General features: G+C 42.3%; 1 protein-coding gene across 1 annotated transcript; it reads right to left on the bottom strand.

The window, feature by feature from the left end:
* Nucleotides 1-22,044: 22,044 nt before the first annotated feature.
* On the bottom strand, nt 22,045-71,721 carry LOC132403633 (lectin-like). The gene is made up of 6 exons (XM_059987117.1): nt 71,693-71,721; nt 49,747-49,817; nt 47,954-48,108; nt 38,422-38,562; nt 35,320-35,431; nt 22,045-22,250 (listed from the first exon to the last, which is right to left on the bottom strand). Exons 1-6 carry the CDS (start codon nt 71,704-71,706, stop codon nt 22,180-22,182), a joined length of 564 nt encoding a protein of 187 aa, XP_059843100.1. The 5' UTR covers nt 71,707-71,721; the 3' UTR covers nt 22,045-22,179.
* Nucleotides 71,722-72,089: the final 368 nt, after the last annotated feature.

Here is a 72,089-nt window from a genome sequence, read left to right as displayed (position 1 = left end):
AATGAGGCCATGTTCACAGATTCAATGTCTCTTTAGAAGTTGGATGGCAGAGGGGGTGAATCTGGTCCAGAATCACTGAGTGTGTGCCTTCAGGCTTCTGTATCTCCTACTTGATGGTAACAGTGAGAAAGGGCATGCCCTGGGTGCTGGAGGTCCTTACTAATGGATGCTGCCTTTATGAGATACCGCTCCTTGAAGATGTCCTGGGTACTTTGTAGACTAGTACCCAAGATAGAGCTGACTAAATTTACGATCCAGCTTCTTTCGGTCCTGAGCAGTAGCTCCCAGCAACCCCCCCACCCCCCCCCGCCATACCTACCAGACAGTGAAGCCGCCTGTCAGAGTGCTCTCCATCGTACATCAAGAGCAGTTTTTCAGTGTTTTTGTTAACATACCAAATCCCTAAATGAAGTATAGTCGCTGTCTTGCCTTCTTTATAGCTACATTGATATGTTGGGACTAGGTTAGGTTATACAGTTTAACAGATGGGTGGGGCTGTCCTTGGTGTATTGTGTTCAGTTTTGGTAACCCTGTTGCAGAAAAGTTGTTATTAAACTAGAATGAGAGTATAAAAGATTTACCAGGATGTTGCCTGGATTGGGGGTTTCAGTTACAAGGAGAAGTTGTGTAGATGAGTACCTATAGTGTGATGTTTTACAGTGGCAGCTCTAGGATTGGTGTTCAATTCTTGCCACTGCCAATGTCATTTGTTTCTTAGTTAAACAGCACTTTTTCTTTTTTATACACTTTTAATGACTTCATTGAAATTTTGGTTAATTGGGCAGCTGCTTAATTCAACTAAAATGTACTGGTCCTGATGTGAACCAATTAACCGGAATCCACGGTACAACACTATGAACTGAGATGAATTGAAAGCTATATGATGATGGTCGTCCCAATTACTGAGCTGATCAAGATCCTCCTCTCCATTCTCATCTCTGAGTCATGAAGCTATGTGTTCAAGTCAAAGGACAGAAACCAGAGCACCAAAAACAATGCTGACAATTCAGTCCAGAGCCAGAGGGATACTGTATTACAGGAATTGCTGTGACTTCAGATCCTCTCTGCTGGTTGTAAGCTTCCCAGCTATGACTCTCCACAATTGTAGAACTTTGATACTTTTGTCAGCACGGCCATGTCCTCACTCACAGATTTTGCCACTCTCTGGTTGTATGGGTGATATTTCTAATGTCTGTGAGTTCATGTACTCTTCTAACTTCTGTACCACCTCAGCAAGCAACTAACCTTTCATCTGCTGCAGAGGGATTATGTTAATGAGTGTACGATCTACTTTGGAGCCTCTTTCTTTGAATAAAGTTATGCTTCTTCATTTTTGCACTGCAGTATTCAATGCCGGGATGTGGACTACAACTTACAGCTGGAAATAGAAAAAGCGTGTCAGAAGGAAAATGTCAAGGGGGATTTTAATATGAAAGTGGATTGGAAAAGTCAGGAAGGTACTGGATCTCAGGAGAGGGAGTTTGTAGAATGCCTGCAGGATGGCTTTTTGGAGCAGCTTATCCATACGCCCACCAAGGAATTGGTTGTTTTGGATTTGGTGCTATGTAATGAACCTGAGGCGATTAGGGAGCGAGAGGTAATGGAACCTTTTGGAAGTAGTGATCATAATACAATTGAGCTCAGTTTCAAATTTGAAAAGGAGAAGCACTATTTCAATGGAACAAAGGAAATTACAGTGGTATGAGAGAGGAATTGGCCCAAGTTGATTGGAAAAGTAAGCTAGATGGAGGGACGGTAGAGCAGCATTGGATGAAATTCCTACAAGAAATAAGGGAAGTGCAGGAAAAATATATTCCAAGAAAAAATAAAACTATGAATGGAAAAATGGCACAAATGTGGCTAATGAGAGGTTTCAATGAGACCCCCTTCATCCTTCTGAATTCCAGCGAGTACAGACCCAGAGCCGTTAAACATTCCTCGTATGATGACACTTTCATTCCTGGAATCATCCTTGTGAACCTCATCTGGACCCTCTCCAATACAAGCACATGTTTTCTAAAAGGAGGAGCTTAAAACTGTTCACAATACTTAAGGTGAGGCCTCACCAGTGTTTTATATAGCCTCAGCATCACATCCTTGCTCTTGTATTATAGATATCTTGAAATGAATGCTAACATCGCATTTGCCTTCCTCACCACCAACTCAACCTGTGAATGAACCTTGAGGGTGTTCTGCACAAGAACTCTCAAGTCCCTCTGCATCTCAGATTCCTGGATTTTCATCCTGTTTTGAAAATAGTCCACACATTCAGTTCTACTACCAAAATGCATGGCCATGCATTTTCCAAATTTGTACTTCATTTGCAACTTTGAGTGCTGGTCAGTGGGACTAGGTGAGAGTAAGCATTTGGCACGGACTAGAAGGGCCGAGATGGCCTGTTTCTGTGCTGTATTTGTTATATGGTTATATTCTCCTAATCTGTCTAGGTCCTTCTGCATCCTACCTGTTTCCTCAACACTACTTGTTCTATCATCTGCAAACTTGGTAACAAAGCCATCTATTCCATCATCTAAATCATTTATATACAGCATCAAAGGAAGTGGTCCCAACACCGACCCCTGTGGAACACAATTAGTCTTTGGCAGCCAACCAGAAAAGCATCTTTCAATTCCCACTCACTACCTCCTACCTATCAGCCAATGCTCTAACAATTTTAGTAACTTTCCTGTAATACCATGGGATCTTAACTTCCTAAGTAGTCTCATGCGATAGGTTCTTCACTTGCGAGGTAGTGGTACCTTATCAAAGGCCTTCTGAAGATGGGGCAGAGTTTTTAAATGTGTCCAGGACGGATTCCTGTCATAGTATGTTGACAGATCGACTGGGGGAAATGCCATACTAGATCTAGTATTAGGTAACAAACTGGGTCAGGTCACAGATCTCTCAGTGGGTGAGCATCTGGGGGACAGTGACCACCACTCCCTTACCTTTCGCATCATCATGGAAAAGGATGGAATCTAAGAGGATAGGAAAATTTTTAATTGTGGAAGGGCAAATTATGAGGCTATAAGGCTAGAACTTACGGGTGTGAATTGGGATGATGTTTTTGCAGGGAAATGTACTACGGCCATGTGGTCGATGTTTGAAGAGCTCTTGCAGGATGTTAAGGATAAATTTGTCCCGGTGAGGAAGATAAAGAATGGTAGGGTGAAGGAATCATGGGTGACAAGTGAGGTAGAAAATCTAGTCAGGTGGAAGAAGGCAGCATACATTTAGGAAGCAGGGATCAGATAGGTTTATTGAGTAATATAGGGTAGCAAGAAAGGAGCTTAAGAAGGGGCTGAGGAAAGCAAGAAGGGGGCATGAGAAGGCCTTGGTGAGTTGGGCAAAGGAAAACCCCAAGGCATTCTTCAATTATGTGAAGAACAAAAGGATGACATGAATGAAGGTAGGACCGATTAGAGATAAAGGTGGGAAGATGTGCCTGGAGGCTGTGGAAGTGAGTGAGGTCCTCAATGAGTACTTCTCTTCGGTATTCACCAATGAGAGGGAACTTGATGACAGTGAGGACAATATGAGTGAGGTTGATGTTCTGGAGCATGTTGATATTAAGGGAGAGGAGATGTTGGAGTTGTTAAAATATATTGGGATGGATAAGTCCCCGGGGCTTGACGGAATATTCTCCAGGCTGCTCCATGAGGAGAGGGAAGAGATTGCTGTGCCTCTGGCTAGGATCTTTATGTCCTCGTTGTCTATGGGAATGGTATTGGAGGATTGGAAGGAGGTGAATGTTGTCCCCTTGTTTAAAAAAGATAGTAGGGATAGTCTGAGTAATTATAGACCAGTGAGCCTTACATCTGTGGTGGGAAAGCTCATTGAAAAAGTTTCTTAGAGATAGGATCTATGGGCATTTGGAGAATCATAGTCTGATCAGGGACAGTCAGCATGGCCTTGTGAAGGCAGATCATGTCTAACAAGCCTAATAGAGTTCTTTGAGGAGGTGACCAAGCATATAGATGAGGGTAGTGCAGTGGATGTGATCTACAGGGATTTTAGTAAGGCATTTGACAAGGTTCCACACGGTAGGCTCATTCAGAAAGTCAGAAGGAATGGGATCCAGGGAAGTTTAGCCAGGTGGATTCAGAATTGGCTTGCCTGCAGAAAGCAGAGAGTCGTGGTGGAGGGAACACATTCGGATTGGAGGGTTGTGACTAGTGGTGCCCCACAAGGATCAGTTCTGGGATCTCTACTTTTCATGATTTTTATTAACGACCTGGATGTGGGGGTAGAAGGGTGGGTTGGCAAGTTTGCAGATGACACAAAGGTTGGTGGTGTTGTGGATAGTGTAGAGGATTGTCGAAGGTTACAGAGAGACATTGATAGGATGCAGAAGTGGGCTGAGAAGTGACAGATGGAGTTCAACCCGGAGAAGTGTGAGGTGGTACACTTTGGAAGGACAAACTCCAAGGCAGAGTACAAAGTAAATGGCAGGATACTTGGTAGTGTGGAGGAGCAGAGGGATCTGGGGGTACATGTCCGCAGATCCCTGAAAGTTGCCTCACAGGTAGATAGGGTAGTTCAGAAAGCTTATGGGGTGTTGGGCTTCATAAGTTCAGGGATAGAGTTTAAGAGTCGAGAGGTAATGATGCAGCTCTAAAAAACTCTGGTTAGGCCACACTTGGAGTACTGTGTCCAGTTCTGGTCACCTCACTATAGGAAGGATGTGGAAGCATTGGAAAGGGTACAGAGGAGATTTACCAGGATGCTGCCTGGTTTAGAGTGTATGCATTATGATCAGAGATTAAGGGAGCTAGGTCTTTACTCTCTGGAGAGAAGGAGGATGAGAGGAGACATGATAGAGGTGTACAAGATATTAAGAGGAATAGATAGAGTGGACAGCCAGCGCCTTTTCCCCAGGCACCACTGCTCAATACAAGAGGACATGGCTTTAAGTTAAGGGGTGGGAAGTTCAAGGGGGATATTAGAGGAAGGTGTTTTACTCAGAGAGTGGTTGGTGCATGGAATGCACTGTCTGAGTCAGTGGTGGAGGCAGATACAGTAGTGAAATTTTAGAGACTACTAGACAGGTATATGGGAGGCAGGGTTTAAGGGTCGGCACAACATTGTGGGCCGAAGGGCCTGTACTGTGCTGTACTATTCTATGTACTATGTTCTAAAGTCTAAATATATAACATCCACTGCATCCCCTTTATCTAGTGATAATCTCCTCAAAGAATTCCAACAGCTTCGCCTAGCAGGATTTTCCCTGAAGGAAACCATGCTGACTTTCTACCATCTTGTCCTATGTCACCAAATACTCCATCACCTCATTCTTAACAATTAACTTAACATCTTGCCAACCACTGTGGTCAGGCTAACTGGTCTATAATTTCCTTCCTGTTGCCTTCCTCCTTTCCTAAAGAGTGGAGTGACATTTGCAATTTTCCAGTCCTCTGGCATCATGCCAGGGTCCAATGATTTTTCTTCATCGATCTGTCTTCATCGATGGCCTTCAAGTGCAGAGCACAGAGAAGTTCATATCAATAAATGCTCTGAAGAGGAAGGGGTTAGGACAGGGGTGGGCAAACTTTTTGACTTGAGGGCCACAAGGGGTTCTAAAATTTGACAGGGGGGCCCGACCAGGAGCAGATGGAAGGAATGTTTTGGTAATACACCTCATAAGAGAAAATAAAATATCATGGGATATGTAGAAAACATGTGCTTTAATTTCAATTGAAAATGAACAAATGCATTACAACAAATACCTGTCTTTGAAGTCCCATGGTATTTAGCTATTTATTGAAATGACTTTTAAAACACTGAAAATTAAATGAATAAAATACAGCTTTTTTTAATACTGTTATTATTTTAAAGCACTGAAAATTCTGTTATCCTTCAAGATATTATCATCATCACTCTCCTCCTGACTGTCTTTATTTCAAAAACGGTAGGAGATGCAGGTCTACTTGTCCTGCTCCTTCTTATTCAATTGTCCCCTGTGCCAAAACTCAACAACGACCCGCACAATGACAAAGCAGGGAGAGTGCGCCGGTATGCGGAGCTCTGTGCTCGCAAATCCCCGCAGGCTATCTCCCTTAGCCGGAACGCTGGCTAATTGTGAGCTGGTTCGGATGTGCCAGGAAATGGGTCGCCACAAGGTGGAGTAATACGCTGCACCTCAACAAAGGTCAATGTATATAGAGTGCGTCATCTATTGGGAAAACACCAGAATTGCGGGGAGAAAATGTTAACAAGGTTTATTAATATAATTTCATCAAGTTCTGCAGGCCGGATTAAAAAGCTTAACGGGCCGCATATGGCCCGCGGGCCGTAGTTTGCCCATGCCTGGGTTAGGACCTTTCAGCAGTTCCCTGTTGGTTCTCTTGTCTCCTTCCTCTCTTTCTCATGGAGAAAGTCTCCCACTGGAATTATCACCATCTCACCATGTACCACACACCCCAATATAAGGCAATGAAGAAGATATTGGGCATAGTTAAAACCAATTTGATAGGTTCTTGATCAGTAAGAGTGTTAAAGGTTACAGGAAAAAGGCAGGAGAAAGAGGTAGAGGGAGATAATATATCAGACATGATGGAATGGTGGAGCAAACTTAATGGTTCAAGTGGTCTAATTCTCTTCCTTTGTCTTATGGTCTTTTGGGCTTGAATCTCATTTTCTCAGGTTCAAGTTAACATCTTAAATAGACCAATGTTTTGAATAGGAAATATACAGTAAATTCAGATGAAAAGCAACTCCTGAGTTAATAGGATTATTGCAGCAGATACTTCATTTACACTGGAAATGCAGCAATCACTGATTTACATAACATTTTCCTGTGCAATGGTGATAACACTTTGTTCCTTCTTATAACACAATCTTATCAGTTAGGTTACATTGTTGCTTTTTGCAGATTGGTATCTGGCTAGATCAGAGTTTATTTCCCATTGTTCCTCTGTGTTGTTGATGAAATTTTGTTGATGCATTTGTGTGCCTTCCCAGGTCATATCTGCAGGAACATGGGCTAATCCTGCTAGTTTACCGGTGACAGGGAACAGGGCTGGGAGTCCCAAACACTGACTCCCAGCTCCATGAAATCGCAAGGCATCAGGTCAAACATGGAGAAGGAAATTTGCTCCTGATGAGGTACTATTCTCCTCCCTCAAAGTTTGTCGATGTTGTAAAAGGCAAAAGAAGCTCTAAGAGGGAATGGAATGTACACTGGGAGGGGGCTTCAATGTTCATTATTAACAACAGACCAGAAACACCGCCGATGACTGAGCTGAGACCTAAAGGAAACAGCCGCCAGTGGTGTCCATCACAGGTGGTGACAACTCCAACATAGGGAGAACTCTGTGTGACTTTGTCCTCACCACTCTACCGAATGGCAGATACGTGCATCCATGGCAGTGTTAGCAGGAGTGGCCATCGCACAGTTCTTGTAGAGGCAAAGTCCTGTCTTCACACAAAGGACAACCCCTGTTGCATTACGGAGTACAATCCTGATTGAGAGGATGGACTGAGAACAGATCTGTCAGATCAGCACTGCATCCGTGAGACCCAGTGGATGATGAGAAACAGAAGTGTGGTCGACCATCACAGGTTTCCCCACAGCAGGGCATGTCCCTCACTCGGCCATTTCAGTTAAGATTGTAAGTGAAAGCTGTATCACTGAGGAATCTCGAGACCAGTATGATGTCACCGTGTTTCTGAGTGTATTCCACAGATCAATCGAATGGAGACCGTGGAACAAATTGCAAACAGTTCCATGGAATAAAGTCAAGAAGTGAAACCTTCCTCAAGTCAAGTAGTGAATGCAACCCCAACTGGACCAGTTTCCCTGAGTAGATCGAAGAGACCCAGTAAATGGCCTAGACAGAGTAGATGCGGAACGGATGTTTCCCATGGTGGAAGAGTCTAGGACAAGAGGGCACAGCCTCAGGATAGAGGGGCACCCTTTCAATACAAAGATGCCAAGTAATTTCATTTGTCAAGCATGGTGAATTTGTGGAATTTGTTGCCACATGCAGCTGTGGAGGCCAGGTTGTTCAACGTATTTAAGGGAGAGATTGATAGGTTCTTGATTGGACATCAAAGGTTACAGGGAGAAGGCCAGGAACTGGGGTTGAGATGGAGGAAAAACAGGATCAGCCATGATTGAATGGCAGATCACACTTAATGGGCAGATGGTCTATTTCTGTTCTTATGTCTCATAGTCTATGGTCTACTTAAGAACCTATCAGCCTCCCCTTTAAATATATCCCAATGATTGGTCTACACAATTATCAGTAACAATGAATTCCATATATTCACCACCCCAAAACTAAACAATTTTTTTCTCATTTCTGTATTAAAGGGACTCCCTTCTATTGTGCCCTCGTTCTTGAGTCCCCCACTATTAGAAGCATCCTCACCACATCCACACTATGCAGGCCTTTAATATTCAGTAGGATTCAATTAGATTCCCACCTCCTAATTCTAAACTCTCGTCAGCACAGGCCCAGAGCCATCAAATGCTGCTCACATGTTAATCTTCATTTCCAGCATCTTTCTCACAAGGCTCCTCGGTGAGGGAATGTGTGTGGAGAAATTGGGAAAGATACAGTGCTCCGGGTTTGCGGATTCCTGCATCAATCCCACTGTCTTGCAACACACACCAGGAGAATATGTGGAGCTCATTGTGTGGTTCCTGCTGCTGAACCAGTCCAATCAAACACAGAAACTGGAGGAAGGGCAGCAACTCATAGACCTGGAAGTTGTGGGTCATAGAAATGGAGTTGGGATCTCCATCCCAGTAACATGGTCATCGCAATATTCTCATTGATAATATTCATTGATCCCAGTATTATAAATTCCCCACAGGCTGGCCGATAGGTTGTGCACCCTTTCTCAGTGACCAGTTACACCTCACGATGTCCTGTCTGACAACGAGCTCACAAAGTGTTGCCCTGGTTTCCACTCCACTCCAGAGGATTCTGTAATAATCCTTTTAATTAATGAGTTGCATTTCATCTGATTTTGCTGTATGCATCTGTTGCAACACAAAGCAAATGTTTTGCATAGATATTGGTGCAGCTGAAGGGATCACATGTCCACGTTGCCAATGTCTCCACAATCTAGGATCTATACACGCATATGTATGTATATCAGGAACACCTCTTCGGACAGCTCAGTGAGAGAGAGAGAGGAGGGACGGCAGCAGAATCCCTTCGGAAACCTTCACTCTGATTTTGAATGTTTTGTGCTTCGAGCCGGAGGAAAGAAACTCCACTGTGGAGATGATGTTGCTGCTGTTTCTGTTGCTAAGCACATCGGCCAACAGTGATGGTGAAGGTAGGCTCGCGTGATGCTTCTATGGTTTTCAAATATAAATCACTGATCAGAATCAGTGTATGGCTGTGGCATGGATGACAGAATCTGGGAATTTGTGGATGGCTGCAGCAGGGAATGTCTTTTGTCTGACATTGTCTCTGAGATATTGAATTGCAGTGTGAGATAGAGACTGTCGAGGACATAAGTCAGGTAGAGAAGTCCTGACGGGGACATGTCAGAGGAATCACACAGCTCCCACTGAGCTCTGAGCCCTCCCTGTCTCCTCCACTCTGCCATGACCACACCGAACTCACAACAGGTCTCTTCCACCTCTTTGTTCATGAATGGGTGTGCAACAGGAGACACCCACACAGCACAGGTGTCCACAGGGTCCACATCACAGGAGGTAACGAACGGCTGGCCCACCGGCTGAGCCCTCTTCTGCCCTGGTCATATGTGTCGCTCTGAGACAGACACAGACAGGAACACAAGAACAGTGCATCTTTGACATAACCCGGTTCCAGATATACTGTGTGTATCATAAAACCCGGTTGGACATTAATTGCCATAGGCCTGCTTCTCTTGTTTGGTGAGGAGACAGGCAGCGAGGTAGCAGTTTGGCCTCCGTTGTAGCCAGGACTAGGCCTCAGTACTCAGGCCTGTGTTGCAGTGTGGCACCTCGGCTCAGTTGGGGGAGACCTCTCCCATCCGTGCTGCCAGCCAGTGGTGGATCAGTGGAATTACAGGCTAGAAAGCCAGGGACCATCAATTTATGGTACTTGCTGCTCAGGAATTTGGTCTAAAACATTGTTTTCTTACATGATTATGTTCTGTTTTACCTTTCTTGTTGTTTTGAATGTGCATGTATGTATGGCATCTTGGGCCTGGAGGAACACGGTCTCATTTGGTTGTATCCATGTATGGTTTGAATGACAATTACACTTGATTTGATTTATGCTGACTGTCCAACTGGAGTTGGAGTGTATTTCTGCTCAGAAAGAACATGGAGCTTTGTGGAGATAATGGACTACTTGATGCCTGATGCTTTTCCAGGGGCAGCTCAAGGAGATCCCTGTACTAACCTGATGTGGGAAGCAAGTTGTCACTCTCCAGTGGATTTGGACTGATGGGCCAATTGGCCCTTTCTCTCTCTGGATCTTCTTTTATTCCCCAGTCACTTCACATCCTACAGGCAAACACATTGTCCATATCCTTCATTTATTTTTACACTTCAGCACAATCTTTTAGGTTCACTGAGATAACTTGGTATGTGCAAAAATGCAAAACATTTTTCCATGAAATGTTATCAAATCAATGTTATCAGTTTGCTTATTTTTCACAGTAAGTTCCGTATTGGCTTTTATTCATATTTCACTGTCTTTGCCAAAATGTTTCCATGGAGAAAAGAGAAATCAGGAACTAGAACCAGTTGGGCTGACAGCAGCCATCCCTCACTCATGGCTAATCAAGTATAAACTACACCCAATACTTGTGACATTATTTCAACGTCTGATGAAGCATTGGCATACCATAGTCATAATCATAATACCATAATCTATTAGCAAATGGATTCAAATTGCATATCAAATTATAAACAACTAAATAAGGTATACCTTGATACACTTTCTGTGTGTGCAATATCTGAAATTATACACTCCTTCATCAGTAAAGCTAAAGCTTTACTATTTTCGAAAGATGTACATATGGACTTTGGACTAGATAAGTGCAAAGGATTTAACATAAAGAAAGGTGCAATAGAGCTAATAGAATACAAAGCAGAGCAGCGGGATACAATACAACTGATGGATGAATTTGAAACGTATAAATATCTGGGATATCAACAAACAAAGAAAATAGATAATAGTGTGATAATGGACTATTTGATGCTCGGTGCTTTTCCAAGGACAGCTCAAGGAGATCTCTGTACTAACCTGGTGTGGGAAGCAAGTTGTCAATTGCCAGTGGATATGGGCTGATGATCCAATTGGCCCTTTTGCTCTCTGGGTCTTCTTTTCTTCCCCAGTCACTTCATATCTTACAGGCAGAGCAAGTGGCCTCATGAACCCATTCTACTTTCAGCTTTATTCACAATGCCTGATATAATCAAAGAATGTTATAATTATACTGCACAGATGGAGGGCATTTAGCCCATCCTATCTGTAACACCTCTTTCTTGTCCTATCAATTTGGTTCAATTCTTCTGCTCTTTCTCTGTACTGCTGGGAATTGTTCCTTCACACATTTAGGCAAATCTCTTGATAGTTATCATTGACTTTGCTTCCAGCAGCCTTTCAATCAGTGGATTTCAGATCAGGGCAACTTCCTGAGCAGTATTAATTCCTCCTCTCACCTCTCATCCATCTGTCAATTCTTTAAGATCTTCCCTGTCGAGTTAGTGATCCAGCTGCCTGGCAGAGAGTCCCATTTACTGGAAAATACGGATCAATATGCAGTAGCATTTGCTATCTCATCGTCTTGGAGAGTTGGGAGACCCTCATGGAACAGTAAAGCACAGGAACACAATGTTAATTATTACAATCCTACTATATGAGTCCCATCAGCCTCCACATTGTCCATATTCCTCCATTTTTTGACTTCATTTATTTGTACCCTTCAGCAAGATCTTTCAGTTTCATTGAGATAACTTAGTATGTGCAAAACAATTTTCTCTGTAATTTACCTCACTTCAACTCAACGTCATCAGTTTGCTTATTTTCACAGTAAGTTCCATAATGGCTTTTAGTTATGTTTCACTGTCTTTGCCAACATGTTTCTATGGTGAAAAGAGAAAGATATCAGGAACTATCAAACAGTTGGGCTGACAGTAGTCATTCCACACTCATGGTTAATAAAAGTTCTTAATATATATAAACTGCACCCAATACTTGTAAAATTTCGCAATGTTTGATGAAGCATTGGCATGCTTCATCCCTATTAGCAATTGGATGGAAACTGCGTATCAAATCAGAAACAAGTAAACAAGGCAACACACACAAAATGCTGGAGGAACTCAGCAGGCCAGGCAACATCTATGGGAAAAATTGCAGTCGGTGTTTTGGGCCGAGACCCTTCCTTAGGACTGGAGACAAAAAGATAAGGAATCAGAGTTAGAAGTGGGGGAAGGGGACGAGGAAACACAAGGTGATAGGTAAAACAAAAAGGGGGGAGAGGTGAAGGAAAGAGCTGGGAATTTGATTGATGAAAGAGGTACAGGGCTGGAGGAGGAGGAATCTAGTAGGAGAGGACAGAAGTCCATGAAAGAAAGAAAAGTGGGACGAGCAGCAATCATCAAAGATCTTCACCACCCAGGCACATTTCTCGCTGCTGCCATCAGGTAAAAAGTACAAGTGCCTCAGGACTCACATCACCAAGTTCAAGAACAATTACTTCTCCTCAACCACCAGGATCTTGAACAAAAGAGGATAATTACACTCATTTAAGGTCTCTGTTATATCGTTATTTCATGCTTGTTACATATTACTATTTATTTATATCTGCATTTGAACAGTTTGTTTACATTTGATAGTTCCTGATGTTTACAAATACTGTTCTATAGATTTGCAAAGTTTGTCCCACAGAAGAAGAATTCCAGGGTTGTATGTGATGACATGTATATACGCTGAACTAAATTTAACTTTGAATTTGAACTTTTGAACTTTGAGCATACACATGTTGAAGAACACTCAAGGTCCTGTGATTTGGTTGCAAGGTTCCCGTTATCGACAGGGTTTATCCCTGGTATTTAACCCACGACATCAGTCAAGAATGCCCTTGTGGATGAATTCTTTGGGGATATTAAATGCTGCATTGCCTGCACTAAAGCAGAGATAACACTTGAAATGTCGTTCATTAGCTAAAAAGCAAGTGGAAGGATGTCAGGACTGTTCAGAGGTGTGTAAGGCTCTGACTTATCCTTCATTCCTCTAACATTCATTAGATTTCTGGGTGCAGATGACTGAGCAATAAAGCCTGCCTGTCATCTGTTGGAGGTGCCGCTACCTGACAAATGAGGGGGAAAACATTTGGGAGCTGAAGGGCTAAAAATGAAAAAAACGCAGGTGCTGGAAGTAGAGTTAATGTTTCACTGAAAGATCTTTTGTCTTTCAGGCTCCTGAACACTCATTGATTTTGGGCCTGGTCAGAAATGAATTTGGATGTGGTGTGACACTGAGCAAAATGGCGTCTTCTCAACGTATCAGCCCTGACCCCGTACAGTCTTTCAGATCGACTGAGACATCTTATTAGCCTAAAATTGTAGAACATTTTTCTATGTAATTTACCTCTCACTGTGAACCCAGAGTGATCAGCTTGTTTATTGTTCACAATAAGTTCAGTGTTAGCTTTTATTCTGTCATCTTCTTTGACAGCATGTTTCCATGGAGAAAAGAGAGAAACTATAAACCAGTTGGGTTGTCAGGAGCTAAATACTGGATTCTACCAATGAGGAATTGGGTGCCAGGGCAAGATGAGGGAGAACCAACATGGATTTGCAAAGAGAAATCCAGTCTGATCATCCAGTCAAGGATGTCACATGCTCTCTCTACTGGGCCAGTATTTAGACACTGGAATGAAAATTCACAGTGGAGAAAACACTCAAAGATCAGTCAGCATCAGGACAACAGAATGATGCCGAAAGGAAGTGGAGATGAAGTTAGAAGCTTTGAGGTGATGGATGAAATCAGGTGAGGGGTTATGTGGGGATGGGGGAATGGAGATGAAGTGACAACCTGAGTGGAGATAGATGAAAGAGGTAAAGGGCTAAAGAAAAAGGAATCTGATAGGAGTGAAAAGGGAGGAGAAGGGGCACTAAATGGAAGTGATAGCTGGGCGTAGAGAAAGGAAGAATTTAGAAGGTTGCTAGAATGGGCAATAGAGAAAGAGGTAAAAAAAGAGGATGTAGAAATAACCAGAAATTGGAGAAATGAATGTTCATGCTGTCAAGTTGGAGGGCTCCCAGATGGAACAGGAGGTGTTCTTCTCCTCCTTGAGTGGCCTTATTGTGACAGGAGAGGAGACCATGGACCAACACATAGGAATGGAAATGGGAGATTCTGTGTAAAAAGGAGTTTCCGTAGCTGCAAGTGGACTCCTTGTTGGTGTGTTACCTCCCGGGTACTAGAGTCAGGAGTGTCGGACAGCAGCAGCAATGCATTCTGGAAAGCAAAACAAAGTCACAAAATGATGCTGATACAAAAAGTTTTGCTGAAACAGAATTTTGTTTCACACTGGCCTGGTGTGAAATCAAGAGCACTGAATTAGTCAGTAATTTTGTTTTGGACCTTGCACCATCTGAACCAGAACAGCTACATTCATTTTTTTCCAGGAATATACTGGTGAAGTAAGGCAAATGGAAACAAGTAAATTTGGGTCAACAGACTGATTGAGAGACGGAGAGAACAAATTCAAAAATGAAACTATCCGGAGTTATCAGAATGAACAGGACTGTCTGTATATGTGTGGGTCGATGAGTGGGTGGGAAAGAGTCTGTTTCACTATTGTTGTCTTGTTGCTTGTTATGTTCTGTTTTGTTCTACATCAATGTGGGCACACTATGCTGCACCTTTTGCCTTCTCCAAATCAGCAGTCTGCTCCATTTGGTCTATTGAGGAATCTTTGGGTTTTACTGATGTATCCAATGTGTCTTAGGCCAACCACAGCTCTGTAAAGCATAGAATGCAGCAATCTCTTATTTCCCTTCCATACAGCTATCTTCCCCGTATGTCCTCAATTTTGTTTTCAGTGACTTGTTTAGGGAAGTCATGAGTCTGCTGTTCAAGAAAGGATCTAAAATAAAATCAGGAGATATAGGCCGGTGAGCATATCATCACCAGTGAGAAAACTATTGGAAAGAATCGTAACAGAGCAGATAAAAGGAAAGTTATTGGAAGGTATTGCAAGAGGGTGGATATATGAGTATTTGGATCAACATCACTGATTAGGGATAGTGAGCATAGTAGGTGGTATCTAACAAATCTTATTGAGTTTTTAAGGGAAATAACCAGAAAGGTTGATGAATGTTGTCAAGGCAGTGAATGTTGTCTACATGGAATTTAGTAAGGCACTTGTCAAGGTTCTGCAACGGAGGTGTAGTTTTTCACAAATAAAATGAGAAGAGGTATTTTATACTTGAGAAGGTGTAACAATTCATTTATTGTACTCCAAACACTGAGCACAGAAAATGCTAACAGAACTTCAACTCACTGTTGGTGATTGTGAATTACATATGTTTCCACCAATTACATTATCCTGCACAGTCTCCACCCCCTAGAATTCACTAAAAATGGCAATGTAAGCCTGTCTGGAGCTCAGACAAGCTGCCTGGTTCAGGTCCTATGTTCCATGGGTGGAGAAACAGCAGGTGCCTTTGGCTCATCCAGAGGTGTGTTGACGTGCTTATGATCATATCTTGACAGCAAGAACATGGCAGCAGAATCTTCCAAATCTTGGTGGGCCAGTTTAAGGCAATCTATTGAAATAAATTCAGGATTATCCCTCTTATCCTTGACAAAAAATATTTTCCTTCCATTCCAAAATATAGAACGGGCCATTGTAAGGGGGCCTAAGGTGATTTGGGGGATGAAAATAAATGAGGCAGAATGTAGGCCAACAGGAACCCAAGAGTGCTGTATGCCATGATGAGTGGTAGGAATAGGTGCAAAGGAATCAAACTCAGGAGGGTGGAAGGAACACTGTTGAGGGGCCAACCAGGCAGTTATGGCATCAGGAACAAAATCGTCTGGTACTCATAATGGCTGCCCATAATATCAAGTCAGCATCCATTGTTAAGGACCTCCAGCAGCCAGGGCATGCCCTTTTCTCAGAGTTACCATCAGGTAGGAGGTACCATTAGACCAGACTTTAATGGAGCTATGCTGCGACAACCACAGACACCCAAGGAAGAGAGAGATCCCAGTGGGAATAGATAAGTGAAATCTAAGCATTTTATCCAGTCCCCTATCTAGAAGCCAAAGGGCTTTGAAACATGACACCTTTCGTGGCTCGTGCGGTGGCTGTCAAGGGATGTTCTAACCTTGAGATTGGGACTCGCAGCTGTCGGGCCACCCCCAGATATAAAAAATTACCTGCGGAGCCTGAGCCTATGAATGCCTGAAAGGTCAGTACCTTGTCGCCCCAGGCCAATAAAGAAGGCCCATTTATCCCAGAGGTTGTAGGAATATGAGGTATCTCCAAGGCCATCACTGACCCTCTATTGCATGGTTCTTGGAATTGGAGTTTCCTGACCTCTCAGGAAAAGGAGATCGAAAATGCCACATTTCTATTCAATAAAGGCACCATCCCTCTTTTTCAGAAGGAAGTGAGTTATACAGATAAATATTACTTAAGTCTCCCATCCTTCAACAACATGAGATCAGTCTTGTTTTTGTTAAACTGGTCCAGCTTTCGATCAACCAAACCTTTGTGAGCTTTGCATTGACATTCTACAATGAGACAGTGGTTTAAGGATTGCTGGACAAATACATTTTGTAAAAGAATTACTTTGAAAATGTGGTGAACTATGTATACCTGTCTCGACATGTCCCTCTGCTGACTGCTCCTGTGGCTCCTCCCACAGACCCCTGTATAAAGGTGATTGGGGCACTGCTCCTCCCTCAGTCTTTGACATGTCGTGCTCCCTTTTGCTGTTAATAAAAGCCTATCGTTCACTTCCAGTCTCCGAGAGTTATTGATGGTGCATCAGAAATATTTTCATTCACCTTCATCATCGTGGTACTGAGATATTTCATTGGACCTGAAAGACTGTACTGGAGCAGGGTCAATACGTTGGTACAGATACCACTTTGCTCACTGTCTCATCACATCCAAATTCAACCCTGAACAAAACTGCTGAGTGTTTGGGGACCTGAAATCCAATCTGTCTGGCTGATCGTGGCTTTCTGATTCCTCAGTTCTACCCGATTTGGTCACAGTTTTGCAAAACGGTTACAGCTGTAAATGATGCTCTTCACCCTGTGAAGTCTGTACTACTGTACCAATTCTGTGCAAGTGATCCAGATACATCTACTACCCATAGACACACAATCCCAACTCTCCTCTTGTATTCTCACCACCTTCCTTAACAAATATCTCCAGATATTTCCCCTGATTTTAGCTTGTCAGATATATTTCCATTGTTCTACCTGAAAACTAATTTTCCAAACCATACAGTGGGAAATGTAACACTGTTTCAGTGGAGTAAGAGCATTATATCAAACCACATCCAAGGAAGGTTGTGTGTAGATAGTGCAGAGGGTCAAGAAGAAGTATGAAAGATTAATGCCAGAAATGAAAAGCTGAAAGAAGAGGAATGTTTGATATCTCTGGGTCTGCACTCAGTGGAATTCAGGAGGATGAGTGAGGATCTCATTGAGATTTTTTGGATCCTAAAAGGCCTGTAAGGAGTTTGTACATTTTCCCCGCAAGCATGTAGGTTTCCTCTGCGTGCTCCAGTTTCCTCCCACATTCCAAAGACATAAGTGTTGGTGGGTTAATTGTTATGTCATTAGGGTACAATTAGGGATTGTTGGATGGGACAGAAGGGCCTATTGCACACTATATCTCAAAAAATATATAAAATTTATTCTTATCAAGGAGAAGGCAGAAGATTGGGGCTTAGCAGATCAGCTATGATGAAATAGTGGAGCAGACTCAATGGGAAAATTGGCCTAATTCTTCTCCTCTATCTTATGGTCTTATGATCTTATTAGATGCCTCTGACATTACCAATAAGACACAGCAATCTCTCAAAATGTTACTTGAACACTAGTAACAAGTTCTGGTCAGTAAGTTCCTCCTTTGTAACCAATTTCGCATGACAACTTCAAATTTATCTTATTTTGGATGTTTATGGAGAAAGAGCAATGGACCTGCCCACAGGAGGAAGTGTTAACACAATAACATGTTATGAAAATCTCCTTCCCTCAACAATCTGAGATAACAGCTCACCATCAACTTCTCTAGGGCAATTTGGAATTTGCAATTAATGCTGATGCAGCTTGCAAATTTCATATTTAATAAATAAAATGACATTGCATCCCAGAAATAAAGAGGACAAATCCAGTCTAGCTATCTACCAGCTCACCAGGCTGAGCAATGTCAGCAGCAAGTGACAGGAATCATCCGAAATGAGGTTGGAAGTGGGTTGAATTCAATCCTCACATAAAATTAAATGGCTGTGGTCTAACATCACAGTCCAGGATATCACTGCAGGAGTTCCTTAAGTCAATGTCCCAGACACATTCATCAACAGCAGCTTCTTTCCATCAGAAGGTTGTGAGTGGGGATATTCCTTGATGTCTGCATAATGTTCAGTTCCATTCATAACTCTTCAGAAATTGAAGCAGTTCATGTAGGAAACAGACTCAGACAATGGAAAATAAATGGCAAGTAACATTTTCCCCAGACAATGACTACCTCTAAAAGTGAGGGTTGCCCCTTAACACCCAATGACGTTAATATCACCAGTTCGCTCACCATTTACATATTGGGAGTCACTATTGATCTGAAAATCAACTGGACACATTCTGCGGCAGTAAGAGTCACTTGGAAGCTAGGTGTATCTAAACAAGTGACTTATTTTTGGCATGCCAAGGCATCTGTAAGTTTTGAGATCAGGAATATAATGGAATACTCTCTGTATTTTTCTCTGTCATCACCACCCCACTCTGACAATTCTCACTTTCCAGCACAGGCCAACAATGGCTATTGTTCTGTCAGGCAGCAGGAACACTAACCCGAGTGATGCGCTCTTAGATGGCAAATGGATCAGAGGCTTCAGGAGGAATTCATTTTGCTCAGGATGTTGTCATGATCTAAAATTCACTGACTAAAAGGTTGGTGGAAGTAGAGTCAATAAGAACTACCAAGGGTTTTGGCTGAATGTGTGAAGGAAAAAATCCCAGTGGCACAGGGAAAGTGGTACAGATACGATGGGGCAAATAACCTCCTCCTGTGCAGTATCATTGCATCATTCCATTGTTCTAACAGAGGATGAGGATGAGCTGAATGTACAACGAGTTTGAGAGATTACTTGCTCTGCCTGTTAGAGTGAAGTGATTGAAGAACAAGAGAGATTCCAGAGAATGAAAGAGCCACTTGACCCATTGGTCTCATTCCACTGGAGATCAATGGATTCCTTCTCACATTGTGTTAGTTCAGGGATCTCCTGGAGAAGTATTAAATATCAAACTGTCCATTATCTCCTCAGAAGTCCATGTTTCTCCTGAACAGAGTTCACTCCAGCTCCTTATTGGTAACTGGTCGTCATTCTAAATTGAACCCATTCCTCACAAATGGATTACAAAGTTTTCAGAGTTAGTGACAGAGGGAGATCATCCCCCATGATGGGAAATGGAGGGGAAACAGACCAGAGCAAGTATGTGAGTGAGTGAGGTGATCTGTGAAAATACTGTTGTTTTTGAAGGATTCAACTGAATATTAATTGTTCATATTGATTATATTCATTGAGTTCTAATATGATACACACATCATCAGATCATGAATAGATGAGAGCTCAATTAACTAAAACATTGAAGCCCTTCCTCCTGCACCATTTCCTTTGACAAATGTTAAGCTATAGTATTTCTACTTCTGCTCTCACTTGTACATGGCATGGGTGGCAATCCTGAGATCAATATTCCCGAGGTCTTGTCCTTTACTTGGCACCTAAATTTCTGAACTCACTTTGCAGGACCTCATCACCATTCCTGCCTAAGCCATTGCTATGAATGTAGACCATGACTACTGGCCACAGTATCTCTTGTCTGTTCCATTATTGAATACCTTACCACCACTGCTCTCCTCTTCCCCGCTTATGCATCAGGGACCCCCCACTGCCCAGGACATGTTCTTTTCAGGAAGAAGGTACAGGAGCCTCAGAACTCACACCACCAGTTCCAATCTCTCCGCAGCTTCATTTTACCTGACTTTACCTTCCTGAATTCTCTGGCGATAAAGGGGACACAGTGCATGACGTTCAGTTGAAATTGAAGGAGGAGATGGTCATTGAGATCAACATGCTGGACACTTGTGCAGGGTGATTGTGGGGGTAAGTTGGTGAGGGTTTTATTGTAGTGGGGTTATGGGGTTAGACAGAGTGGCAGTGAACTGTGTAGAGTAAGAACGGCTGAACTGTTGGCATCTAAACTGTGGCAGATCCGTGATCAAACAGTATTCACCACCTGTCTAGATCCAGGAAGGAAATGCTTATCGTTGAAGGAGGGATTGATGGCTCTGGGCCTTGTCTCACCAGAACCTATCAAATGTTGATAGACCAAGATAAAGTGGATGTGGAGAGGATATTTCCTATAGTCCAGGACCAGAAGCACAGCCTCAGAATATAGGGACATCAATTTAGAATGGAGATGAAAAGGTATTTCTTAAGCCAGTGGTGGGGAACCTGTGGGATTTGTTGTCATAGGTGGCTGTGGAGCTCTGCTCACTGGGTATATTTAACACAGTTTGATAGGTTCACGATTAAGCAGGGTGTGAAAGGTCATGCGAGAAGAAAGGAGAATGGAGTTGAGAGGGAAGTGGATCAGCCATGATGAAATGGCGGATCAGACTTGAAGGGCCAAATGGCCTAATTCTGCTCCTATGTCTTATGGTCTATGTAACACCCGATTTCTGGGGTTAATAGTACCTCACCATTCACCTACAGTCAACTCTGAGCCTGAGTTGCTTCTCTCAAAGTCCTGGACGGCTCTCAGACAAACTTGGTTCATGCGATGGTGGGAGAGGTTCATCTGGAACATGTCAGTCTGGCGTAATGAGGACCACACCAGGAGGTGTGGCTCTCGCTCTCGTGTGTCAAACATAAAGTAGGGTGAGTGAGTACCTCCCCACACTGGGCTTCCCTGAATGTGCTGTTCACCCCACAGAGGCAGGTTGTGCAGGGGAAGCCAGTCAGCCCTTTGTGCCCTTAACTCTCCCATCCTGCACACTCCCCACCTCTGTATAGAATGAGAGTTGGTGCACTGGGTGCTGCACTGAATTGTTTCAGCTCCCACTCTGAGGAGGTGAGCATCACACACACTGCCAGTGTCTGTGTCTGTGAGAGTACCTGAGAGAGACAGATGTTAGCATGAATGCAAGGGATTCTCCAGACTCTAGAATCCAGAGTAACTCTCTCTCACACACACGCACACATACCATCATGTAGTTTACTGACTGTCTTGGAGGGCTGAACACCAGCTCAGTTTCCAAATAAGAAACTATTAAGAAGAGTGAATATACCCAAGTGAGTCAGAATGATATAATGCTGAGTTTCTCCCACTGTTCCCTTTCAACATCAGTTCAGTAGATCGTCAAATCCCAGGGCCCCACCTTCCCTCATCACATTGACTGGAGAGTTGGGCACAGCCTGAGATCACTCAGATCATGTCGAGACATTTGTCAAGAACCCAGAATTGTTTGCAAATTTGCTTGTCCTGGTTGACTTTCAAAGAGACAGCAGAGGTTTTCTTACAGTTGTGTAAAGGAATTTCTGACCCAGTTCATCTTCTGCAGCCCATCCAAGGTATGGTATTGTAAAACGTTCTGCCTGCACCAATTCTAATATCCCCTCTGTACCTCTCAAAAGCCCACATTTCACTCCCATGTGTGGTGGCCAGGAGCTGACATATCAAATGCAGGCAGAGGGAAAGAGTTAATTGTGTAAAGTCTGTGATGATTTCTCCTGAGTGCAGCTCTGAGTGTCGAGGAGGGGAGGAAGTAACAGTGGGACAGGAAGGCTGCTGGAAACTGGACTCACATAGCAACAACACACACAGCTCAGGATGCAGTTCTCTTTATTACTGGCTGAGAAATTAAATGCGTACGGTCACCACAGACAGTGAGAGCAGCTACAAAGAAATCTGAGCACCGAATCCACCGCTGGAAATGATGAGTAGATGGATCTGGAGTTTTCTAAATTCAATACAGTTTGTAAGAACAAACAAAACCATATTTCATGTGACAGGGCACATCATTCCAAGCTGAGTCACCTAGACACAAGGAGAAAATAACTGACATGAGTCTGCAAGAAAAATATGTTTCAAATTCTGGAAATCTAAGATAGATGTTGCAAATACTCAATAGGTCAGGTAGCATGTGTAAAGAGAGAAACAGAAAGGTCATTGATAGAAATGTTACCTCTGTTCCTTCTCCACAGATGCTGCTTTATCTGCTGATTGTTTCCAGCATTTTCTATTTTCACTTCAGTGTAAATGTTCCATTTATTTTAGTCTGTTTCTGTGAATTTTCCCTCCTCTTGGTAGAGTAATGGAGTCGTAGAGCAAACAGCACAGATACAGGCCTTTCTCCCAACCAGTCCTTGCCTGACCAAATTCCCAGGCAACTGATGCCAATTTCCTGTGCTTGGGCCCCATTCCAGACATCCATGGACTATTTTCTTCAATGATACTATTATATCTGTCTCAAACACTTTCTCAGCGACCCCAGTCATTTTACTCACCTCTGTGTAACAATGTTGCTGCTATGATTTGTAATGTCAAAACATTGAACTAATTCACAGGAAGATACTGGAGTCTGAAATGTGAGTCTAACTTGGTGTTCACTTTCAGCAAGGTGTGCTTATATCACGTGGTAGAGTAATGATGCAGGCATTCATGGATTCATACATATAACCCATAATGAATTAGTTAAAGAACAAGAATGCTGACTGAAACAATATATTTACAATATTACTCAAATACTACTGAAATATTAAATGCAGAACACTCCTTCCTGCTTAAGTTTAAACTGCAACTTTGTAGATATTACACCCCAACACAGTATACGATGTAATACAAATACTACAGACACACGTCCTCAGCACAGTAAAGGGTAAATTCCTATTCAGGCCTAAAGATTTAATCGCTGTGCAGGATTTGTTATGCTTTTGGGATAACATCTTTCCTGACAAAGGGATGGCTCCGCTTGGCAGGAGAGACAGGCTCAGGATTTGGGACCTCCTCCGTACTGGTAGAAATGGACTCAGACTGCAGGAAGTGGTTTTGACAGTGATTGCCACCTATCTTCTTGAACAATTTTCTTTGCTCTCCTCAACTGATTGATGTGTTGCCTACAAAAGATATCAGACCCAATCTCCACTGTGCAGAAGAGTGATCCAGTTCTAGAAAATGGAACATAGAACATAGAATAGTACAGCACAGTACAGGCCCTTCAGCCCACAATGTTGTGCTGACCCTTAAACTCTGCCTCCCATATATCCCTCCACCTTAAATTCCTCCGTATGCCTGTCTAGTAGTCTCTTAAATTTCACTACTGTATCTGCCTCCACCAACTGACTCAGGCAGTGCATTTCATGCACCAACCACTCTCTGAGTAAAAAACCTTCCTCTAATATCCCCCTTGAACTTCCCATCCCTTACCTTAAAGCCATGTCCTCTTGTATTGAGCAGTGGTGCCCTGGGGAAGAGGTGCTGGCTGTCCACTCTACTTATTCTTCTTAATATCTTGTATACCTCTATCATGTCTCCTCTCATCCTCCTTCTCTCCAGAGAGTAAAGACCTAGCTCCCTTAATCTCTGATCATAATCCATACTCTCTAAACCAGGCAGCGTCCTGGTAAACCTCCTCTGTACCCTTTCCAATGCTTCTACATCCTTCCTATTGTGAAGTGACCAGAACTGGACACAGGACTCCAAGTGTGGCCTAACCAGAGTTTTATAGAGCTGCATCATTATCTCACAACTCTTAAACTCTACCCCTCAACTTCTGAAAGCTAACATCTCATAAGCTTTCTTAACTACCCTATCTACCTGTGAGGCAACTTTCAGGGATCTGTGGACATGTACTCCCAGATTACTCAGATCCTCCACCCTCCCAAGTATCCTGCCATTTACTTTGTACTCTTTGGAAGGACAAATTCTCTTTGGAGTTTGTCCTTCCAAAGTGTACCACCTCACACTTCTCTGGGTTGAACTCCATCTGCCACTTCTCAGCCGACTTTTGCATCCTGTCAATGTCTCTCTGCAATCTTTGACAATCCTTTACACTATCCACAACACCACCAACCTTTGTGTTGTCTGCCAACTTGCCAACCCACCCTTCTACCTCCACACCCAGGTCGTAATAAAAATCATGAGAAGTAGAGGTCCCAGAAATGATCCTTCTGGGACACCATTAGTCACAACCCTCCAATCCAAATGTACTCCCTCCACCACAATGCTCTGCTTTCTGCAGGCAAGCCAATTCTGGATCCACCTGGCCAAACTTCCCTGGATCCCATGCCTTCTGACTTTCTGACTAAATCTACCATGTGGAACCGGTAGGATACTGTCCTTAATCTTTCCAAGTACCCACTATTGATCACCTCTGTAGTCCCCCACCAAAACTGCCTGTCTAGGAGTGAACCATTGACCCTTCTTGCTTGAGGAGCCTTTAATTTGTCTTAGCCACTTGTCCTGCATACTCCTCTGAACGGGCTTGAGGAAGTCCAAGCGTGAACACAAGGGGTGAATCAGGAACAGCATAGCTGGTGAGTTATCAGTTTTGGAGTTTCCACATTACTGTATGCCGGAAGGAAATTAGCAAGCCTCTAGCTCAGTGTCAGTGTGGTGTGTTCCATTGAATTTGTTCACAGTGTGTTCTTTGGACTCTGTGCAAACCTTCACACCAAGCCATTTGGAGCTGGGTGCTAAGGTGCAAATATAATATGTCTTATTCCATTTAATTTTAGGAATAACTGAAACCGTTCCCCCAGAAACTGTTGTCTGTTGTCACTAAGTGTTCTGGAACACCAGACCTTGCAAAGAGGCTTCGCAATACATCAGCAGTGTAAGGGGCTGTTGTCGAGTCTATTGAGAACATTCCTGGCCACTTTGTAGTTCCATCTGCTACTATGAAGAAATCTGTGCCCATGAATGGCCAGGGAAAATCCACATGAAACCTCTGCCAGGGTAATGCAGGCAATTCCCTGAGATGGAGATATGCTACTTTTGGCATCTTCATGACATGTTGGCATCCTATACAGTGCATGGCAGGCTATTCGATCTACCAGTCTATCCCAGGGCACCAGACAAAGCAATGCACCAACATTGTCATTTTTACCACACCTAGATGACTAGCAAGTAGCTCCTCCAAAACTTTAGCTCTGAGCTTGGATGGTACAACACCTCTCAATCCCCACATAAGATAACCTTCATCAAGGGCAAGTTCCTCTCAGCAGTGGTAAAAATGGGGAGACTGGAGTTTCTTCTGCAAATTCAAGACATTTTGGTTGTTTCTGTAGACCTGAGACAGTGTGGGGTCCTTTCTGGTTTCCCTTTGGATTGTCTTTGCTGTAATAGGGAGGCTTTACTTTGTGTCGGAGAGAATACGTCAAGAAGAGTATTTTTTTTTTGTAAATTGTTCTGGTATTTCTTTTCCCAAAGGTAGACAGGACAATCTGTCAGCAAATCCATGATGAGTCAGCCTCTTCAATTTGATTTTGTAATTATGCCCTTCAAGAAACAAAGCCTTCCTTTGTGATGATGATGCTACTGTTAGTTGAATAATCTTCCGTGGATTGAAAATGGACACTAGTGGTTGATGATCAGTAACAGGGGTAAACTCTTTCCCAGACATGTACTGGTTAAACCATTTTACATCCCAGGTGAGACTGAAGTCTCTCTGTCAATCTGTGCATAATCTTTCTCTGCAGCAGTAAAGGAACATGATGCAAAGATTATGGGGCATTCACTTCCATCCCTCATAACTTGTGACATAACTTCACCTATACTATAAGGCAAGGTGTCACAGGCAAGCTTCACAGGATGATGTGGATCATAATATGTTTGATATCACCACTTCATTTATCCTTTTGAAAGACAACTCACACAGCTTTGTCCATGGTCATTTCATGCCAATCTGAGGTGATGACTTCAAGGGGTGCAGCACAATAGCCAGATTTGGCAGGAACCTGTTATAATAGTTGACAAATACTGAAAAGGACCACCACTGTGACACTTCCTTTGGCCTGGGGCATTCAACACTGCTTGAGTTTTCTCAGCACCATTGTGTAATACTTGTGCGTCTATAGTGTGACCACAGTAAGTGATTCTTGGTTTAAAGAATTCACACTTCTTGTATTGAGCTCTGAGCTGTAATTTTCTAATTTTCTTAACCCTGTAGTGAGGTTTTAGAGGTCTTCCTTACCGGTAACAATGATGTCATCAAGGTAAAACTGAGCGCCTGGGCAGCCTTGCAGTACCTGGTCTATAGTTTTCTACCGAAGTGCAGGTGCAGATGCTAATCCAAAAGTAAGCTTAATTTAGTGATAAAGTTATTTTTTGAGTGCTTATGGTGAGAAACATTTTGACTCTTCTTCCATCTCTATCTGCAAGCAGGCCTTAGCTAAGTCCACTTTGCTGAAGTGTTTTCCTCCTGAAAGATTTGCAAAGTTATCCTCTACCTTGGGCAGAGGTTATTGATCTATTTTCAGTACTGGGTTGATGGTGACCTTGAACTCAATATAGATCTTGACAGACCCATAATGCTTGTTTACTGGGATGTCTAGTATTGACCATGGGCTCCACTCAGCCACACAAAGAATTCCTTCTGCCTCTATGCAATCAGCTCCCATACTTCTTTATCATGGATGGTACAAGGAAATGGACAGGCTTTGTAAAACTTGGATGCGGCATTTTCATCTAACACTATTTTACCTTTGACATGTTTGAGAATTCCAATCCCATCCTTGAACACTGTTGTATCTTCCTTGATTCACTGGTAGAAAGGTTCAATGCAGGGGAAATGACATGAAAATTGTGGATGGATCTTCAATCAAGTTGTAGTTGTCTCAGCCAATCACATCACCACAATGCTGGTCCTCCTGTTTTAAAGCCTACAAGCCCAATATGGCTTGTTGATTGTTGTATTTTACTGTTATGAATGTGCATGTGAGCCCCTGCAATAGTGATAACAAAATTTGTTCGGCTGTGCTGCTTTCTGTTTAGATATTGCAATTTTGTCCATGCTCACAATCATTCCAGACTGCAACTCAATTACATCTCTGTTGTTTCCGTTGATACAGCAACTTCACCTGCTCTCTTAAATGAAAGTAGTACTTCAGATACAAGCCATTTTTGAATGCTTTCTTTTAAGATTTCATAAACTAAACTCAGCATATCATTAAACCCATTATCGAACTGACAATGCTCAAACAATCTCCAATTCTGCTGCATATGTTGAAATGGACTCCCTTTCCTTTTGCTTCCACTTATGCAGTCTAAAGTGTTCTGCATTCAACAATGGCTTTGGTTCTAAAGGTTCCTGCATTATTTTCATAATATCAGCAAAACATGTTTCTGCTGATTTGGTTGGAACAGTCAAATCAAACTTCAAAGCAAACTGTATGCCTTTAAATCCAATGTATTCAGCTAAATTGGTACTCATTTCTCATTGGCTATTTCATTTGCTTCAAAATACTGTTCAGTTAGCTCAGTATACATGAGCCAGTTACCCAATGAGTAATTGGACAGGTCAATCTTTACGATGTAGCCAGCCATTGCTGCTTATTTTTGTGATTATTATCACTCTTCATGAACCATGAATTCTTCCATTTCGACAGGTTGCTAGTCATCTCGAGTTTGTTTTAAAAATGCCTTATCATGACTGTTATATTTTGTAACTGCAAGACATGAAACTAATTCAAAGGAAGACAGGGGAATGAGAGTCTAACTTCTTTAAGTGTTTACTTTAAGTGAGGCGCACATGTATCATGTGGTAGCCTGGCGATGTATACAATTCATGTATTTACACATTAAACAAGAATGACCACCCAAACAATATATTTACAATATTACTCAAATAGTACTGAAATACTAAATATACAACAGTTACTCCTCAGGTCCCTTTTAAATCTTCACCCTAGAACTTATGTCTGCCTTGATTTGGATGTCACTACTCTGGGGAAAAGTCTGTAAACATTATTTATGCCTCTCATAAGCTTTATACATTTCTACAAAGTTTTCCCTCATTCTCCTATGTACCAGGGAATAAAGACTTGGCATGACCAACATCTCACTATAACTCAAACTCTCTACTCCTGGCAACATCCTCACAAATAGTTTCTGCATTTGTGCCAGTTCATCCATGTCTTTCTATAACAGGGTAACCAAAACTGTTGCCTCAACTGCAAAATAGTGTCTCATCTGCAATCTTCAGTGCCCTGTTTGATGAAGGTCAGCATGCTTAATGCCTTTTTAACCAACATATCTCCCTGTGATGGCCCTTTCAATGAATGGTGCACATGTGCTCCGAGGTTCCTCTCTTCCCTCATAATCCTGAGTGATCTACCACTCACAGTATATATCATATATTGGTTTGACTTTCCCAAATGCATCTTCACACTCTCATCAGCTTTGAAACTGATATGTCGTTCTTCAGCCTAATTCAGTAACTAATCAAGATCCCACCATAATCTGTGATAACCCTCTCCGGTAACAGGAACACCTTTTAACTTAATATCATCTGCAAACTTACTGATCAAGCCAAATCATTTATATAAATAATAAATAACATGGAACCAATACTGATCCCTGTGGAACACCATTTGCCACATTCCTTTAGACATCACCCTCATCTTCCTAAGTTTGTAACAATTTTGAATCAGCTAACTTGTTCTCCCTTTGTTACATGGGACCTGACCTTACAAAAGATCCTGTCATGCTGAATCTTGTCAAAAGCCTTGCTAAAGTTCAAACTAATAATATCCATTGCCATAACCTCATCTACTCTTTAAGTGTCCTTTTCAAAAATCTCATCAAGGTTCATCAAACATGATTGCTTACCTACAAAGCCATGCTGACTCGTCCAAGTTAGATTCTGTTCATTGCTGTCCCTCAGAATTCCCTCTCATTACCTCCCTACCACAGATGTCAGGTTAACTGGCCTGTGCTAGCCTTCTGAAACAATGTACGAACATGAAACACTTTCCAGACTTTGGGAATTTCACCCGAGGCTAATGAGGGAACAAATATCTCCCCAGAGTGTCCCAGTTCCTTTGCCATATGCTCAGGGCCTGGAGATTTATCCACCTTGAGATGCTGTAAGGCTATAAATATCTCCTCCATGGTAATATGAATGTTCTCTAAAACCTCTCTACTTGTTTCCATTATCTCCAGAGCAATCATCGTTTTCTCCTCTCTAAACACCAAGAAGAATTATTCATTAAAAATTATACCTATCTCCTGTGGCTTGAGATATAGTTGGCTCTGCTGATCTCTAAGGGGGTGTATACTCTCCCGAGCAATGCTTTTAATCTTAATATAGCTATTGATTCATTTTTTTCTTTTCCTAAACTTACTTGTCAGATCCAGCTCATATACACTCTTTGCCCTCTTGATTCCTCTCTTAAGAGTTTTCTTATAACATTTTTCTAGTCATTGAGAATCCCTGAACAGATAAACTCTGTGTATGTTTTTTCTTGACCAGAGTCTCAAATATCATTCATCAGCCAAAATTCTCTAAACTTTCCAGGTGTACTTTGTACTTTAAAAGAAATATGCTGCCTCGGGCTCTGAATATCATACTCTCACATACCATCTGTTCCATTCCCTTCAAATAGGCTCCATCCATTTGAAATCCTCCAAAATTTTCATGCTCCAGTTTTCAAACCTGATTTGTGGACCTGTGCTATCCTATTCAATCACTATTTTAAAGCTAATAGAGTTATGGCCACAGGAGCCAATGTGCTCTCTGACTGCCACTTCAATTACTTGCTCTCCCCTCTTCCCTGAGTAAGTTCATGTATTGCACCCTACCAGCAGGGTTGTCTCAGTGGGCGGCAGGGTAATGTAGTGGTTAGTGTAACAATCTGCAGCACCAGTAACTGGAAGATCAGGGTTCAATTCCTGTCGCTGTCTGAAAGGAACATGGGTTTCCTCTGGGTGCTCGGCTTCAACCCACATTCCAAAGATCAGTCAGTTAAGGTTAGTAAGTCATGGGTTTACTATGTTGGTGCTGGAAGTGTGGTGACACTTGCGGGCTGCACACGGCACATTACTGGACTGCAAATAATGCATTTCGCTGCATGTTTCAATGTTTTGATGCACATGTGACAAGTAAAGCTAATCTTTAAACATTTAGATCTTTTAAATTTGTCATCAAGCATGACTTGCAGATAGAAAGCCATGTTGATTCCTCTCAATTAGACTTTGTCTGAAATAGAGGTGTTCCAGTGGTGGAGCAGTATGTTTCAGCTTTAATTTTTATCCTTTAACCATTCATGACATTTGATTTGCTGGTGAAACCAAATAGTTTCCTTGGATTCAGAAGTCTATCAAATACACACTCTGGCCCCGCCAAACCCATGAGATTGAGACAGCTCACATTCCAAAGCACCCGTTATCTCTAACCATAACCCAAACAGTGCTTCTAAAGAAAAAGTATTACATTAGCAGTGAAACCTTTCCCAGGGTGTTACACTCCCTCCCCATCAAAATTAGTCATGTCCTCATGACATTGAGATAATTTGTCACCCCTTCATACAAAACACAAAGTCCAACCCAGGTGTAACTGGCAGTGACGTAGCTCACCAAGGAGATAGGTGCCACACTCTGTTCACTGGTTGCAACATAGACAATCTGTCTGGTGGTTTTTTGACTCTTTGGGACCTCCTTACCCCACCACCTATTTCTTCAGCTTCCAAAGCTCCCTGGGCTCTTTCCTCTCTACCTGGGGAGGCCCTCCCTATCCATTACTCGTGTGTCCCCTCATCACTTGTCTAAGGCTGCCTTCATGTTTAGTTACTTTAGTTTCAAGCCTCCATTATTTTCTAACCTCAAACCTGTCTGTCCACTCCTAGTTCTCCCATTTCACTGGCCTCAGTGTGAGAAGGGCTGGGAATCTCTTCATCAATTATTGGGGAGTTTGCGAAGGGTGACATATACCACACCCTCATTTCCTCATCCTCCGAGTTGTATCTCATCCAGGAGTAGAGTCCAGTCTAATCCTTCCTGCTGCTGGTCCTTCGGTTCCCCAGGTCACCGCAGAGTCCTTATACTTGGTGTAGAGTCCAGGTCAGGCTCTGTGTCAACACGTACCTCTTGCCCCAGAGGTAGAAGGTGGTTCAGATGGAGAATCTTGACAGGCCCATTCCCATCCTTTGGTTTCACCCAGAAAACTGGTACATTTGGTATCTGACTCTCCATTCCATAGGGCATTGCTGCCCAGTAGTCAGCCAACTTATACTTCCCAGGTAGCCCCAAATTCCTTATGAGGGTTCGGTCTCCAGGCATTAATGGGGAGAACCTAACCTTTTGATCGTGCTGCCGCCTATCTCCTTGATTTTGCTTGGCAGCTGAGACGCCAGCTAATTCATAAGCCTTTTGCAGTTCCCTTCTCATATCAGACATATACTTCAGATAAGCCTTCTGTTGTAGATCTTCCCCACAGGTCCCAAAACAGAGAACAATGGGCAACCTCACTTTGCATCTAAACATCAGATAATATGGCGAGTACCCAGTAGTTTCATTCTGTGTACTGTTGTAGCAGTGGACCAGATGTCCAATGTGTTGACTCCACTTGTTCATTTTACTGATCTCCAATGTTCCAAGCATGTTCAGCAAGGTCCAATTGAAACTCTTGAGCTAGAGATCACTCTGCAGGTGATAAGGTGCAGACTGAGACTTCCCGACAGCATGCTCAGCAACTCATATATGAGCCTACTCTCGAAATCCCGTCTCTGATTGCTATGTATCCACCTGGGGAGGCATCACAAATGAAATATTTCTCCCATAACACTTTGGCCATGGTGGATCCTTGGTAGGGAAGGCTTGCACATATCTGGTGTAGTGATCTGTAATAACTGAGACATTTGGCATGGTGTTGGCATCAAGTTGTATTGACACGTACTCCATACACACCAGATCCAATGGCCCTGCACTCTGAAAATGGGACAACAGAGTGGCCCTTGTAGGCAGCATCTTCCTCCGTATACATCGAATGCACGACTTGCAGTATTCTTCAACCCCTGGCTTCATTCAAAGCCAGTAGAACTCATCTCTGAGCAATCAATAGGTCTTGTTGACCCACAAATGACTGGAATCATCGTTCAGTGACTTCAACAGAATCCTTTTATACTTCTCAGGCAGAACCAGTTGGGTATGCCGAGGCCTGTCTAGAGGTGACGTGACCCAGTATAGAATCTGGCTCCACATCTCCAGTTTGGGCCATTCTCTCAGTAGCAGAGACACCGCAAAATGTTTCATCTTGTCCGCTTGGGCCATGTCTCCTTCCACAACCGCTGACCTATGCACGGGTCATCTCGCTGAGCGTCTGCCTCTTCCCCAGACTCAATTCTGGCAGTCAAGTTGCAGTACGCTTGTGGAATGGCTCCATCCAAAGCTCCAAAATAACCAACCGTTCAATTCTGCCCTTGCCTTTTCTCTGCCTTCCCCGTGATGGAATACTGGTACATGGCTTGACTCCAGGGGCAGGAATGCTCTCTCACTCTCTGTCCCTGTCCAGACCTTCAAGTGCACTTCAGGACAATGCATCAGCATCAGTGTTCCAACTCTCCAGCTGGCATTTCAGGCTGAAATCATAGGCAGACAATGCCATCAACCAACAATGGCCTGTGGCATCCAATTTTGCCAAGGTCAGGGTATAAGTTAATAGCATGTTGTTTCTCCTCACCTCTAACTTGGCACAATATAGATTGTCACCTAGCTTATCCACCAAAGCTCACTTTAATGGCAGGAACTCCAACTTGTGTGTGGAGTAGTTTCGCTAATAGGGTGACTTACTCCTGCCGACTAATGCAAGAGGTTGCAACCCTGTGCTCTGATCCTAATTCAGAACCTCCCCTAAGCCCTCTCTGTTGGCATCCAGATGCAGTACAAATGGCAATTGGGGGTCTGCAAAAGGCAGCACAGGGACTTTCTTCAGCAACTGTAAGGCCTCTTCATGTCTCACATCCCATCTCACTCCAAAAGGCTCCGAAGGACGAAGATAATCTTTATCATCCTCTCCTTTCGTCCTCCTCCTTTTCTTCCCCAAGGGAGGCTAACCACACAGAAGCTAATTTAAAGGGTGACTCACTCTCGCATAGTCCCTCACGACCCTCTGATTGTACCCACAGAACCCAAAGAACGAGTGCAGAGCACTCACAGTCTGGAGCCTTGGCCATGTGGTCACTGCCTCTATCTTAGATGGATCCGTAACTACGCCATCCTCTTAGACTATCTGCCCAACATAGTCGGCAGACACCTTGCAGAACTGGGATTGTCCAGGAAAAGTTTTAACCCGTTAGCCTTTAGGTGGCCCAGCACCTTCAGTAGCCTCGCTTCATTTTCCTTCAATGTGGACATGAACACTATGAGATCATCCAGGTACACCAATACCTCAAGCAAGTTCATATCCCCACCGTTTTCTCCATAACACGCTGAAAAGTCACCGTTGCTCCCAAAATGTCCTGTGGAATTCCTTCAAACTGGCAGAATCCCAGTAGACATATGAATGCCATCTTCTCTTTATCAGCCTTATTTGTGGGGGTATGATAATACCCACTCCTCAAATCCAGCACACTGAACCACTTCGCACCACTCAGGCAGGCCAGCACGTCTTCCATTTTTGGGACCGTGTACCTGTCGGGGACTGTACACCAGTCCAGAGTCCACGCACATCGTACTTTCCCATTCTTCTTCCTGGCCACCACAACTAGAGACACATACGGACTTTTAGACTCAGGGATGATCCCAGCTTCCTTGAGCTTCCGCAGATGCTGCTGAATGTCTTCCACCTCTGCAGGTCCCATTTGCTGCATCCTTTTTCTGGATGAGGTGTCCTCTGTTACCCAGCTGGTGTGGCGAGTGCTCTTGGAACAACCAACATCAAACTCATCTGTAGAAAAGACATCTTCCTCCTTCAATATCTTCCCTATCAACTTCCTCTTTCAACCTCCAAGTACCAGGGAGTCGCCCAAAATTGAGTGACTCCTCTTATCCGTCGGGGGTAGGCGTTGTTGTCGAGAACATCCTGAGCTTACGATAAGGAGCTTTTCGCACCTGGGCCCTTTCTCATTTATTCACCAGGAAGGTAAGGGCTGATACCCACTCAGAACACTCACTGGAGGACTCATTAGACCTTCCACATCAGAACACTCCTTCCCCTTGCTCCGCAGAAACAGAAACAACTTGTCTTTAAAGTCTCCGCCCCCGGCTACAAGAAACTCATATTCCGATTTGGCACACTCGTCCACACACCCCTCCTTCCAGAAAGTTTGGGCAGCCTATGGCCCTCTCTTCCTGGGCCCCAATAGTACCAGGCCGATCCACTGTTGTTACAACAGCATTAGTCTGAAAAAAAAACAAATTCTTTGCCTGCCATTTTGTCAAACTCCCACTCCATAATCATAACTGATCCTAATGCTGTAACGGTATGTGAAGTCTGAATTAACAATTCATTGGGGCTATGAATGTCTACCCCACTCTATACACACGCATTCGTTACCTGCAACCCTGTGGATTCGTACCATCACTCAACCCCTACAGCATCCATAAACACGTATCGTAATCATTTCACCGGACAATAGTTTAGCACAGACTTAACCACACAACCCACTGGATCAATGCTCAGGGCAATCACACAGCATCCAGCAAAATTGATCTGGGATGATATCCCCACAATGAAACCACTCGATTTCCTCAGCTGTGTTAGTCTAGGATGTACACATTCCGGTCCCACCAAACCTGTGAGATTGAGATGGCTCACATTCTAGAGCACCCGCTATCTCTAACCACAACCCAAATACTGTCTCTACAGATAGACCACTACACTAGTAGTGAAACCTTTCCCAGCTGTTACACTGGTATGGTTGTGTTCAGTTCTTTCTTTATGGGCGGAGTCATAGTGTACCTTCTTCCTGCTCAGTAATACTCAGCGTATATCCCCCTGAACCCTCCAATATGTCCCTCTCTAACCACTTGGCACTCAGTCCATTCTTGTGGAACTCACTCCCTCTGTGGAACAGTAGGACTGTTGAGATAACTTCCTGAACAACACTGTGTCTAAAATTCACATTTAACATAAGTAATAAGTAACATTTCATTCAATTGTGATACTTACGGAAATGATGAATGTTCACACAGTCTTCTTTGCCTCTATCATTATTAGGTTCATTGTTACCCCACATTCTATAACTGTACAAAGATCCATCAATCCACGTGAAATGTTCCTCCTGTGGGATATAAATCAGTGATTATTCATGTGGGAATGGTGATTAACCTGTCCTTTAATGGTACGGGGGGGGCGGGGTAGCTGTACCTGAGCCAGTGTGAGACCAGAATATGAGGAGTCAGGACAAGCACATCCCTCTCTAACTGCTGGGCACTCAGTCCAGTTCTGGCAAGCACAGGTAGGCAGGAGATATAGGAGTGTTTAGTAGCACCCCACTTGGCCCAGGAACAGTTACTACCCGACAATGGTCATGAACTGGAGTGGATAACTTAATTCACGACTACTTCAACCTGATTCTGCGACCTACAGACTCACTTTCAAGGACTCTTTGCAACTCATTTCCTCAGTATTATTTCTAATTGTGCAATTTGTCTTCCTTTGCACTTTGGTTGTTCAACAGTCTTTGTCTGGTTACTTATAGTGTTTATGTAAAATTCTATTGTATTTCTTCTTTCCTGTAAGTGCCTGCAAGAAAATGAATCTCAGGGTAGTATATGGCAACATATACATACTTTGATAATAAATTTACTTTGAAATTTGAACTTTGAGATCCTTACTGTGTTCAATTACAATCATTATTTATAGTCAAAAATAGGGAGCTCATCAGAAATCTCAGAATTATCTGTACATGAAGATATAAAATACAATATCAATCAGTCAGTGAGGTCAGCTTTACCCAGTATCCTGAATGGTTGTAAAAGCATGAATCACAGAAACTCACAGCTGAGAAACACTTTGTCCTTCCAAGTGAATCTAAAACCCTTGAATTGGATGTGTATTTGTTACTCTTTTTCAAGAGTTCCTCAATGAATGAATGTTGAATCTTGTTTGGGGACTAAACAGAGTTTAACATTATTTTGGTGAACACATTGCCTCATGGCACATTGAACAATAATAGAAAACAACTCTCCTTGATGTGGTTTAGCCAGTGTCATATTTTTGGGCTAAGTGAATCTGCTTCAAGTTATCTGTAGTTCAAGTCAATCATTCTCGATCCTATGCTTACTCGGCCATTGTCAGTCATGCTCTTGACAGCTCAGTCAACTGTGATACAGTCATGCAGCAGGTAGTGCTGCTGCCTCACATGTCTAGAGACCAGGATTCAAACTTGAGCTCTCCATAAAGCACCTATTTAATGGAGAGCTGGGCGAGGACAAACTGTCATATGGTGGACAGAAAACGAGATCCAAAGGCTTTCTGAGAACAGCCCTGATGAGCTTCAACATTGACACAAGTCACTGGGAACTGCAAAATTAGATCATCATACCTGCACAAAAAAGATGGTGCTCGCTCAAATGAGAACGTTGGAATGGAGGAAGCAAAAGGGGAATAGAATATCTGAAAATTCGAACACCACAGAGGTTATCGCATCCCCCACCTCCATTCTCCATCTAAATGAACATTTGAGCACAGATTGATCTAATCAGCTACCCCCGTACACATCACCACACTAGACTGGATGTCATGGTCTTACTCAAGAACGAGTGACACAAAACAGTGTCAGAGGTTTAGTTAGCCAACTACTTTTAAAGTTTTGATTAGGCATTTTCCATTGTTCAATATTTGCAACGTTTTTCTGATGATTTTGTGTGAAGTATTCCATGCAAATGTAATGCACTTGTTATTGATGTCAGGTGATTCATGTGATTTATTTCAATTTCATATCCCCACACCTTGTCATTCCCAGTTTTCTAATTTCTTCATAGCTGCTTAGTGAAATTGCTCTGCACACCAGCCTTGCCCAGAGTCGCTGATACATTTTGGGAACAAAAATGCATCAGCTTCAGGGAATGGATTAACTAAAACCTGAACACAGAGAGAATCAGTCAGAGTGAAGGGAAATGGGGGAGGTGCATTAATCAGAGATCATAGAAGAACAGGATAAATAGCAGAGCAGATGCATCTGTGGAAATATCAGGGTTCTCACCAGCTAGCCAGAACATCAGCACTGTCTGTCTATATATTGTATTTCCATATGCAGAGTATATGACACTGATTATATGTTGTATTTCCATATATAGAACATGTAGCATTCTACCGTGTGTGACGTATCCTCACGTCAAAGTTTTACCAGCACAAAAACAGTGGAGATAATTTCTGGAAGGATAGAATTTAAAAATAGAGAAGTTGTGTAAATCCTGGACAGAACTGTGGTGAGACTGCACTCTGATCTGTGCACAGTTCAAGGCTCCACTAAATGGAAAGGCTACGGAGACACGGCTGAGGGTGAGTATTCCAGGGAAGGTGGATCTCATTCGAGGCAATAATTCTGATCAGGGGACTGATCCCTCAGTCGGTTACCGTTTCAGAAACGGTGATTTTAACTCCCTGACCTTTAGCACAGCCATGGATAAGGATAGGAGCAGATGAGGGAGAAAGGAAAATCACACTGCTTGTGTCAGGTAAAAGAGGGCGAGAGGAGGCTCACGTGGAAACATAAACATGAGGGATTTTATTTGTTCACAGGATGTAGTGACACGAGTCAGTTCAGAATTTATTGTCCTTCCCTGATCATCCTCTGACCATTTCAGAGGGCAGGTAAGAGTCACACATTGATGGATCTCTGGAGTCACAGTGAGGCCAGACTGGGGAAAGGTGGCAGATTCCTCACCCTGAAGAACAACAGTGAACTGGATGAGTTTCTACAACAGTCTGGCAGTTCCGTTGTCACCATTTCTGATAGCAATGTATTACTCCAGATTTGTTGCATTTTATTTACTTTGAGCCAATTTCCCTAGCTGATGGTCTGGGATTCAAACTCGCATCCCTGGATCATTAGGATACACCCAGTCATTAACCCCCACACTACTGCACCCCTGTTACTATGCAGGATGTCAGGTGTAATTCTGTCACTGATGCCACTTCAGAGATTCATCAATGTGTTAATGCAATCAGCCCTCTGAAATGGTCAGAGGAGATTGGGGAAGGTCAGCTTCTGGTCTGGCCAGGGTCATGACATCCTGTAGTGTAATTCACCATCATTAACTTTACCTTGCAAATGTCATTCAGGCCAATCCAAGCCTTTGGCCTGCTTTGGTTCACGAATTTGATCATATTAGAAATGAAAATGTTATGTTCGGCTGAATACACAGAAGCCAGCTGTCCGCAACAATGGTCTTGATTACAGAAATCCTTTGAATGGAAAAAATAATTAATCTGTTTTTCATCTTCTTACAGACCTCTCAGTAAAGCACCCAAACAACACTAGAACATAGGGCCAAGCTCTCAGATCCACAATGTTCTTTATCTTTTCTTCTCCTGAGGTTTTATGACGGCTGGCAAACAGCTTTAAGGTGCATTACCACCAACTTCTGAACTGCACTGTAGGTCAGGATATCTAAATCCTAAAGGTTTGCATTTGTATCAAATTCTAGAAAAAAGGACCTGTATTCTTAAGGAACTGTGCTATATATTTAAATCAATAACCTTGTGATCCTTTCTGCAAACATTGTTAATGTTGCATCGTATTTTATTCCGTGATGCCTCACCAGTACGTGCTCAACTATTCTTGCAGATTGCAGTACTCACACCTCCTACTATTGTGTGTCTTCATTAAAAACAATGTAGTTTTTAACCCTGTGTACCTATACCTCAATCTCAATATTATCAGCTTCTCCCTTTTGCTCTATCCTGCATTCCTCGACCAACCCACTTCTTTCTGGATATTATAAAGACGACTTCCTGTTCTCTCTTCATCCTATTGATTTCTTCACAGTTTTTTCTTTCACTTTTGATAATATTTTTCATTTCTCCTAGTTGCCTCCTTTGCTAATTTTTCTGCTTGTTCGTTCCTGCTAATACCAACATGTGCTGGAATCCATATAAAACATATACAGTATCCCATTAATATAAGTTTAAATAAGATTTGTATTATCTCACAAATAATGTCTTATCTTGCCTCTGAATGGAAATCTTTTAGACTCCTGATTGTTGTGCCAGAATCAGACAGTATTACAACTCATATCAGTCCCACTTCCTCTGCCGCTGCAGAGCCAGCTGTCACTTCATGTGTACACTCTGAGAAATCATCATGCAACCTGACCTGCTTTCTAATGTTAAATTTAGCCAATACCAATCTTACCCCAAATCTACTGTTACTGTTTGTAAGCATCTGTATATATTTGTAAATATCCATGACTAATACTAGTTCCATAAATTCAACTATATCTTGATTTAAAATCACTTCTCTGCTTTTCTGTCTCCTTTTGAATAATTTAAGATCCACTTTCAGTACCCAGGGAAAAGGCATTGTCATACTTACTGCCTTAGTACCCATTCTGCTTTTCCTTCAATAGTCCAAGCAAAGTGTCTGATTGCCTTTCTTTCCTTGTCCTAACATGGATCTAAAAGCTATTTTGTTGAATGGTTTTCCCATGCCCTTGCAGGCTTATCCAATATGTTAACACAAGCTGTGTTCCTCTCAGTTCCAAAGGTGTCTCTCCCGACTCCACCTGCATCGCTACGACTGGTATTGTACTTATTGCCTCACTGACTAACCTTAATGCTTGGCTTTGAATTGTATCCAACTTTCTGAGCATACTGTGTGATGCTGATCCATATACCATACTTCCATTGTCCAGTATTGATCTTATTAGTCACATATATATATATATATATATTGCTTTCAAGAATTTTTATAGCTTGCTTTTCCTTTCCCGTTGAACACCTTAGAACATATAGCACTTTCTTACTTTTGGTTATTAATTCCTTAATATCTGCTGGCCATGTAGGTCTTGTATTGAACCAAATTCCTAAAAATTTATAGTTATCTACACTTAGTATTTCTCTACCATAAAGTTTTCATTTTAAGTGTTGTTCTATCCTCTTCCTAGTGAAAAACATTATTTTGGATTTCTCTGCTGAAAACCTGGATTGTAGGCAGCCGTCAATCCCAGGGGGTCATGGGTTTGTGCCTCTGGTGAACTGTGTCCTCTCTGGGGCACAAGCCTGGATGGGAAGATTTGAAGAACTGGCTGTTGCCCATGCAGCAGGTCACCAACTAATTCCACAGATTCACCACTGTCTGGCTGAAGCAATTCCTCCTCATCTCCATTCTAAATGGATATTCTTCTGTTCTGTGTCCTCCACCTTAGGAAACTGCTCAAATCTACTCTGTTGAGGCCTTTCAAAATACGATATGTTTCAGTGAGATCCCCCCTTTGTTCCTCTGAATTCCAGTGAGCATAGGCCCAGAGCCATCAAATACCCCTCACTTACAATCCCAGAATCATTCTCATGATTTTCCTTTGAAACCTTCTCCAATGTAGGCACATTCTTTCTTAGATAAAGGGTTCAAAACTGATCACTATACTCCAAATGAGCCTCACCAGTGCCTTATAAAGCCTTAACATTACAAACTTATTTTCATATTCTAATTCTCTTGAAATGCGTGCTAACATTGCATTTGCCTTCCTCACCACCAACTCAACCAGCATAAGGACTCCCAAGTTTGTATGCACCTCAGCTTTTTAAATTTTCTCTCCATTTCAAAAATAGTCTAGATTTTTATTTCTTCTACCAAAGTGCATGACCATACACTTCCTGACACTGTATTCAACCTGCCTCTTCTTTGCCCATTCTGCTAATCTGTCTAAGTTCTTCTGCAACCTCTCCGTTTCCTCAGCACTATCTGCTGCTCCCCCTATCTTTGTACGGTCTGCAAACTTGGCCACAAAGTCATCATTTCCTTCATCCAAACCATTGCCATATAATACAAAAGGAAGCAGCCCCATCACAGACCCTTGTGGAACACCTCTAATCACTGTCAGCCACCAGAAAAGGCTCCCTTCATTCACACTCTTCGCCTCCTGCCAATCAGTCAAAGCTTTTTCCTGTATTACCATAGTCTCATACCTTGTTAAGCAGACTCATGTGTGGCACCTTGTCAAAGGCCTTCTGAAAATTCAAGCACAGACCATCCACTGATTCTCCTTTACTTATCCTGCTTGATATTTCTTTAAAAATACCAACAGATCATTTTCCAATGGTCTGATATCTACTCTCAACTCTCTTTTACTCTTTATATATTTGAATAAAATTTTGGTATCCTCTTTAATATTATTGGCTAGCTTACCTTAATATTCCATCTTTTCCTTCCCTTTAACTTTTGAATTGCCTCGTGTTGGTTTTTAAAAGCTTCCCAATCCTCTAACTTCCCACTCATTTTTGTTCTATTTTATGCCCCCTCTTTGGCTTTTATGTTGGTTTTGACTTCTCTTGTCAGCCATGGTTGTGTCATCCTGCCTTTAGAATACTTCCTTCTCTTTGAGGTGGATATATCCTGTACCTTTTGAATTACTCCCAGAAATTCCTGCCATTGGTGGTCTGCCAATGTCCCTGACAATGTTCTCTCCAATCAATTTTGGCCAACTCCTTTCTCATGCCTCTGTAATTCCCTTTTCTCCATTGTAACACTGAGACATCCGACTTTAACTTCCTCTGAAATTTCATGGTGCATTTGATCATATTATGATCATTGAATGCTAAGGGTTCTTTTACCTTAAACTCTATGATCAATTCTGGTTGATTGTACATCACCCAGTCCAGATTAACTAATCTTCTCATGGGCTCAGCCACAAGCTGCTGTAAAATAAACATCTCATAGGCATCCTAGAAATTCCCCTTCTTGGGATCCAGCACCAACCTGATTTTCACAATCTACCTCCATATTGGAATCCCCCATGACTATCATAACATCTCCCTTTTGACATGTATTTTCTTTCTCCCGTTCTAATTTGTAAACCACATCTTAGCGGCAGTTTAGAGATCTGTATAAATCTGCCATCAGAGTCTTTTTACATTTGCAGTTTTTTTAGCTTGACCCACAATGCTTCTACATCTTCTGGTCCTATGTCACTTCCTTCTAATGATTTGATTTCATTTTTTGCCAGCTGACCCACCCCACCCCCTCTGCCTTCCTGCCTGTCCTTTCAATACAATGTGTATCCTAGGATGTTAAGCTCCCAGCTATCATCCTCTATCAGCCACAACTCTGTGATGCCCACAACATCTTACATATCATACATGCTAGTCTGTAACTGTTGCTACAAGTTCCTCTGCTTTATTTCGTACACAGCAGATATTCAGATATTGTTTTTCTAACTATTGCTTGCACCTTTTTATATTCAATTAGATTTTAAAAATTGTGTGTCTGCTTTAATATTCTAAAGGCTCTATTATGAAGTTTTATTGCTTTCACACCTTCTTATGACTTCCATGTTACCATTTTCTTTTTCAGCTCTATTCCATTTACTTGGTATATTTATTGTTGTGTGTTGTTATTGTCACTTCTACAATCTTGTTACATAAAAGATCCACATCCTCATTGATTTCAATATTCCGTAATTCCTGATCAGAATCAGGTTTATTATCACTGGCAAGTGTTGTGAAATGTGTTACCTTAGCAGCAGCAGTTCAAAGTAATACATAATATAGAAGAAAAAAACTAAATAAGCAAATCAATTGCAGTACATGTATATTGAATAGATTCAATATTGTGCAAAAGCAGAAATAATACACATTCAAAAAGTGAGGTAGTGTTCATGGGTTCAATGCCCATTTAGGAATTGGATGGCAGTGGGGAAGAATTTGTTCCTGAATAGCTGAGCGTGTGTCTTCAGGCTTCTATACCTCCTACTTGGTGGTAACAATGTTAAAAGGGCATGCCCTGGATGCTGGGGGTCACTTCTTTCTTTAAAGTTTACTCAATTAGCCTTTTCAAATAGCCAACATGCCAGCAAACCTTCCTGATCATCATTTCTATTTCTATTTGACATTATACAGGGTAAAGATACTGCCTGTTGTTTCTTTCAGAGCCTTCCATGAACACTTTCCTGGATTTAATACAATCATTCCTACAGTTCTGATCAAGAAGATCCAAAACCTGGGCCTCTATACCTCCCTCTGCAACTGGATCCTTAACTTCCTCACCAGAAGACCACAGTCTGTGAGGATCAGAGGTAACATTTCCACCTCACTGATAATCATCACTGGTGCACCTCAGGGGTGTGTGCTTAGCCCACTGCTCTACTCTCTCTACACACATGACTGTGTGGCTAGACACAGTTCACAAGCCATCTATAAATTTTCTGATAACACAAGTATTGTTGGTGCAACTAATTTTAGAGGACCTAACCTGGTCCCAACATATCAATGCAGCTATAAAGAAGGCAAGACAGTGACTGTACTTCATTAGGAGTTTGAAGAGATTTGGTATGTCAACAAAAACACTCAAAAACTTCTATAGATGTACCGTGGAGACACTCTGACAGGCTGCGTCACAGTCTGGTATGGCGGGGGGGGGGGGGAGTTTGGTGGGTTGGCCACTGCACAGGACCAAGAGAAGCTGCAGAGGGTCATAAATTTAGTCGGCTCCATCTTGCGTACTGGCCAGTGATTATAAACCTGATTCTGAGATGGTGACAAGAAGGCATACAGGAGTGAAATATATCAGCTAATTGAGTGGTGTCACATCAACAACCTTGCACTCAATGTAACTGAGAGCAAAGAATTGATTGTGGACATCAGAAAGGGTAAGATGGAGAATATACACTGATCTTTATAGAGGAATCAGAAGTGGAAAGAGTGACCAATTTCAAGGTCCTGGGTGTCAACATCTGTTGATTTATAATTTAACATTTTGATGCAGTTATAAAGAAGGCACGACAGTGGCTGGGTTGCATTTGGAGTTTGAAGAGATTTGCTATGTCCGCAGACATTCACAAATTTCTATAGAAGTACCTTGGAGAGCATTCTGACTGAGTGCATCACTATTTGTTATGGATGGTTGGTGGTGAGGGTGCTCCATCATGGGTACCAACCTCCGTAGAATCCAGGATATCTTCAAGCACCCCCATCATTAAAGACCTCCATCTCCTGGGACATGCCCTCTTCTCATTGTTACTATCAGGGAGGACATATAGTCACACACTCATCAATTCAGCAACAGTTTCTTCCCATCTGCCAGGAGATTGCAGAATACACACTGAACCCATGAACACAACCTCACTACTTTTTTTGCACTGCTTATTTAATTTAACTATTTAACATACCTACGTATACGTAACAACAAATTTCTGATTCTAGTGATGCCATAATTAATGATCAATCAATTACTGATTCAGAAACTGCAATAAAAGTTACTCTTGTCCCACTTCCATCATTTATACAGATCAGGTTTTCCTTTTCCATATGTTCTTCTCTCACTCCTTCGTTAATGTTATCATGTTCCCCTCACAATGGGCTGTGTGTGAACATTAAAATACCCACACCATACTGTATTTCCCTCTGTACCAGTAAACCTATTTCTAATTTTTACAAGAATTATAGATATTAATAATTTTAATTGTACCTTCCTTTGTGCATCCTTCAGTTACTATGTACTCTAGCTCTTCTTTCTTTAGTTCTTCATATTTTAAAACTCTTTTGACAAAAGTTGCACACTCACCTCCTCCTCTGTTAACTCTATCATTTCTTCCACTGGCATAACCATTAACTACAAAATCTAGTGTTGGATGACACCATGTTTCTTGCACACATATCACATCTGGTTTCTCAGCCAACTAAGTTACATAACTCTTAACTTTCTGTCCACTAGCTATTAAACTTCTAGAACTCTGCTGAAGAATTAACAGGATTAGTATTAGTAACTTTGTAAATAATCCTCTAGACTTGGATCACCCCTACCCAGTTCTACCTGCGCTCGGTTCCATGAAATCATCTGATATTCAAAAACCTCTCAGCTGCCTTCACTGTCATTTTTATCTTTTCCATATTTGTTTTTTTCTGCTCAGAACAATTCAAACCTTTACCATGAACAAAACTAATTTATCTATATTAATCACTAATGTTGAAAGATTTCACTGACCTTGTCTTGTATTTGTACTTGAATCATTTCCACTTTAACTCTTCTCTCATTTTTTACCATGCTGTTTCCACATATGACACAACGTGCTGTCCCCTCATTTGTATAATTCCATTGCCTTTTTCCTAACTTCACATCCGCCAGAGGCTACTGTGTGGGCTCCACCACGATGACAGCATTTTACTGGTTCACCTTGTTTGCACTGCTCACACATACATATGTTCTCCTCCACACCTACCGCACCTCCGCTGCATGCCCATATTTCTGACATTTATAACAACTTAGTAGTGGTGGAACATTGGCTCTGTCACTAAAGCACATGAATCCAATTGGTACTTTTTCCAGTAAGATTGAACCCTGAAATATTAACATAACAGATGTGCTGTAAACTTTAGTCCATTCCACACTGTTTTCAATCTTTTTATCACTGCCGTCAATCCTTCTTTGATATTTTTCTTTAGTTTCTCTGTTTTCTCTGATTGGTATTCCCATTATCACCCCTTTTCACACCACTTTTTCCCCTGACACTCTTTTCTATAACCTTGCTTTTGCTAACATTTAGTACCTCCATTGCTTTGTCCCTCTGCTCCAAATTTTTACAAACAATCAACAGTGCTCCATCATACAGAAACTTTGCTGTACTTACATTATATCTCCTATTTCCTTCTTTAGATCATCAAACAGTGCTAATGGACTCAATGCATTTACTCCACTCCCTTGCTTAGACTTAAACAGTATTTTAAACTCCTCCTCTATCACCTTCCTTCAAATCTAACATCGTTCTCTATCATAATCATTTTCTCATTTATTTCCACTTTTCCTATTTCCTACCTGTCTGCACTTTCTTCCACTCCTCATAGACCCTTATATCCTCCTTTTCCATTCCACTCCTCCTATCCCAACCCAGTCAGAGTTCAGATTCAACCCACGATGTCATGATGAGCTAATTAAGCCAGTGTTGGCGAATTAAAGTAATCCCTTCTGTATGCACCCGGTCAATTTATGCGACTATCTTAGATCTTCTTAAGCACCTCTATTGTATCTACTGTCACTACTGCTCCATGGGCCAGATTCCCATCACCCACTAATCTCTGTCAAAATCTTGACCTGCACAACTTCTTTAAACTTTTTCCCTCTCATCTCAAACGATTGCCCTTTGGTGTTAGACATGTCGATCATGGGAACATGATACCAGCTCTCTACTCTATCTATGCCTCACAGTTTTATTCCCCGTCAAGAATCCCCTCAGCCACCACCACTCCAGACGAAACAAGCCTTGTTGTCCATTCTCTCCTTGGAGCACTTAACAACCAATGTAGGGAGCAGCTTAGTAAACCTGTTCTGCATCCTTTCCAAAACCTCCACGTCCTTTCTGTATTTGGCAGAGCAAAACTTAATAGAATTCTCCAGAGTATAATAACACTGTAACGTAACTTCCTGGCTCTTCAAGTCAAGTCATGTCAAGTCACTTTTTATTGTCATTTCGACCATAACTGCTGGTACAGTACACAGTAAAAACGAGACAACATTTTTCAGGACTCATTGCCTTGAACTCATTACCTCAACTAATAAGAGCAAACGTGCCAAACACCTTCTTTACCACCTATCAACTTGTGCAACCACTTTCAGAGAGCTATGGACTCGCATCCCAAGAAGCATCTGTACATCATGGCCGTCAAGGGCCTCACCATGTACTATTTCCTTGCATTTCATCTCCCAAACCACAACGCCAGTCTGGATTAATAAGCATCTGCTGTTTCCCCACCCATATCCACAATGATCCATATCCTTTGGCAATCTTCCACACTCTCCACAACACCATCGATCTTTGTATAGTCTGGAGTGAAACACTCCCTGGAACACAGGGACTCATCACAGACAACTCAACTAGAGGCTGCGCTGTGAGTTCATGGGAATGAACCAGCAGAGACCAATATTCCACAGGACTGCTAGAGAAATCACTGGTTTCAGTGACTTACCTCAGCTTCCTCCCATGTCTTCTTGTCACTGAAAAACCGGTAACAGGAGTTTAAAGGAGGAAAATAAAAAATAAAACCACTTTTCATCACAAGGTCCTCTGGGTTCACGTTTTTCACGGCGCCGCTGAGTCCTCTCCAGTTCCAAGGAATTCTCTGTCCCTTCAGTCAGAGAATTGGAATTTAAACCAACTATAGTCAGCAAAGTACCTGTCATAAACGAGGGACGAGGGATACATTGCCTACTACCCCCTGTCATCTTCATGCAAGTCAATTCTGAATCCAAGCAGCCAAGTTACCATGGAACTCACACACTTTCATTTTCTGGATGAGCATACCCTGCAGGACCTTCTCAAATGCCTTACTAATATCCAGATAGACACCATCTACAACTCTACCTTCATATTCACCTTTGCCAACTCCTCAAATAGCTCAATCATGTTATTAAAGAAATGATCTGTTCTTCCCCTGAAAAGTTATTATTGTCCAAACCCATGCTGTGTTAACTACTGGATTTCACCTGTTAATCTGACTAATAGAAAGCAGAGCCCACGGCTGCAGTGAAACACAGGGACTCATCACAGACAACTCAACTAGAGGCTGTGCTGTGAGTTCATGGGAATGAACCAGCAGAGACCAATATTCACCAGGCCTCCCAGAGCAATCACTGGTTTCAGGGACTTACCTGAGCTTCTTCCCATGTCTTTTCTTCACTGAAAAACCGGTAACAGGAGTTTAAAAGAGAATAATTAAACCAGTTTTCATCACAGGGTCCTCTGGATAGCTCACGCTTTTCAAGGTGATGCTGAGTCCTCTCCAGTTCCAAGGAATTGTGTGTCCCTTCAGTCAGAGAATTAGAATTTAAACCAACTGCAATAATCAAACAGTCACAGGTTTTGCGGTTTCACAACACCCGACCATGAAGGACACACAGAAATTCAGGGCTCGAGGGGAGGAAGGAGCACCAGCTGTAGCTGTGGCCCCTCTAGTGTTTAATACAGACCTAATGAGATCTCCCTCAGTCCATCTCATGTAAAGGGGGAAAGAAACAAATGGAGAAACTGCAGGCTGATCGGCCTGATATTGGGAATGGACTATATGTTGGCAAATTATCTGAGGGACATCACAAATCGCTATTTAAAGCAGTGCAGGTTAATCACAGACTGTCATGCGGAGATATTAATGGAAGACTGTACAATCTGTCTTCTTAGGCTCTCAGTTAGGATTGAGAAAGATTTTCCTCCCAAAGGAGAGGAAGGTGTTGGTGCAGGATTACCCTCAACATGGGGTGGCTGTTACACAACTGTCACACTGTCTTGACAGAGTGAGGTCCTGGTCTGGTGGCAAGGAGGTGCAAGTCCATTGTGGATTATCCTCTGCTGAACAGGCAGAAATACACACACACACACACACACACACACACACACACACACACACAGACACACAGACACACACACACACACACACACACACACACACACACACACACACACACACACGCATTCTGACCAACTGTTCACCATGAACACAGATACACCATCTTGCACAGCTTTGTTCTCACCTCTCCTCCCTCCATCTCCTCTTACCTTAATCCACTCCCTCAGTATGTCTTTCTTTGATAAATCTATGTCACAATTACAAACCTATTGGTGTGACTTTCTGGGCTTTCCTCTGGAGATCAGGTTGTAAATTAACCAATGTTGGGAGTTAAATATTTTCAGATAGGATTGGAAGAGACAGGGAAATTGATAAAGAAGGGGTTAGCCCTGACAGTAAATGATGGGATGAAGACGGGGAGAAAGAATACTCCACATTAATAGTATTCACAGAGTATATACAGAATGGCTTTTGTGTCTCAATGATAAAGATCCAACAACAGTTCAGCAATGAGCAATGAGAATAGGAGATTTGAAATAATTAAAAATGCTCTTTAACAGCAAAACAATGGAAATAAATTTCACCAGATAACAACAAAGCTGATGTTAACAAAAATGGAAACAGAATTTCCATGCTATCTTGTGGGAAATAGACTAAATCTTCCTCCAGGAAATAAAAAATGAAAAGATGAACAGAAGCTGTTGTGAGTCCCTTGCAATCTGACCGTGCTCCCTCAGTCCTTCACCCCCACCCTCACAGGTGACAAACAGACTGCACTTGGTGCAGGGGACCCAGTGCCTGCAGAAATTTCTTCTCTGTATCCACTCAGTTCCTCACAGGTAGTCACATACCCCTCTACCTGCAAATTTATTTTCCTATGATACAGTACATCACTGTGGAGAAATCTCTGTCTCCCGATCTGCAGGAGAGTTTCTGACTCAGATTCCATATTAATAGCTTTGAGATGAGTATTCCAGCCAAGAGACAACTTCCTACTCCAGTGTCCATAAATTTCCATGTTCCACTGTCCAACCACAGTTCCTGTACATTCATTCCTCACAGATATATATTTATAAAGATACTGAAATCAATGAAGCTTACATATCATATCACTGACAAGCAGTGCAGTCACCACCAAAACTGAAACCAGCATCATGTTTCTTTCGTCAAACCTAAAACACAAGAAAATAATTCATCATTAGTGTCAGGTTTCCCAGTGAAAGTGGGGATATCCTGTCGCCATTCCCACCTCTCTCTCAGTTCTCTGCATCAATAAAGTTTCTAATGGTGACGCCTCCCCAGATATGTGTAGTTTTAGATCTTAGATGCTTCAGAAAATGTTGAAATTAACCACAATTGGCTCGACTAACCAACGTAAATATTACCCCTGGCGAATCACTATAGACTGATGAGAACAAAATTAACAGGAAACCACAGAGATGACTTGTGAGCTGCAAGTGTGACTGTAGAATGTTACTCTGTAATGGAAGACTGAGAAATGGAGGTTGCAGAAAGCATTTATCATCCCATGATGTTTTTGTGACATAAAAGCTCAATGAATATTATCAACATGAACAATTAGGATGTAATATTCAGGCAAATGCACGAAGAACACATTGCATTGGATAAAAAAATTTTGCTTCCTGAAAACCTTAAGGTGTACCTTTTGGATTTTGGATTGCTGATTATGAAAATCACAATGCCAATTCCCTGTAACATACCATTTTTTGAAATCACCTATATTCGTTATTTCAATTCATAATTCACTGATATAAAATGTTGTTCACAATGTAATCTGAAATGTTGCCCATAATGGAATCATGCTTAGGCAGGGTAGGACAGGTTTAAGAAAGGTGATAGAAGTATTATGCACACGTGTTTATGGGTATACCGGTTTTCAATCATAATGATCTGCAAGCATAGCATCTTGTGCGTACTGATTATAATAAAGTAATTGCATTTTCAGGAATATTTGAGATAGCAAAATGTCTTGCCAATGTTGCAACAGTCATGATATTTTCTATTATATTAGTGGCCAGTATACACTTAAAACTCACAGATGGAGCATCCTTATTAAGAAAGCCCATGAGCTCCACGTTGGTTGTAAAATTGGCAACCAAGACAAAGGGCTTCTCATATTTGTTGCATAACATGCATTGTCAATCTTAGAACTTGGCTCAGAGGTACTCGGAAATCAATGCCATTTGCTGTCCCGATGATCTGGGCAGAGAAAGATCATGTGACAGACCGCTACTTCTGTCTGACCAGTGTGTCTAGCTTCTCTGCTAAAAGCAAGAAATCCATTGAATACTCAATCTCCCTTCATCCATGAGACCTGTGCCACATGACAATAGTCTTCAAGTACCGAAGCCATCGTAGTCATGGAATCTATAGGAGGCAGGTGAAGATGCCATGATGCATGAACCAGGAATGGAAAATAACACTGATACAGATTTTGACCCTTTCTATCAATCTCAATCTGACTTAAATAACCTGGTTAGAGACTTGGGTTTGTCAAAGCCAAAAGCAGAATCACTGGGTTCAAAACTACAAAGATGGAGTCTGCTGTCACCAGACACAAAAATTGCTGTGAAGGATGTTGATACTTGAGACAGGTGTTGACCAGAAAAACTGATACCAAGACTGAGGAAGGTATTCTTGTTGGTTCACAGAAATAGGCGTTTTACCCCATCTTTTCTCTACCATCTCTTTTTTTAGCATTCCACTTAATTTAATTTCCCTGTGCTGCTGGGAGTTGTTCCTTCATACATTTAGCCAAATCCTTTGATAGCTATTATTGACTCTGCCTCCACCAGCCTTTCAGTCAGTGACTTTCAGATCATGACAACTTCCTGAGTAAAATCTATTTGCCATCTCAGATCTTTACCCTCTGCTTAGTGCTCTTGCTGCCTGGTACAGAGCTTGGTAACTAGAAAACACAGATCAATATGCAGCAGATTTTGTCATCTCATCCCCTCAGCTGGGACATACTCAGTGATGAACACCAACTTATCACGTCACCTCTGATTCTTTAGCCAATTATTTCCACATATTGAGAAGTATGTGAATGTCGCAGATTTCAACAATCATGATTGTCTTTTGTCTCTGTGACTGCTACCACTGGAAAGTGTTTCTCGTTTTTTCCTCCATCTAATCCACTTAGCGGATGTGATACAATAGCTGTTGCTTGCCTGTGCTGGAAAGAGGGAATCGTCAGCATTGGGAATGGGTAGCACAGAGGAGTACAGAGAGTACTCCACAATGTTCCTGATCCCAAAACTTATGGATGATGGAAAGGCACTGGCATGTCAAAGGTTAATCACTCACTGAGGTACTGAGCCTCTGACTGGTTCTTACTGCCTCAGAGTCTGCTGATTTTCAGGTCCATAGTGACTGCCAATCTGTAGGTGGTGGAGGAACTGGTGACATTAATGTCGTTGGCTGTTAAGGGACATCCCTCACTTTTAGAGATAGTCATTGCCTGGGGAAAATGCTACTTGCCGATTATTGTCCCATGTCTGAGTGTTTTTGCTGATTGGACTGCTTTATCTTCTGAACAGCTGTGAACTGAACATTGTGGAGACACCAGGGAAAGTCCCCACTTTCAACCTTCTGATGGACAGAAGATCATTGATGATGGTTGTGTGTGGGTCACTGACCTAAGGAGCTCCTGTAGTGACGTCCTAGGCTGGAATGTTGGACCACAGACCTCCGACTTTGTGTGGGAATGAGTTCAACCATTGAAGTATTCTCTCCTCGATGACCCTTTCACCAGCTCTCCTTGATGCTGCACTCTGTCCAATGCTGCCTCATTTTCGAGGAGCATCACTCTGACCTCACCTCTGGAATCCAGCTCTTTGTCCTGTGTTTGGATTGAGGTTGTGAAGTCATTTAAAATGATTGATCTTGATGAAACTGACGCTGAACATGGGTGAGCAGATTATTGGAAGGGAAGTGACACTTGACCTCACTGTAGACAACTCCTTCTGTCACTTTGCTGGTGGTTGATTGGCTGGTAATTAGCTGGACTGGATTTGTCTTTCATTATTGTGGGATGCAATGTCATTTTATTCATTCACACAACATGGAATTTGCAAGCTAAGTCAGCAATATTTCCAATTTTCAAATTACCTAGGGAAGATAATGGTGAGCTGTCATTTGAGTTACCGAGACAGATCTCAGATTCTTGAGGGAAGGAGATTTGCATAATTTGTTACTGTGTAACTCACTTCCTCCAGAGGGCAGGTCCATTGTTCTCTCTCTGTAAACGTCCGAAATATGTTCAATTTGATGTTTTCACATGAAATTGTTTACAAAAGAGGAACTTACTGACCAGAACTTGTTACTGGGAGCTAGTGTTGATGTAACAGTTTGAGTAATCACTGTGTCTTTATTGGTAATGTCAGAGGCAACCAATGAAGGAAAAACACTTTGGATAGGTACTGGGGTCACATAGAGGTCACAGTAGTAACAACCTGCAGATTCCCATCCACAGAGGCTTCACTCAGGAGTTGTTTATTACTGTGGATTTAGTTTTACTGTAAATGGTCACATACTGGACACTAGGTATCCATCAACTTCTGCTGGTGATATCATGAAAATCTCTATTGGATATTCCTTCATAAATATATGTTGGTTCTGCACGATAAAGCCATGATTTTCTTAGCAGTCTGTTCCATGTCCTCCTTGATGAATTCAACTTTTTTTGACAACAATTTTAATGGGACATCTCTATATTCAGAGGCTGTGCTCTCAGATCCTAGACTCTGCTACTAATGGGAACATCTTCTCCAAATTCAATTTATCCAGCTCTTTTTCAAATTTCAGTGAGATTTCCACTCATCCTCATGAACTCCATCGAGTGCATGCATGGATAAATCAAACACTCCTCTCCTGTTCAGTCTTTCATTCTTGGGATTATTCTTGCATGCTTCCCCTTGACCCTCTGCACTGTCTACACACAACCTCCCTTTGTCGGATTATGATTCATTATACTGCTTACTTCACTGAAACATTGTTAAACTTGCTACTGTGTTAGTTTTCAGGTGAAACAATGGAAATATTTTAGACAAGTTGAAATCAGAGGAGATAATTGTGAAGGAAGGAAGGAGATGTGACTAGGTTAGGAGAGTTGGGAGGAAGATGGATTGTGTGTCTCTGGGTAGTGGGTGGGGGAGTGGATGTATTTGGGTTACTTTTGCACAGAGTTGGTACAGACTTCACAGGTTGAATAGCATCTTTTACAGCTCTAACCATTCTCTGAGTCTGTGACCAACTTGGGTAGAACTGAGGAACCACAAAGCCACAGCCACCCAGAGTAATAGAACTTCAGGATCCCAAACACTCAGTGGTGTTGGGTCTTAATCAGAACTGAATTTGGATGCAGTGAAACATTGAGCAAAGTGTTGTCTGTCCCAGTGTATCGACCCCACTCCAGTACAGTCTTTCGGGTCCACTGAGAAACCTCAGTACGGTGGTGATGAATGTGAATGAAAACATTTCAAAGTAATTATTTTATAAAATGTATTTGTCCAGCAATCTTTCCACAGTGTTTCATTGTAGAATTTTCATGAAAAGCTCACAAAGGGTTGATATGTCAAAAGCTGAGCCAGTTTAATAAAAAATTTGCTGATCTCATTTTGTTGAAGGATGGGAGATTTACATAATATTTATCTATGTAACTCACTTCCTCCTAAGAGCAGATATGTTGCTTTTTCTCTATAACACACAAAATGTGTTTATTTCCACCTTCTGATGTGATATTGTTGATAAAATTGGAATTTGCTAATAATCTTATCACTGGGAAGAGATGTTGGTCTGAAGTTTTGAGATATCACTTTGTCTTTCTTGATTACTTCTTTTTTTGTAATTTTTTATTGAAGTTCATCATCAAACAAACATTTCCATAAGATATATTTCAGACATTGTACAAATATATCATATAATCATATATATCACAAATCTCCACAAAGTATTTATCTGAGGTATACACATAGAAAAGAGTGGAAAGAAAAAACAAGCAAAAGGAAAGAACTATGTGCAAGTAGGGAGTGATCTTTTTTTTTACAACAGATTCATTGATTTGTGAGAATAAAATCAGGTTACTTCTAAGGACAGCTGATGAAAGTACAAGTATTTCATGAAGATATGGAGTCACTTAGAGGCCAAGGAGGCCATGATCGACAGTTACCCTTTCAAAGGGGCTTCACTCAGGAGCTGGGTGTTTACTGCAGACTATCCATTCCATTTACTGAGATGTCCTACAATATAATAATGGGACTCTGTACATTCTGATCATCCCCAGTCCTTGGAGACACATTTAAAAGATTCTCAAACCTCTACACAATGGAAGTTCTCCTCTCTGAATCCCAAAATGTTAATTGTTCCTGAGTTCTGGATTCTCCATGGTCAGCAAATAGCATCTCATTATCCACCCCTCAGTTCCTCTCAGAATACAACACTCTCAATGAGATCATTTTCAGTTTTTGTTCTAAATTCTAGTGAGTTTATTCAATGTCCCTCATTATTTCTTCAATGAACACTTCACTAATTCCAAACACCCATCTGATGGTTGAAAGCTGCACTGACTTCACCACAGGTGTTTCCTGCCTGAGGTATGGAGATGAAAACAACACCTGATCAACAGGTGAGGCCTTATATTCCGGAACCATTCCAGAATCTAGTGATTCTTAGAAGATAATTTTTATTGCCTCCACAATCTCTTGAGTCACCTCTTTCAGTACCCTGGGTAAACACCATCTGGTCCAGGTGACTAATCTGATCTTTCAGTTTCCCAAGAACTTTCTCCCTAGTTATGGTAACTTCACAAACTTCATGACCCCTGACACCTGGAACTTCCACTTTACAGCTAGCGTCTTCCACGGTGAAGTCTGATGCAAAATACTTATTCATTTATTCAGCCATTTTGTTGTCTCCCATTACTACTTCTCCAGTACTGTTTCCCAGTGGGCTGATATCCACTCTCTCCTTTCTTTTACACTTCATGTATCTGAAAAAACTTTTGGTATCCTCTTTAATATTATTGGTTAGCTAAATTTGTGTTCCATCTTGATCTTCTTAATGACTTTTTACTTGCCTTCTGTTGGTATTTAAAAGCTTCCCAATCCTCTAAATTCCCACTAATTTTTGCTCTATTTTATGCCCCATCTTTGTTGACGTTGATCTCTCTTGTTAGCCACGGTTGTGTCATTTTAGAATACTTCTTCCTCTTTGGGATATATATATATCCTTTGCCTTCCATCGCTTGCAGCCATTGCTGATCTGCTGTCATACTTGTCAGTGTTCTTTTCCAATCAATTCTGGCCGGCAGCTCTTTCACGCTTCTGTAATTCCCTTTACTCAACTGTAATACTGATACATCTGACTTTAGCTTCTCCTTCTCAAATTTGATGATGAATTCAATCATGTTATGATCACTTAGCCCTGAGGTTTCTTTTACCTGACGCTCTCTAATCAATTCTGGTTCACTGCACAATACCCAGTCCAGAATAGCTAATCCCCTAGTGGGCTCAACCAGGAGTTGCTCTAAAAGCCATCTTGTGGGCATTCTAGAAATTCTCCCCCTTGGAATCCAGCACCAACCTGACTTTCCCAATCTACCAGCGTATTGAAATCCCCCATGACATTGCCCTTTTGTCACGCATTTTCTATCTTCCATTTTAATTTGTAGACCACATCCTTATACTGTTTGGGGGACTGTATATAACTCCCATCATGGTCTTTTCACCCTCGCTAGTTCTTTCACTCTATCCACAACAATTTAACATCTTTGTCACCTCTTTCTAATGATTTGATTTCATTTTTACCAACAGAGCAATGCCACTCCGTCTGCTTTCGTGTTTGTCCTTTGGATACAATGTGTACCCTTGCACGTCATGATCCCATTTGTAATCTTCTTTTTTCTAAGCTCCATGTATCTATCCAGGAACCTCTTAAAAGACCTTATCGTATCCGCCTCCACCACAGTCACCATCAGTGCACGCACTCACCACTTTCTGCGTAAAAATCTTCCCCCTGACATCTTCTCTGTGACCTGATAGAGGTGTATAAGATGATGAATGGCATTGATTGTGTAGATAGTCAGAGGCTTTGTCCCAGGGCTGAAATGGCTAGCATGAAAAGGCACAGTTTTAAGATGCTAGCTTTCTGCAATGGATTACCATGGGTAGTAAAGGAATCAGGCAGTTTGGCAGAGTTTAAGAGGCTTTTAGCTGGACTCATGAGTATGGAGGGAATGGATGTAGATGGATGATACACAGTTGGAGGACGTTTCGTAAAAATTGGCTTTGTTTGGTGCAAAATCATGGACTAAATGGTCTGTTGTGTGCTGTAGTGTTCTATATATTCCTTTTTCCATCAATGTCATTGGTACCAATTTGCACCACAACCTCTGACCCTTCCCCTTGACCATCCAGAACAGTGTGTGGTCACTGTGATGTTCTTAATACTGACAGTGCAACATCTTGAACCACAATGCACCCATATACACTCACATGTCTGCTCCACATCTGGGGAATCCCCAATAACTGAAGCACCTTTGATCTGTCTTCTCTGTATAGTTGAGCCACCCAGGGCTCTATAGTCTTGACTCTAGATGCAATCCCGGGGAACCTCTTCCACTATCAGTACCTGGAAATGTAGTTTTGTTAGAGAGCAAGATAACCTCAGGGGTCTCCTGGACGCCCAGTGATGTATGATCAGTCTGGGATTCAGTTAGAATGTACTGAGAGAAGAGGCCACCCTGGTATTTTACCCACTGCACATCAATGAACTGTCAGACATCTCTTTTAACTGCACAGAAAATGAATAAACATCAATCATTATTTTTAGATTACTCACTATTTTACCTGTTCCGAAGGAATCTTAATTGCTTGTAAACTTGGATAAAACATCCACAGATCCACTGGCTGAGCAGTCCTCCTCATCTCCTGGTCAGAATCCATGACTCCAGCAGCACTGACAGAACAAATGCTCTGGGTGTTATAGTCATGGAGAAAAAATACATTTTTCCAGGTGTTTCTCAGTGGAGCGCTGGGCCTTTCTCTTCCCCAAACATTACTCACATGACTATTGCCAGATATTCTGTAACATTCAGAGAGAAAGGAACACTTCTGTTCATTTCTCACCATTCTTGTACAGCACACTGCACCGTGTACCCTTCACCAATGTTCTTCACCACACTGTGTATGGCAATGGAAGCCCCCCCCCCCCGAGGAACTTGATCTTTGCATCAGACAAAGCTGACTCTGCTTCTCCTTTTGCCAACAAGCTCAGTAATGGACAGAATAATCTGCTGAAATAAAAACACAACATGGAGAGAGATTCAGAGTCGAAGTTTCAGATCAAAGGCCCTTCAGTAAAGCTCTCTGACCAATTCCCTGACATGGTTAACACAATTATTTCAGCACAGAAGTTAGTAACAGTTATGTTCATGTTTGATGAGTGGTTATGAACTCCATACTTTAGTTAAGTGAAGTTTAAGCCCAAGGGGAGGTGCTGGTTATTGAGTTGTGCTGGTTTATCAACAGTTAACCAGCAGGGGGCGTCTCGAGGAGGAAAATAACAGAACAGTACAGCTGTTCAGCATAATGCAAAATTAAAATAATTGCTTCCACCCACCCATTCATATCCCTCCATTCCCTGTTTATTCATTTTCCTCAAATAATTTACTCAAGCTTCTTGAGTCCTAAATTAACCCATGATCTTCCACATGTGAGTAAATCCTATCCCCAATGATCCTCTCCAACAGCTCTCAACAAGAATTTTCCCATTAGTGTCCCAACATAGATCCCATTAGACCCTGGTGATATATACACTTTAATGATCTACAAGAGATTCAAAGTTCAAAGTAAAAACTATTATCAGAGTACATACACATCACCACATACAACCCTGAAATTCTTTTTCCTGCGGGCATACTCAGCAAATCTATAAATTAGTAACTGCAAACAGGATCAATGAAAGAGCAAGTGTATTGAAGACACCAAACTGTGTAAATGCTAATATAAATAAATAGCAATAAATAAACGAGAGCTTGAAATAACAAGTTAAAGAGTCCTTGAAGTGAGATCATTGGATGTGGGAACATCTCAATTGATGAGTGTAGTTATCCTCTTTTCTTCAAGATCCTGATGGCTGTGGGGCATTAACTGTTGTTGAATGCCCTGAGGCACTTGTACCTTCTACCTGATGGCAGCAGCAAGAAAAGCACATGGTCTGGGTGGTGAGGATCTTTGGTAATGTTTTCACCTTAGTCTAGATCTCAAAATGTCCCAGAATATCAGAATGTCCCACATTGATCTCACTATCCTTCACATCCTGCTCCTCATACAAAACAGATGAAAAGTACTGGTTTAGTACTTCGCTGGTGTCACATGACTCCTACCCCTCTCTCATCATCCCCTTGTTTGCGATCTCAATAAAACAAGAGGGCTTCACTCATGGGTCTGTCTGCAGTTCTGTCTTGTCCTAATAGAGATTATTACTGAGAGAAAGAGGACATATTGGAGATGAGGAAAGAGGAAAAGACAGATTAAGTTGACTAAGAGAAAGAAACATAGGGAGAAATAAGGACTGGGAGATAATAAGAAAGAGAGAAGGATAGAGCAAGACAGAGAGAGACACTTAAAGAAAGAAAGACAGGGACAAATGGATAGGGAGAAAGAGAGGGAGAGAGATCGATACATGGAGAGAATGAAAAAGAAGTAAAGAGTGCAGTGTATTGAGTACTGCAGTTGGCTGTGTTTTTTCTGCCTTTCATTATCATGGAGCTGGTTCACCAGCAGGGGGAGCCTGGCTGAACAGCATCCTGCTCTTCCTCCTGCTCAGTTTTACTAAAGGGACAATTACTGAGAAAAAAAGGACAAATTAAAGAGAGAGGGGTGCGGTGGTAAGTTAAAGACTCATGGGACGAAGAAAAGGAGAACTATAGACAATAGACAAGAGCAGAAAATTGACGAATCGGTGAGTGAAGACATGATAAAAGATCTATCAAAGTTCCGGAAGTGTGGAGCATTGTAGCTGGGAAAAGTACAACGAACTGAAAGGATCTGAAAACACAGCAACTCCTGCAATGTAGGATCCCTCTGTGTCACCATTGTTTTTGGTGCTCTGGTTTCTGTCCTTTGACCTAAACGCATAACCTCATGACTCAGAGATGAGAATGGAGATCAGCAAAGAAAGGTGTCAGAAATTACAGGAAGATCTTGATTAGCTCAGTAAGTGGGATGACCATCATTAACTGGCTTTCAATTAATCTCAGTGCAAAGTGTCGTACTATGGATTCTGGTCAATTGATTCTCATCAGGAGCAGTACAATTTGACTCTATTAAGCAACTGCCCAATTAACCAAAGTTTCATGGAAATTTTAAAAATGTATAAAAAGGAAAAACTACTGTTTAACTCAGTAACAAATGATATTGGCAGTAGCAATAATTGAACACCAATCTTAGAGCTGCCACTGTGAAACATTACACTAAAGGTACTTGTCCACGCAACTTCTTGTAACTCACTCCAGGAAACATCCTGGTACATCTTTTATGTACTTGCTCTGGTTTAATAACTTCTTTCCTGTGACAGGGTTGCCAAAACTGAACATGCTACACCAAGTACGGAGTCAACAATCTCCTATGCTGTATAACTGTAACATAACTTCCCAGCTCCTGTACTCATTGCCCTGACTGATGAAGACCAACATGACAAATGCCTTCTTTCCCAATCAGTCTTCCTGTGAAGCTGTTTTCAGCAAAACATGAACCTGCATTCCTTGGTGTCCCTCTACTGTAATACTCAACAGTGACCTAACATTCACTGTATAAGTCCTAGCCTTGTTTGTTATCCCAAAATGCAATATCTCACATCTATTTGGACTGTAAGCCATTTGCCAGTTCTCAGCCCACACACCTCACTAATCAAGATCCCCCTGTAATTTTCTGTACTGTTACGCAACGCCTCCAACTTTAGTGTCATGCATAATCTTCCTAATCACCGTCCTTGTACATTCACACCCAAATTGCTAATATAAATTACAGCAGCAACCTCCTGTGGCACATCAGTAGACATAGGCTTCTGGATTATGAAATAACCCTCAACAATCACACTGTTCCTCCTACACTGTAGCCAATTATGAATCCAATTCACTATTGGCCCAATCTCATCCTAATAAAGTATCCTGATCAGCCTGCCATAAAGGATCTTGTCAAAGGCCTTGCTAAAGACCATATAGATATCATCTACTACTTTATCCTCATCAACCCTCTTGTTTACCTCCTCAAAATCTCTACTGATTTGTCAAATATGACTTTTCAGTTGTGTTTAGTTTGAACGTTGAGATTTTGAGATTGACACATATCCACTCAGTGCCCACATTATTCTGTTACTCCCTTAAGTGTCCATTGAGTGTACGTTTGTGGTCTTCTACTGCTGTAGGACATCCACTTCAAGGTTCAACACATTGTGCATTCAGAGATGCTCTTCTGTAAACCACTGTTAAAACACATTCATGTGAGTTACTCCCGGCTTCCTGTCAGTTTGAACCAGTCTGACCGTTCTCCTCTGACCTCTCCCATTAATAAGTAATTTATGTCCACAGAACTGCTGCTCACAGGATTTGATTTGATTTTGCACTGTTCTCTGTAAACTCCAAACACTGTTGTGGATGAAAATTCCTGGTGTTCAGCAGTTTCTGAGATACTCAAACCAGTCCGTCTGTCACTTCCCCATTTTGATGCTTAGTCTCAACAACTGAACCTCTTGACTGTGCCTGCATGTTTTTATTCTTTAAGTTGCTGCCAAAAGATTGGCTGATTTTATATATGCATACATACACTCAGCGATCACTTTACTGGGTACACATGTACACCTGTATACTTGCTTGTTAATGAGAGTGGGGGGGGAGAGAGAGAGAGAGAGAGAGAGAGAGAGAGAGAGAGAGAGTGATATCAAAGTGAGGGGATGGTGGGCAAAATAGAGGTTCGGGGTGGGGGAAGTGCTCATTAGCAGGAGAAGCTGCAATGAACAGGGCAGATTTGGAGGAAAAGAGACTTACTAAGGTCACTCAGGGAGTCAGTCTTTGAGGTTTTGAGGAATTGACATTGACTGTCATTTTTGCAACGTAATTTACTCGTTCTGGTTAAAACTTGCAAAATAATTTTTAGACCTTTACCCACTGTTGTTGAGATCATGAACAATCTCCTGAACTATCTTACATAGATGGATTGATAAATGCTACACTTGGAGTGTACGATAGGGAAGTGAGAGGTTGTGCTGTTTGATAGGAGAAATAGCAAAACTAAAGATTTGGCACAATGAGGAACCGGGTGAGTGGATGGGTCCTGGCACGCTGATGCAAAACCTTAATCTGCAGGTAGAATGAGAATTTATGAAGTCATTAGTTATTGCAAGATAACTAATTGCAAGTCAGTTATTGCAAGACTTTGCAGAACAAAAGCATTGAAGTCTCGCCGACATTCTAGTGTTACATAGAGAACTCATTAGGAGTTCAGCAGTTGATTTGGTCTTTGGATTTGTCATGGTGAAGATGCAACATCAATTCACCAGATGGACTCTTGGATTGCGAGAAATGTCCATTGAAGCGAGATAGAAAAATTGGACGAAACGCACAGGAACTTCTCCAGAAGTGCAGATGATCTCATTGAGAGCTCCAGGATTCTGAGATGGACTGAGGAGTGGATAATGAGAAGTGATGTCTGAAGAGTCTAAAACTAGGGTGATGCCAACATTCACACATCATGAAGACAAAGTAGAGAGGCTGTTCCTGGCTCACCTTCAACCCCTGGCCAGAGCAGCTTTCGATCCCCTGCAGTTTGCCAACCAGGAGCACATTGAGTTGACAATGCTGTCATCTATCTGTGAAACAGAGCCTACTCCCATTTGGATAAGCAGGATAGCACTGTGAGGATCATGGGTTTTGATTTCTCAAGTGCCTTCAATACCATACAGTCCTCGTTGCTGGGGGAAAGCTCCATTCACTGCAGGTTGGCACATCCATTGTATCCTGGATAATGAACTATCTGACTTGCAGACCACAGTTTGTGTGGCTTCAGAGCTGTGTGTCAGACATGGCTGTAAGCAGCACTGGGGATCCACAGGGGACTGTCTTCGCTCCCTTCTGGTTTAACCTGTATATCTCAGACTTCAGCTACAACACTGAGCCATGTCATCTGCATAAATTCCCTGTTGACTAAACGATAGTTGGGTGTATAAAGGGAGGACGGGAGGATGAATACAGGGCCCTGGTGGAGGACTTTGTCAAATGGTGCAAGCTGAATCATCTGCAGCTCAATAAGACAAAGCAGGTGGTGATGGACTTTCGGAAGAATGAGTCTGTACTGCTCCTGTTACTATAGATGGTGAGGATATGGATGTGATGAGGACGTACAAGTACCTGTGGTTGCATCTGGTTGACAGACTTGAGTAAAGCACGAACACAGAGGCTGTGTACAAGAAGAGCCAGAGTCGCCTCTACTTCCTGAGGTCCTTTGGAGTATGCGAGCCTCTCCTTCACATGTTCCACCAGAATGTTGATGCCAGCTCAATCTTCTATGCGGTGGTGTGAAGGGGCAATGATATCAACATGGGTGATGCCAACAGGCTCAATAAACTGATTAGAAAGGCTGGCTCTGTTATAGGAGTCAAACTGGACAAACTGGAGGCTGTGATAGAACAAAGGATTCTATGGAAAATCTTGGAAATTCTGGACCCTCACCCTCTGCATGCCACCTTGGTAGAACAGAAGAGCAATTTTAGTGATAGAGCGCTATATGAGGTCATTCTTATTCTTGGCCTTCAGGCTCTATAGTGAGTCTACCTATAGCTGGGGAAGTGATGGCTTCATCCTGTTAAGACTGTTTGAGGTAACTTATTTTTTATTGTTTCTTATTCCTATTCTAATATTTGTTTATTTGTATATATGTGCACTTATAATGCTATTGTGGCAGTGTGATTTCTCTTGGGATCAATAAAGTATCTATCTAACTATCTAATTATCTATTTTAGAATTTAGAAAGGAAGAGATTTCCTTGTGCAGAGGGCTATGGAACATTTGGAATGTTCTGCCCTGAGAATGAACAGAATGTACACTCTGTGATGATTATGTTGTACTGACATTGCAGTAAATAGACCAGTGGGGTCAGCAGTGAATATTCGACTCCTGGGGGGCGGGGCGGCTTACTGACCTGGTGGGCCACCAAGATTCTAGATTGTGTAAAGTCATTTCCAGCTCACAAGTGTGAAGGAGAACAAGATAATTGTTACTCTGGATCTGAGGAAGCATGAAAATAAAATGAAGAACACAATAAATTTAAATGCATGAGATAACTTGCATATTTAAATTGATTGTAAATCCATAAAGTGAAGCTATGTTGTACGTAAGCTGACTGACAGGAAATAACAAAGTAATTGTTGTGTATTTAATAGTTAAGTGATGTTTGAGTACTCTTTTATAAAACTTAGTTGATTAAGCATTCTTGTTTGTTTATATAATTCATTACAGGTTATATGTATAATTATCTGAATTACACTCATCATCACATTACCACATGACAGGTGCACCTCACCTTTTATTTTGGACTTCCGTTTCTTCCTTTGAATTTGTTTCAGGTTTTGTAGTTACAAAGCATAACAGTAATGGTGGTTAGTGGGTGGAGGTGTTGATCAGCCTTACTGCTTGGAGAAAGCAATAGTGGTGCTGGCACGGGCGTAGCCTCGTCCCTGATGGGAGTGGGACAAACATGTGGGATCCTTCATGATGTTACTAGCCTTTTTCCAGCTTCTTTCTGTAAATATTTCCCTGATGGTGTGGAGGCTGGTGCCAATGCTGCATGGTGCAAGTTTTTACCAGCGGTTGTAGAACCTTCCTACCTGCTGCAGTGAAGTTTCCATACCAAGTAGTGATGCAGATTGTCAGGATGCTCTTACTGCACAGCTGTAAAATGATGTCTGTAGAATAAGCAGCCTTGAATCTGGTTTGACCTCTAATCCGACACATCCCTGAAGCTTAACTTGACCTCTAAATCCCCTCTCTGAACCAAAAACCATCCCTATGAAATTAACTGACAACTGACTCTGATCCAGAACATCGATGGAGACTGCAGCCCAACATCATCTAGACCAGAAGAATTTTCATTCTATTCTGCACATGCCTCCAAAGCTTGACCAAGGGTCTTGTCCCTTCAAAAAATTCCCTCAGAGGTTACCAAAAATAATATTTTGATACCTTAAGACTTGCATCAACAGCATTTCTCAGCAATAAGGTTTTTCAGGAAAATCCAGTTTTATAAACAATCCTACATTGCATGCTTTAAAATAACACAGCTCGGTCTCATGAAGAAAAACAATGGACCAGTCCACAGAAGGAAGGGAGTTACACTGCAAAATGTTCTCCAAATATTTTTCCCTCAACAATGTGCAATCTGTCTCAGGTTTATTAAACCTGCTCAGCTACTTGTCAATCAACCTTTGGCCAACTTTTCTTTAACCCTTTCCACATGACCCTTCTCTGAAATATTTACACCTTAATTCTGATAAACTGTTGGTGATTCCAGTGAGACACCCCCTGATATTAAGGTCTCCATTTTGAGTACTGTTGGGGGAGGATGACCTACCTGAGGGAAACAACAGTAGCCTCGAGTCTGGCCCTGCTGCTCGGAACAGTAGGGAACTGAAGGGGATAGCAGCAGTAATAGGAGGCTCAATACTCAAGCGATTCTGTGGACATGAAAAAGAAGCATGATGGTAGATTGTCTCCCAGGTGCCAGGGTCCATGATGTTTCAGAACTCATTCACAATATCTTGAGAAGGGGAGGGTGAGCAGCCATAAGTTGTGGTACATATTGGTATCAACAACATTGGTAGAAAATAGGAAGAGTTCCTGAAAACAGAATACAGGGAGTTAGGAAGGAAGCTGAAAAGCAGGACCTCAAGGGTACTAATCTGGAGATTGTTGCCTGTGCCACTCAACAGTGAGGACAGGAATAGAAGGAGGTGGCAGATAAATGTGTTGCTGGAGATTTGGAGTGGGGGGGGGGGGAGGGATTCACACTTTGAATAACTGGAACCTCTGCTGGGGCAGGTGTGAACTGTACAAAAGCACAGGTTGTACTTGAATCCAAGGGGGACCAATATTATTGCGGGCAGGTTTACTAGAGCTGTTGGGAGTGGTTTAAACTAATATGGCAGGGGGATGGGAACCAGTATGATAGAGCGGAGGATGATCCAATAGGTTTACAAGTAGATGATGGGTGTAACATTAATATAAGGAAGGACAGGCCAATGATTGGATACAAATGCAGACAGACCAAAGAGTTAAATTGTACCACAGTGGGAAAATCCAAAAGGGCGAAGAATGCAGGAAATAAGGTGCTATATTTAAATGCAGGTAGCATTCAGAATAAGGTGGATGAACTCGTGGAATAATTAGAGATGGTCTAATTTTATGGGGGCTAAACATAGAGGAACATTAGGAGTCAGTGATCATAATATGATTGGATTCGTTTGCAGCTTGAGAGGGAGAAGCATAAGTCACATGCATCAGTATCACAACAGAATAAAGGGAATTACAGAGGTGTGAGAGAGAATCTTGCCTGGGTGGATTGTTGGAGGATACTGGCAGGGATGACAGTAGTGCAGGGGTGGCTGAAGTTTCTGGAAATTGTTCACAAGGCGTGGGATAGATATGTCCTACAGATGACAAAGATCCAATGGGCAACCGTGGCAGACAAGGGAAGTTAAGGTCTGCATGAAAAAAGGGAAAGGTAGCAAAAGTGTGTGGAAGTTGGATGATTGGGAAGCTTTTCAAATCCACCAAAAGGCAACTAAAAAGCTATAAGAAGGGAAAAGATGAAATATGAGGGCAAACAAGCCAATGATATAAAGCAGGATGCTAGAAGTTTTTTTCAGTTAAATTAAGAGTAAAAGTGAAGTAAAAGTTAATATTGGATCAGTCGAATATGATGCTGGTGAGGTAGTTATGGGGAACAAAGAAATGGCAGACAAACCTAATGAGGACTTTGCATCTGTCTTCACTGTGAAAGACACTAGCAATATGCCAGTAGTTTGTGAGTGTCAGGGAGCAGCAGTGAGTGCCATTGCTATTACAAATAAAAAGCGCTGGGCAAACGCAAATGCCTTGAAGTGGATAAGTCACCTGGACCAAAAGGACTACATCCCGGAGTCCTGAGAGAAGTTGCTGAAGAGATAGTAGATCCATTGATTATGATCTTTCAAGAATCACTTGATTCTGGCATGGTCCCAGAGGACAGGAAAATTGCAAATGTCACTCCACTCTTGAAGAAAAGTGTTGGAGGCTATTATTAAGGAAGAGGTTTCAGGGTTCTTGGAGTCTTTTAATAAAATAAGTCAAAGTCAGCATAGTTTCTGTAAGGGGAAATATTGCATGACAAATCTGTTGGAGTTCTTCAAGGAAGTAATAAGCAGGGTGGACAAAGGAGAGGCAGTGGATGTCATTTACTTGGATTTTCAGAAGGCATTTGATAAGGTGCCACACGTGAGACTGCTTAACAAGGTAAAATCCTATGGCATTACAGGAAAGATGCTGGCATGGATAACAGAATGGCTGACAGCCAGGAGGCAGTAAATGGGAATTAGAGGGCCTTTTCTGGTTGGCTGCCAGTGACTAGTGGTGTTCCTCAGGAGTCAGTATCGGGACCATCACTTCTCACATTGTTTGTCAATGATTCAGCAAATGGCATTGATGACTTTGTGGCAAAGCTTGCAGATGATACAAAGATATGTGGAGGGCAGGTAGTGCTGAGGAAGCAATGCAATTGCAGCAGGACTTGGAGAAACTGGTCAAATGGGCAAATAAGTGGCAGATGGAATACAGTGTTGGGAAATGTGTGATAATGCATTTTGGTAAAAGGAACATTGTGCAGACTATTATCTAAATAATTAGAAAATTCAAACATCAGAGTTGCAGAGCGGCTTAGGATTTCTTGTGCAAGACTCCCAGTGGGTTAATTTACAGTTTCAGTCTATGGTAAGGAAGGCAAACGCAATGTTGCTGTTTATTTCAAGGGGAATAGAATATAAAAGCAAGGAGATAATGCTGAGGCTTTATAAGACACTAATAATATTGTCAACAGTTTGGTTCCATATCTCAGAAAGGATATGTTGTCATTGGAGAGAGACCAGAGGAAGTTCACGAGAATGATTCTGGGAATGAAGGGGGGGGGGGGGGTTAACACATGAGGTGCATTTGTAGCTTTGAGTCTGTACTCGCTGGAATTTAGAAGAATGCAGGGGGATCTCATTGAAACATACTGAATATTGAAAGGACTAGATAAGGTGGATGTGAAGAGGATGTTTCCTATGATGCGGTATCCAGAACTAGAGGGCACAGCCTCAATGTTGAGGGGCGACCTGTTAGAACAGAGGTAAGGAGGAATATTTTTTAGCTAGAGAATAGACAAACTGTGGAATTCTCTGCCACAGACTGTGGTGGAGGCCAAATACATGAGTATAGTTAAAGCAGAATTTGATAGCTTCATGTTTGGTCAGGGCATCAAAGGGTATGGCGAGAAGGCAGAAGGATGGCGTTGAGTGGAATCCGGGATTGGCTAAGATAGAATGGTGGAACATACTCCATGGGCTGAGTGGTCTAATTCTGCTCCTATGTCTTATGGTCTTATAGTCTTATTGGGAAAAATAAGTCTCTGTTTTCCTATTCCCTCCTTCTCTGGATGTACCTCTGGTCATTCGCCAACTTTGATCACCGTATCTTCTCCCACTCCAGCACTGCATTTATCACACCTCCCTCCTGCACTTTATCCCATTCTCTCTTCAATGTAAGCTTCTTCCATTCTGTCATTTTCCAGTTCCAATCAGTATTTACCCAGGATATACTCTTGAGTGTGTCTGATTGGAGATGTTGCTGTATTTCCAACATTTTAATTTGAAGTTCCAGTGGGAGTTTACTTCTAAATTAGGATCATCCTTGTGTTTTTTTCCCAAAGCAAACTCTCCAGGGCATTGCAAACATCTTCCTCTTGTCTACATTATGAATGCTTCAGACTTTAGTGTTGATGAAACCTCTGGTGATATCCACAGAACAATCTCGAGAGGATGCTCCTGGATCTCTGCATACAATTCGGTCTGGTTGTAACAAATACGCTGTTTTAAATGAAAGCCAGGTTCAAGACAATCTCCTGGAGATTCCCTCAATCCGAACACTGTCACCTCCTGGAGTACATCCTGGTGTGCCAAAAGGCTGTGTCAGATGTTCTACATGTCAGGGTCATGCCGAGTGCGGATTGTTATATGGATGAAAGACCGGTCAGGGCAAACATCAAACTGGCTATTGTGCCAGGAATAAGGTAAAGGAGACTGCAGCTGAGGAGACTCCAGGTGGATAAGTTTGGCCTCCTCCTCAGATCAAGTTAAGAGAGATATTGGACAGCAAATGCACCTCATGCACAGACTCTGGCATAGGAGAAAAAAGGGAGCACCTAAAGACTGCCGTCGAAGATGTGCCTGTCGAGGTAGTTGCACACTCCTCATGAAGAAACAAGGACTGTTTTGATGAAAGTGCTGTTGAAATCCAGAAGAAACATGCCTCCCATCAAGTGGTGCTGTCTAAGACCCGACGACCATGTGGCCAAGGCAGAACAGAGTTGCATGCAGCACCCTCCAAGCCAAACTGAGACAGATGTGAAACCCTCGCATAGTGGTCACCAACCTTTTTAAGCCCAAGATCCCCTACCTCGGCCTTTGTAAAAGGCAAGATCCACCCCACATCAATTAGTTATACGCATGCGCACTGGGGCAGAAAAGACTGGAAGTAAAACCCCGCAATGTATAAACACTGGAGGTAACCACACTTTTTTTGCACTGCGGACTGGTCTAATATTGATAATATTCTTGCGGACCGGCCGAAGGGGGCAGGGCGGTGTTAAACACGACGGGAATACAGTGATACTCAAAGCAGGTTCCTTAGGTTCAGTCTATTCCGCAATTTAGTTTTCATGGCTCTTGGCTTCTGTCCCACTTGTTCATGTTTTAACCGCTGAAAAAGCTTAGCAGGTTTATCTTTAAGTGCAGGGTGCTTGGACTCAGTGTACTGAAGCAGTTTTGAGATATTGCCTCATTAGACAGCCTCCAGGCCCGAACTCAGCCTCCCGCCTGCCCACCCACTGCCAGACACCTTGGCCGGGTGTGGCTGGTTGTGAGTGGGGTGAGAGGACAAGGTCAGGGCTGGAGGTCCCTGTACCGGGGCCGCGGCGGTCGCAGTCCGGAGCAAGCGGCCGACTGGGCGGGGAGTGTGACAGAGCGCCCGCCCGCCTCCCTTGTAGGATCTATCGGCCAACAAAAGTTTGTTTCAGTAGATCGCAGCGCGGTAGCTGCTCTGCTACTTACGAAACACTGAGTCCGAATTAGGTCGTCTGCGAATATTTTAGCACCGGATTCCCCACGAACATTCAGTGTGGTAAACAGGTTCAGTGCTCCAGGCCAGTAGCGATGGCACTTCCCGCCGGCCGTGCGAGGCCAACCAGAGATCCCTGGCGCGAGTGTGTCACTGCGTTTAGTCGCCTGATGACCTCGCATGTGACAGGGGATGAGGAAAGATGCAGCTGACTCATATCGTTTCCTCACGGCCCGGTGGTTGGGGATCACAGAAGTACACTGTGTATTGTGGGAGAGCTACTCGCATGTGCACTGGCAGAAAGAACGGAACTAAAACCCCGCAACCCACAAACAATCTCTCAACAGTATTTGTGTATTTATTTTTCTTCTTTTTTTCGGGATCAACTGGGAAAGTATCAAGGATCGACTAGTCGATCGCGATTGACGGGTTGGCAACCACTACCCTAGCAGAATGAACATAGCACTATGCATACAATGGTAGCACTCAAGCCTTCTATAAATTACTGCACATGGTGCACGGTCAGATTCAAGCCCTCCTACACTTATCCAGCAGCTCCAGAGTGCTGACAGACAAACTGAGACAATGGTCAGAGCACGACGAGAGCCTCTTTGGGGATAATCATCAAGTAGCATCCATTGAAACGGATCACTTGCAGCATGAGATCAGGCTTAAGCTTGATGGCTCACCAACTCTGGACGAAGTCAATGCTGCTATTTCCAAGATGAAATGCCATAAAGCCCAGGAACTGATGGGATCCCGGCAAAAGTGTACAAAATGGGAGGGGATTTTCTCCTGAGTGAGCACACAAACCTGTTCACACTCTGTTGGGAGAAAAGTTCAGTCCCAAATTACCTATCACGATGCTGTAATTGTCTCCCTGTACAAGAACAAAGGAGATAAATCAGATTGCTCAAATGATAAAGACGTTACCCTGCCGTCCAGCACTGATAAGAGCCTCTTGAACATCCGTACCATTACCGAAAGCAACCTCACAGAGAGTCAGTGTGGATTTAGAACAAAGAGAGGCACATCCGACATGATCTTCATCCTACACCAGATACAGGAGAATTGAAATGAATAGAGCATGGGACTGTATGCGGCGTTCATTGACCTGACCAACGCTTTTAATACTGTCAGCCTCGATGGTCTCTGGAAGATTCTGTCGAAGCTCGTCTGTCCCCTTCAATTCCTCACCACCTGCAGCAGCTCCATGAAGGCCATAGGCATCAGGTTAAACACAAAAGTGACCAGTCTAAGCCATTCTCGAAAAGTACCGGAGTGAAACGAGAATGTGTTTTGGCACCAAAACTCTTTGCCGTCTCTTTTAGCATGATGCTACTGGAAGTGAAAGAGAGCATCTCAGAGAGCATCTATATTCAGTTCCACACTGACAGAAATATCTTCAACCTCTGCCACCTTCTTGCCTGAACAAAAACCATGCAAGAGCCCAATCTCGAGTTACTGACTGCAGTTACTCACTTTGCAAAGGCTGCAAGGGGTTTTGGGTTAACGGTCAGTCTGAAGAATACAATAATCCTCCATCAGAAGTCCCCTCGTGATGTTTACAACCGACCTCGGACCATCACTGATGATCACCCTCTCACTATGGTTGAACAGTTCACCCACCTGGCCAGTGTCATCTCCAACACTATGGTAGTAAGGGACATTGACAATCAACTTGCCAGAGCCAGCAGTGCCTTCAGGTGCCTCCAGAAACATGTGGAAGAACCACCAGCTGTGTCCGCCCACAAAAATCCAGTTGCACGAAGCTGTCTTTGACACAACGTTACTATATGGCTCCGAAGCCTGGGGGAGTCTTGCACCACAAGAAAATCTGCTTACTGAAGCTCTTCCACCAGCGCTGTCACTGCTCCATCATGGGTATTGGCTGGCAGGATCGTGTCTCCAACAATGAGGTCCCGGACAAGGCTCAACTTCCAAGCACTGAAGCCACTTCACTGCTCAGGCAGATCTGCTGGTCAGGCAACGTGTCCCACATGGACAACAGGTTGCTGAAAGCAGT

The sequence above is a fragment of the Hypanus sabinus genome, chromosome 13, assembly GCF_030144855.1.
Source record: "Hypanus sabinus isolate sHypSab1 chromosome 13, sHypSab1.hap1, whole genome shotgun sequence".
NCBI lineage: Eukaryota > Metazoa > Chordata > Chondrichthyes > Myliobatiformes > Dasyatidae > Hypanus > Hypanus sabinus.
Note: the sequence above shows the minus strand (reverse complement) of the source record. Positions and strands in the feature narration are given on the sequence as shown.

Excerpts from the sequence above, each read along its gene's own strand:
- LOC132403633 (XM_059987117.1), bottom strand. Across the intron at positions 48,109-49,746 it reads GCTTGTCAGTGATATGATAT|GGACACACAATTCCTTGGAA; the intron begins GTAAGCTTCATT and ends CTCTGACTGAAG. Across the intron at positions 22,251-35,319 it reads TGTGAACATTCATCATTTCC|GTGACTCAGCTTGGAATGAT; the intron begins GTAAGTATCACA and ends CCTTGTGTCTAG.